Below are 72,089 nucleotides of genomic sequence, written 5' to 3' on the forward strand. Positions count from 1 at the left end.
ATGGAAACAGATAAACTAAATGTTTTCATGGGAGTGGTGTCACATTGGTGTATCTGTGTTTGTCCAAATGATCTGGAGGAGACAAAGCAGTGTATGAGTAGCAGTAGTGAAGTGCAACTCCATCTGTCTTCCCTGCTTGTTCTTTCCATCAGTCTTTGCTGGTCATTTCTTGTGGTCTGCAATACAAACTGCAAATTCTTCAATGCCACTACTGTCTTTATATGGCACCTTTGTCCTAGGCATCTCAGTCCTTCCTACATCTGCAAATGCCACAGAATACCAACCAAAGCAATTTTTTGCAATACTGACCTTATTTATTTATTTATTTACATCCTTTTAGCTAAGAGCAAATCAATCCTTTCACCTGTTAATTGTTTTTAAGTGCAAACATGGCCTACCTCACTCACAGCCCAACCTGAAAGATGATTCTCTTAAGAAAGGTCATTGACATTGCCAGATGTTGCCACATGAAAATTTGCTCCAAGAAAAGGACTTTTGCTTACCTATGCTATTTTTGTTGTGAACTGGGATGTATACATTTCAAAAAGAGAGTTAGAGATGCTGAAGTTTAAACCTGTAAGAATAAGTATAGTCAGAATATCAGTCTCCTCTCCTCTCACATTTATTCCATAAATGTGAATGATAACTGACATGCTGGGGAATAAGAGACTTTGCCTAGTAAAACTCATTTTCCACTGCTCCTTTTTATAGGTCAGATATAATTTGTTTCAAAAGGAATTTTAAACTTTTCACATATAATGTGGACAAATTCAGTGACCATTATTTTTCTGAGATGTAGATTCATGTCAAAAGGGAGCTGGAAACACTGAAAATTATCTAATATGACTAACCATTTTTCCAGATGACAAAGAAGGGGACTCATGACATCAGCCCCGGCCATTCATCTTATCAGATATTCATTACTTGGTTTTTTCATCATTATGGCCATTTAAAAATATGTCTTTCATATTCAGAATTTTCTCCTGCATTGAGAGGGCATGAAGTTTAATTAAATATTTCGGTGACTTTCTCAGCATGGTGAGGTTCTCTAAAACTACTCCACTGGCCATAAAATTTACCTGTGATCACTGACTATAAGGGAAAAGAAAAGCTACTACTCCAGGCTGCTGATGCAATTAGACAAGGTATATGAAATTATCATTGTAACTGGATGCTTACAAGAGGCAAAAAGAGGGAAAATATATGGCTCTTATTTGTGCCTCAGAATGACTTGTTCAGAGAGTGGTTCACTCAAGTATCTACTTGGTATTCAGTGAAAAACGTTACCGAGAAATTTTTGAAATAACTTGAAGACTTTGAAAAAGTAATTTCAGTATGGTTCACTGCATGAAAACAAAACAATAAAATCTCTAGATGAGAGAAGTAATACTTTAACTTAATGAAACTTATATTAAAAATACTCCAGGTTTTCTCGTCCAGCATTGTTACCATCTGTGAATTCAGATATTCCAGATGTTTGCACATAATGTATCATGTTATCCTCAGTATTTGCTGTAGCAAAGAACAACAATCTATTGATTTTTGTGAGAACTTTCTTTGAAACAAAAATGAAGACTTTAAACTACTTTTGAATAAACTTTCCCAGTAAGTTATTAACTCTAAATGATCTATAATTTAAATTGCTCATCATGATAAGCATATTTGAGTAGCTCCTTGCATCAAATCCTTATATTGACTAACAAAGTCCTGTTAGCAGGATGACGATGACTCTGTCACATAACTTTTGTATTGCATAGTGCCTCCCTTGTTAGGGAAGCCATTTAGAGCTTTCTGAAAGGGACCTGCTGATATTCCATGCAAGTATTGTGTGGAATGTGAATGTGAACATACGGATGACGCCTGTTAAATTTCACTACAAGTCATCTGGAGGAGAAGACAACGTATGTTTGAGTAAATACAGAATTTGGTTGGCAGTCTACTGTCATTTCAAAACCTAGGCCTTATGGTGTCTGGGAAGCAGGGAAAGAGGCACATCCCCTGTGCTCAGGAGAACACCTTCAGCAAACAGCATAGAATTGCACTCTGTATGTAGCTCCAGATTGGTGAAAGACAGCTTGTTTGACATTCAGGGGGATGAAATAGCACCAAGAAGAGCTTTCTTGAGCTGCCTTCATCTTTGCCAGCTTGCAATGTCATCATGTATTTCTGGCAAATAAAGCTTGCATCAGTTCAGTTGACAGGTCCTCATGAATTTTAATATCTAAGCTTCATATTCATGTTAGGAGCATTAAGTTCCCTGAAGCCTTTTCATTCTAGGAAGAATATAAATGCTTCAAAAATTTCCATGTACTTGCTCATGTATGTTTCTTTATGTATGAGCCTATCCACATGTATAACATTGCTTATACATCAAATTTTTGCAATAGTTCAGAATTATTTTTGTCTTGACAAAAGTAAAGTAGAGGCACTTGCTTGTGTCTCTTATCCTCCGAGTGGACAGTATGTTTGGATCTTTTAAATGAAGTTGTGTTTTTTTTAGAGTGGAAAAGATCAGAAAGTTTATGGGAACATGTACATAATGTTCAATTCAGCTTACAAATCTGAGGACTGTTCTCCAACTGGGATAAAATGGCAAAACTCCAATGGAGTAAAGAAAATGATCTTGACCTTATACAGACAGAGATTGCATTCTTTTTCAAGAAGCAATGCTTTATAAAGAGGCAGCAAAATACACAAACTCATGAAAATGGAAGTTGTTTTCCATGAAATTTGAGGATAGGAGCAATATGGAAAATTAGATGAAACATCCATGCTCAGGAATATAAAAGGCATTAGTAGGAATTTCCTCTTTTCTTATGTTGTATTTAAGAAATCTGACAAATATTAAGAGGAGCAGAACTCAAGCTAAGCTCAGGTTTTCAAGTCACTTGATCATGAGGCTGCCAGGACTTTCGTTCAGATGCTTCTTAAGTTCCTTCAGATAGATTGATGGAAAAAACCCAACCCCAAACCAACAAAGCCACAACCATTGGGAACTTCCTATTCAGCTATTTGTTTACTGAAAATGAAGAAATAAGAATTATTAATAAAATCAATTATATGTGTAAAGAGTATCAGTTACTTATAATACGAGACAGAATGACACACAGTATCATAAATCTTCTAAGTGAAAGCTGCATATAAAAAAGTAAAAAGTCTAGAGTCAAGTAAATAACAACTTTCCAGAGTACAAGAGTGTCTTTGGGAACACTTTTGATGAAAATGTTCTTATCCAGCAATGCAATTGTTTCCTAAGTAATTTTGTGTGGGAAAGACTTAGGAAGACCATTCTCAAAGGAGAAGTTTCCTTTCACCCAGCAGCAGACTTCCAATGCATCTCTCAGCTCTTGCTTGTGCCAGGCTTTGTTCTGAGGGGAGGGAGAGGGCTATCAATCTCTACTGTTTTTCCAGTTCACTCAGCACAGGTTGCTGAAATATTCAATAAAATAGACAGCCAGACTCTGAGAAATGAATTTGTAGCATAGCTGTTATGTCATTTACATTGTCAGTGAGAAGTTAAAGTTCCAGGGCCACGCCTGTGACTACCTATGTCTTTATAAAAAAATAGGTGCTATGTTTGTAAGCTCCAAAAGGGTTTGAAATACAGTCAAAACTAAACATGGCTTTTGGACACCCTGGTTATGTCCACACTAAGTGATAATGTGCAATAGGTTGACTATTATTATTATTGTTTATTACCACTCCTTTTCTTAGTCTAGCTATTCACTAACTTGAAAATTATTTTAATAATCTAAAATCAAATAATTCCATTTGAGGTGGCATGAAATGTTTTATTTCAATTATAAGTTTAAATTGCAATTCATCAGTCACATTTCCAGATCATCATTTTGGTTATAACAGTAATAAGTATAATTCAGAAAGCAATTTGTGGCAACCTGTTTTTGGGGGTTTGACTATTGTAGCAAGAACTTCTACATGTTGGAGGTGGGGAGTGCTGTAATTAAACAAAAATGTTGCCAGAGATAAAATAATGAAGGAATCCTACTAGGATTTACTAAAATTTGTGCAGATGAATGACAAATCAGGTTCAAAATGTTGTCAAAAACCCAAAAATCTGTCCTAAAGATTTAAATGGAAGCTATAAATCGTTTACAAAGGATGAAATCTTATTTGGCTTTCATGCAACATCTCTGAAGTACTGAGTCTGATTTCTAACTAAAACTATAGGTAAGGATTAAAAATACTTTGACTGTGCACTTCCAGAGAGAATATGGAACACAGTGTTTTCAAAATTAATTTCTTTTGAAGGAAAAGCAGAGATTTTTTGAGCTGGTCACTAGAGAAGAATCATAAAATCTTTTAGGTTGGGAAAAAATCTTTAGGATCATTAAATCCAAACATAAACTTGGAACTGCCAAGTCCTTCGCTAAATTATGTACCTAAATACCACATTTACTGGCCTTTTAAATATGTCCAAGGTATTATGTCTCATGAGTGGAAATTTTAAGACATAGTGCCTACAATGGGGACAGTGGAGAAATGCTACCTATTTCAGGTCCTGCAAATGATAGAATCCTTATGGAATCATTCAGGGTGCAAAAGACTTTTATGATCCTCAAGTCCAACTGTCAACCCAGCACTGTGAACTCTGCCACTAAACTATGCCAGACTGAAGCATCTTGGAAATATTTTCAGAAATGGTGGCTCCACCACTTCCCTGGGAAGCCTGCTCCAATTCTTGGCACCTCTTTACATGAACAAATTTTTCTAAATATTCAATCTAAACATTCTCTAGCACACCTTGCAGCCATTTTCCCTCAATCTCATCACTTAGGAAGAGACCAATTCCCATCTGGCTGCTCCTTTCAGGAAGCTGTAGTGAGTGAGAAGGTTTCCCTTTTGAGCTTCATTTTCTCCAGGCCTACCTCATAAACATATTTAAGTATTCAAGTAAGGAGCTAACTTAAATACATTTATGAACAACTTGTGATTGTTTCATATTTTTAATGAAAGGTATGCTACATTTCTGAGCTCTGAATATACAAGTCTTTAGAGAAAAAAAAAAACAAACCAAAATCCATAGATGCTCCTGTCTGCTACTAACTTGGCTTGAAAGTCTGAGCTGTGAACAAAAGAATTATTGAAAAATGTAGCTGAGGAAATAAGAAGTTAAGTGCCTTTCCAAATAGCTTTTTACATTGTGGTGGGTTGACCTTGGGTGGCTTCCAGATGTGTTATCAATACCATTCTAGCTACAAATAAAAGGCACAGTGCTGTAAGGGCTGTTATGGGAAAATTAACTCCATCCCAGCCAAACCCAATAGATAGCTAAGATAAAATAACCTGAAGTTCAAACATAGCCCAAGTGTATGCCAAACTGTATGTGCTTAGTCCAAACATAAACTTTTAAAGTGATTTCTTTTTTCCATTTTGTATTTTTTCATCTGTACCATTTATATAAGCTTCCTTAAAGTTGATGCATTGTGCACAGCTACTCAAACCTTTAATATAAAACCACTTAGAGCAAACATCTCAGTGACATGTCATCTCTCTAAATGTTGCTGTGTTTTTAGAAGTCTCCTATTTTACAATCAAAGCTTAAAAAGGACATGTAATCTACTGTAGCAATATGTCAGAAAAATGTTGTAGGTAGGGCTCATTCAGAAGGAGATTTTGCTCTCCAAATTCTATGAATTACTTTGAACCTCTACTTTTAAATATGCTAGGTTTTTCCATAACAGTAATTTTGGGAAAAAGATGGTGCTTCCTTGTTATAATAGGGTATAGCTGTGGGATTACATAGTATACTACAAGAGTAGTATACTATACTAACACATTTTTCCTCTATTTTAATCTCAATCCATTATTTTTCAAGCTGTCAGTAATGGGAATCAAATAAAAATTGACATTAACATAATAGATCTAAATCCACCAAATCAAACTGCACTGAATTTCAGGGAAGGTGGAGGCTGATCTAATCATAGTTCTCAGCTTCCTTTGCAATGCTGTGTGAATGCCTGTCACTTTGTGCAGCACTGAAATTCCTGGTTAGATGTGAAAATGAAAAACAAACACAAATGTAGGGGAACAATAAATCCCTCACAATTTATTGATTAGCAGCCTTTCAAGTTTTGCGGAATATACGTGGGAAGCATGAAAATAAGGCACAAAATTAAGATCCCATATCTACCTTCACTGCCTTTTACTTGTTATTTAGACATTGTTCCTCATTTATGACAGTGTGTGAGTAGTCAACAGCTTTTAATCATTTATGTTACTATTCAGTTGAAATAGTGATCTTTTAGAATGATAAGATAAGAATGTGAAGATAGAAGGGGAAATAAGGCAAAATAAGCAATAATATAGTATACTTAATATAACACTAATATAAACACTAATATAGTACTCTTAACAAAAATCAACATTTTATATTTAAATTTTGAGAACTGAATGTGGCTCCTGAGATCACTGCCTTCTTCTGCTGTGGAACAGTAGAAGAAATAATTCACAGCTGCTAGGGTCTTTGGGAGCCAGCTCATATGCCTGGCAATAATTGAGATATTCTGGTACATAGGTAGCTATGGATGGTTTGTAATCCACATTGTCAAAGAATATAAGAGTCATCTTGGCATTTTAAACTTAAGTGTCTGGTCAACTCAGCTGAACTCTGTCAACTGTTACTTAGATAGACACTTTTAGGAGGTGATTTTTCCCTCCTGCCTTAGTTAACTTTGTTAAAAGGGTTTCAGCCATTCCCTGGAAGTACCTACCTGTCTTACCTTCTTCCCCTCTTCTTACCTGGTCTTGTGGAACCATTGCAAGGGAATTGGTGACCTGTCTATCCCAGTGACATAATAGCTGAAGTCTTCAGTATTTTCTCTGTTCTCTATTGTTCTATAGAATGTGTCTGGGATGGGTGTCTTTCTTTTTTATAAATTTTTAAAAATTTTCATCCCACTTGAATAACCATTTACTGCTCAACTTTATAGCCCAAACAAATTTCTATTTGAGGAATCTTCCATGTTTTCAGTATATACTTGTACCTTCTGCATCTTCTTTACCTCATTATATGCTAATTATGGTATTTGCTCTCCAAATTTGAGCATTGTTTTATGAAAACAAACCATGTATCAAACAGACTTCTCTTACAATTTATGTTTGAAAATTTGGGAAAATTACTCAATTCAACATTTTTCTCTTTTAACCCCATAAATCTAAGTTTGCGTTGCCCAATATATTTTCCATTTTCATTATACCTTAACCACTGTTAGACTGATCTGATTCTCAAATAGTGACTACTAATTAAATTACTGCCATTTCCAACTTCAAGCGACTTCCTACAACAGAAAAGCACAGCTGTACTTTATTTACAGGCAGAAAATTTGAATGCCCATTGTCTGTGAAGGAGGACTTCTGCTATGTAAACAGGGAGTTGAGTACTTTATCATTCCTTAATGGGATGGGACAAAGGCAGTAGTTAAATAAGCCTGTGGCAAATAAGAGCTCCACAATGATGAATTCTATAGTATTTTCCATCTACTGTAAACATGTGTGTTACAAGCCTGAAGTTTATGAATAATGGCTTCATTTTGAAGTAATTAGAATTCTATGCCATTAACAGTAGGAAGTCTGGATAATTGTATTTCAGAATTAAATGTCTGGGAAAAGACATTTCTGTCTCTATTACAATTATGTTTATGATTAATGACAGAAATGACAACCTGCAATATAAATACAAAACAGCAAAAATTAACTGTATCCATCATGGATGACAGTACTAAAACTCCAGTGAATCAGTAATCATAGGTGAAAAAAGAGCTTGATAATCTTGTTTTGTTTCATATTGGAATATCCCTATCTCTTTCCCTTAATTTTGAGGTGTAAGTCTTCCAGCTGCTTCATACCAGAGTAAGCATGTAATACTACAGTTGATTAAGTGCAAAATTATATGTTTTGTAGACCAGCCAAACACTGTTTTGTGGGTGTGCTAGAGCTTATCTTCATGGGGTCAAGGGTATCATTCAAGCACATCTATAGAGTAATACAAGTAATAGTGTTTTATAAGCACAAAATTTATTTAAGTCAATTCTCTTTTTCTGAGCTAAAAAGTATTGGACTATCTTAGGTGATGTAAAGTTTCTTACTAAGCAGACAAAATGGTTTTTGGAGTTGACCTGAAATTGCTTCTTAATGCTTTCACTCTCACAGTTCTAAGAAGAAATATTTTCTCATCTATCACTTTATGTGAACTGCTTCTGTTCCCAAGCAGCACCATGCCTCTGTGTCTCAGGTAAAACCTCTACCAGCTGCTGATTTTGTAGTACTGCAGTGGGAAGTCTCCTGAGTTGCACCATGAAGAGCCTGCATGCAGAGATAGCAGGACTGGAGCCATGGCATAACTTATAAGTCACATCAGGTATGACTGAAAAATTCCATCTTTGACAAAAATCCATCCCATAGCAACCTGTAGACGATGCCAAAAGAACTCAACAGCAGCCACATTCCAGATGAATTGGTTGCACACTGCTCTCTCCTCCTCCTGCCACATCTATAGATTAAGGTGGAGGCATGTATCTCTTTCCTACTGTCTATATCTTCAGTGACCATGTGGGGTGTTTGCATACAGGAGTGGGTACAGAAGTGAGTAGGTGTGGCTCTGCTCAACTATGTTCCTTGGTATAATGAAAACTAAGCCAACATCCTCAGGGCATCTGCAGGAAACTGACATTCTCTGCTAGGAGAAGTGGGAAGTTCTAAAAGTGAAGTTTTAAAATATCTGAACATATTTTTACTCAATCTTACACCACAACAGGCCTTGTCAATACAGAGGCTCTTGACAGGATGTCTTTGTTGAATTGAACTTCACAGTAAGGTTTTCTAAAGGTATTCATCATCATAGCCTGCATTGATTCTATTTTTCTTTGTTTAACTGGTCGATGCCTTCCATTCATGACTTCACAGGTAGATACTGAGTACTCTGTGTCATGAAATAGGTATCCAATATAGCTCATTTCTCTTGCAGAAAAAGGTTTTTGGGTTTTTTTTTTTTTTTTGCTGAAGACTTTACTGAAAGATATTGTCTCTGTCTCCTTATGTTTTACTTTTGTTCTTAATTAGCCCCTATATTATCATTTAGGCATTGTTCTATTAGACCTGTTTATCAGTGTTAGTCAGTTTATTAATCTGAACCTCTCAAGGAGAAGAACAGGTGAAAACCTGTCCCATAGGTTTTTCTTGATAGCTACTAAATAAATATATGCTTTTGGAAGCATGGGCATGTCATTGCACAGTGCCTAAATTAAGGAGATTGACTACAAGAACTGAGAGGGTAAGCCCTCCCAGGCAATCAGAAAAAGCCTGCCAGTCAGTGAAGGTTCCTGCATTCTGAAGATATTCAATAAACAATGAATACCCTTAAGTGCCTACACTACAACTGGGCACCATAGTAGGAAATAACTACTCATGAACATTTTGTAATTATTTTCTCTGTAAGAGTCCTGGCTTGTTCTGTTTATCACTCGTAACACCTTTTGTAGCACCTATCACTCTAAGATCTCTGCACTCAGCTAGCTAGGAATATTCTTTGCCTGTGGGGTTTCTCTTCAATCATATATTAAAAAATGTCTGCACCTACCATGAATACTCACATTCTGCTGTGCAGGAATGAATACAGGTTTCTGCTATTTGCCTTGAAACACTTTGTATGCATTACTGAGGTGCAGAAACAATGTTGTCTTTACTTCGCACAGAGTCCTGCCCCACTGTGCATCAGTTAAGCTTATCAGCAATGAAATAAAGAAACAGTTAGGTGCCTAATGCAGCCATGTCCAAGAACACCAAAAGACCTTTTTTCTTTCTTTTTTTCTTTCTTTTTTTTAAAGCAGTTTTTCTGCAAACCTGGGGATTCTGGCTCTCATAAAAGATGATGATGGGGCATGGGGCACAGGTCAAACTTCAGATCTGGAGATGTTAGAAGCAGTCAAAAGATCACCTCAAAGTCAGATTATGTTTCCTTGCTGTCAGACAAAAAAGTAAATCTACATGGCCATAGGCACTACCTGCTGGTAATCCATGTGTGACTGTGATGAATTCTGCACGTTATCTTTACTAGCAGGAATTTCTGCTAACAGTTTCTGCTTCTGTTTCACACACACTAAGTCATGCAACTGACTTATATAATGTAGTACTGAATGTGAATTTTTTTTTCTATTTAATGTTTTAGCAATTACTGAGCTTGTAAATTTGTACTGCACTTAAATAATGGTTTTGTGCTAATTATGTTTGTTTAAGCTGTATCTCCTAAAGAGACACTAATTTTTGGATCTGTGACTCAGCTTTTGCCTTATAAAGCTTGATAAAAAATTTTATCTGCAAATTCAGTTAAATGAGTAAGTTTATACATAGAACTAACAGATGCAAACTTCATCATTGTAATAGAAAGGATAAATAAGGATTGTAAGACTGTGCATTTACTCACATCCCTTAATGGCTGCTCTTTCTTAATAATTAACTTAAATGGAATTCTAGATATTAAGTAAATAAATAGTCACTAGAACACTAATTTTTATGCAAAGATCTCACAATGCAAAATGAAATTACTCCCAGGTAATATTTGAAAATTTTATGGCTTTTCAGGTTTCTAGCAAAACCATTGTCCTCATTGTGTTTGAATTTTTGTTTCTATTTTCTGGTGATGACCTACATGTGACTGACAGTTGACCTGAAAAAGTATTTCCCAGAACAGAAGGGAAGAGAATGTTAAAACAAAACATGACAAAATCATAAAAGGGCAAAGGTAAATCTGAACTTTCAGCAAATCAATATCTCTGTGTGGCATTCTATTAACACAATAAATCTTTTACAACAATAAGAATGTTAGAGAAAACACTATCTTAATAAATTTATTGTCTCTTGAAATAAAGATTGTGGTTAAAGTGAGCAGAAACATCAAGTCCGAAAATCACACCATCAAGACAAGAAAGTAATCTTGCAGCCTACACAAGAGTTTAAATTTTCACAGTTCTGTTTTGGCCCAATGCCTACATGCAATCCTGCTTCACTTCTGATTTTCACGTTAAAATCTGTAGCTTGCTGTCATGTAAAAATAGGACAAAAATGCCTTGCTACATTTTCATATGCAGACTGTATATTTTAATACTCACTTGGAATATTTGTTCCTTGGGGTACATGATCAAAAGAAATTTAAGCTAATGTGGTTTAATATAGAGTGAATAATTAAAAAAAAAGAAAAGTCACCAAACAGAAATTACTAGGTATACGGTCCTTGAAAATTATATTTCCTCTACCATGTTAGGCCATGTTATCCTTTATAGCCAAATCTTCAAGAATTAAGGTTTTGGTCCTCCATACAATTTCCCCAGACTCTTTTCACTTTCTATTCTCTAACCAAACACATTTTGCAGAGGCATCTCCAGCTGTCATATGTGAAGCTTTTTTAATTTTTTTTCATGAACAAATAATGCACAGGAATCAAATTGTCAAGGAAAGAATCCCAACAAGCCACATCAATGGACCTAAAGCTATGATTTTTCTAGTGCAATTCTGTTTAGTGTTCAGTGTAGTATGAAGTGTACACGTAAGGAATTAGAAAAGCCCAACAGCATAGAAATGCAGTGAGTATATATAATTGGGACCCTGTGAAAACTGTAGCATTAAAAACATTCCCAATTAAATGTAAGCATTTCAGGCACTAACTACCTTTTGAAGATTTTTATGTGCAGGATAAGGAAAAAAATCTTTTTAGAATGTATGATAATGTTTAGAAAATTCAGTTTCTAGGAAATATGGGCTTGTGAGGTGCTATGGAAATTGCAGCTGAGTTCTATCCTCATATGCATGGCTTTTGCCAAGATCTAGGGTAACTGTTTATAGGTCACCAAGTACAAGACTGGCATTCATTTTTAAAAAAGTAATGCCTCTACATACAGCTGGCTGTGCCTTACATATTATATTTTACAGGTTTTTATATTTTTATGTGCATATAGGTATATATATTTGTATTCAATCTGTTTAAATATGAAAAATATATCAAAGTGAAAATGAAAATGTGCTTTTTTTGCAGTGAATGTAATTGTATCTATTCTTGGTAACTGTATGTATATATAATTGTATCCTTTGTAATATGTAATTGTATATTTTATCCCCTTTTTCTTTTGTTAATTCTCTGTTCCCACAAAGTCCTCTAGTTTTATTATATTCATGCCCTTTGTGGACTATTTAACACGTCATTGAATCACACTATCATTTACTAAAATTTAATCCTAATCTATAAGTAGGCTTATTTATCAATTTCAAAATTGTTTCTCTCTTTGGTTGGTCAATGACACTGATACCCTTTGCCTTCGTGTTTTCAGATAAACATCTTTGTGCTGTCTCAAATGCTCCCTCTCTCAAACTTGGAAGATTCCTTCCTTACATTGATAGAAACTTCCCCAATGGAAACACAATGGCCTGGTGCATGAGCTGAGACCATAGCTTCTTATGGCAACTAGTGCTGTATAATTTCTGTTTACATCTACAAACCTGTAACAAACACATTTGTTTTGTTGTGTATTTCCTGTCTTAGGAGACCACAAGCAGGTTAAGGTGAGATAGACTGTGAACCATAGTATTTTTCAGCATCTGCAAATGTGCATTCTTATCATACATCTTTATTTAGAGTTTCTTGAAGAACACTTGACATGTGATAGTACAGATTTTTTTATACTGATATTATATATTTCTCATGGAATGACACATAAAGAATTTCACTGGTTTTTAAGGTATTGAGCTTCTCAATACTCAATACTTTTTCCATATATGACAAGAGCCTGGTCCAGTTGGGCCCCTGAATGGCTCTGTCTAGCAATGTCTGGAGCAGCAATAACTAGTTCCACAGTCACTCAGACTGTGTTAGCATGTTGACCTAATAATGACCATTTCTAGACAGTTATTTGGGCAGGGCTGTGCTGCTTTAAAGGAAGAGAGGCTAAAGTTAAGAAATATGCAAGTTAGAAAAATGTGTGTAACCTCTTTCCTTACTTGGTATATTTCTAACCTCTGATAACTCTGCAATATAAGTAAAATTATGTTGGCCTAACACCCAATAATTTTTATTTCTCTCTAGATCCGACAGTGTTGTGGTTTAACCCCAGCTGACAAAAAAAAAAAGCCCTCCACAGCTGCTCACTCAGCTTCTGGGTAGGATGGAGGAGAGAACTGGAAGAGTAAGAATGACAACACTCAGGGGTTGACACAGTTTAATACTTAGAGCAAAAGCCACACTCGCTAGCAAAACAAAATGAGAAATTCATTCACCACTTTGTACAGGCAAGCAGGTGTTCAGCCATCCCCAGGAGAACAGGGCTCCACTGAGCTTCATGGCTGTTTGGGAAGACATTGCTCCAAAGGTCCACCTCTTCCTTCTTCTTCCCCCAGCTTTGCATCCTGAGCATGATGCTGTATGGTATGGAATGTCCTTCCCAGCTTCTTAAGTACCCCCAGCCTCCTTGTTGGTGGGGTAGGATGTGAAGCAGAAATGAACTTAGTGTAAACACTGCCCAGCAATAGCAAAATCGTGCTTGTGCTGTTTTCAGCACAAATCCTCAACCAGCCCCCTACTAACTACTGTGAAGGAAATTAACCAATCCAAGCTGAAACTGTGGATCAGTAACCTGTGGATCAGTAACCTGTGGATCACATATCTTTCAATACAGAAAAATAATTTAATGTATATTTTAAGGTGTATTTTCACAGCTGTGGCTTTCTGTCAGGTTCTTAGTACCTTAAATACCTCATGCCAGTGGTGCAGGCTTTTGGGAGAATAAAAACTTGATCTATGTAAAAAGATCAAACAGCTCTCAAAAAACTGTAATGGGTAACTTAGACAGATTTTATAGTGTGACACACACCCAAACCACCTTCTGAGCACCTGGGTCTCTCTTCTCTGGGATGACCCTGTTTCCTGAGTGACCACTCATTAGGACACGTAGCCCAGATGAAAGACATGAGAGCTCATTCACTCAGAAAGTTACATGGCACCTCATAAACCAAAGCCATATCTTTAGTGTGTCTTTAATCTGGGCTTCAAGTCCTGATGGGTGGTCACTCAGGAAACAGGGTCATACTGTGATCCCAGAGAAGAGAGACCCAGGTGCTCAGAAGGTGGTTTGGGTGTGTGTCACACTATAAAATCTGTCTAAGTTACCCATTACAGTTTTTTGAGAGCTCTTTGATGGACTGTGGTCATACTAGCACCATGCTCAGGCACAGCTGAAGAATGCTGTCTGTGGAAAATATTGTGCTTCTATCTCTGAGGCTCTGCTTGCAAATTTTCCCCCTTCATGGAAACCAGAGGCAGAAACAGGGCACCTTTTAAGAGCATGTATGGACATCTTTCAGCACCATGATGAATCTACTGCTGTAAACCTATCACTGCTCATATAGTACTTTGTGTCTTCAAAATATCATATAACCATTTTGAAAGATGATGAATTTGCCTTCTACAATATAAAAAAACATATGGATTGACAGTTCTCTGTATTAACAGAGATTTGCTCTAATTAGTTAATTCTCACAAAGTTCAATGACTGCCAGATGAGCAAAGTAAAATGCTGTAAATTTTCTTGCTTTAAATTTTTGTGAAAATCTTTTGTTTTTAAGCTGGATAATTTTTTAATATAGCTCTAGCTTCCAAAGTCATTCTTGACCTCTGAGTAATGTTCCCCACAGCCAAAACCATGCAATGAGGTTCCTCCCATTCATCAAGGTTGTATTGGCTTTCTCCCAGCCCTTTTTTTTCATTTTCTTTCAGTTTTCTGTCCTTGTCTGTTCCATGCTTCCTTTCTGACTTTCACCTGGCATTTCTTTACACTCTTACTTCCTCAGAACCCTCCACAGTCTATCACACAGAATCAATCTACATGAGCCCACTCTATTCTTCCCCAGAACCTCCAAACACAGCCATGTTTTCTGTAGTCTCATTATGTTTTCATTTGTTCTTTGGTTGTTCCTTCAGGTTTTCTTCTTCCTCCCACAAAATCAATTCCACAGCTTCCCTTTCCTCTCTGTGCTCTGTGATTAAAAACAATGTACTGTTAGATAGGAGGAAAAATAGACACACACACACACACACGCACACACACACTCATTCAGTCACAAGAGAAGCCATAGAAACACTAAATGAAATGGAAATGCTCCTGTTGGTCAAAATATTGGGTATTAAAAAAGCATTTTAATTACCATACTTTTTAAAACATTAAGGAAATAATATGCAACTGGTGAGAGAAAAAAGGAAAGTTAAATTGGAATACCTGAAGGTGGTTCAGTGTTCTTAGTATCCAAAACACTTACTGTCTTTAATGAAAAATCTTACTCCTCAATGTGCAATTAAAGGGATGTAATATTGTTCCATCTATTGCACTGATTTTAATATTGATATCATGTTTCCCAGTTCAGCAAAGTGCTTGCTCTTATCAGCTTCCTGGGACTTGGGTAGATACTGCAGCTACTTCATACCCTTTAAAATGGTATTTCAAATAGGGAGAGGAATTGATGAATATTCATAGCCACCACCTACGATTCAGCTTGGATATCATGAGGCAGCTACTTGCTGTGTGGTTTTGTACAATAGAATGTCAGCAGTTATAGAAACCTCTTGCTTACACAAAGGGTATTTGTTGTAAATGAATTTAAATGCAAATTGTTACAGAGTAAATTGTTTCTCTGCCTGTTAGTTTTTCAGCTCAGGACTGGAATACTCAGTTGTAATAAATAAAAAAGCAGTATTCACAGAGGCATGTTATTAAAATGAAGCATGCGTATATATTCATGAAGAAAATGAGAAAAGCTATTCTTAATCAGAAGAGAAGTCCGAGACAATTTTCTGCAAAGAACTCTTTACAGGGTACCCATTCACAGTTACCTTAACAACTCACCTCCTGAAGTCACAATTTCTATATCTTGGTGTCTTTGTTGGCTAAGTGCAAACCCTTTTCTGTCCTTGTAGATATCAAACTACATTTAATTTAGGAAAATGACACAGTCAAGGGTTGTATATAGCATTTTTCAAGCTATCGATTCAGCTATTTTAAATATTTTCATATATATATATATATACATGTGTATGTTTGTGTGTGTACACACACAACCTTAAGGCAACTGTGTTTCACAGAAAGCTGTCATCATGGATACTCACTCACCTGTACTGTGCTGCTATGGAACATCTGTTTGTGCTCGCACAAGGCACTCCAGCCCTTTCTGTAGGGAGCTGCATTGTAGTGAAGGATGAAAACACTGTGCTTTATTTTCAAGGACAGCCTTTCTCTTTCCATGAAAGCAAGTGTGTTTTCTAACATTCTGAAACACACAGCACAGTACAAACTGATACTCCCCTTGTTAGCCCATTAATAAGCTAGTGCTGAGGTGATTGAAGCTTTCCTTCAAGCTGGGTTTCTTATCTCAAAGCTGCTGGAACTTGGCTCACTTTTCTCAGTGGGTTCCAAAATCTAAGTAGATGAACCACCTGGTTTGTGATCAATGCTTACTTGATGTTGCAGAAATGTACCGACTGTAAATACATATCAAAACTTTTGACTATGCAGTCTTCCTTTAAAACCAAGGATTTCATGCCTTGCTTTTTGGCTTTAGTGTCTGTGTAAACTATATCAATTCAAAAAACCCAAACAGAATACATTCATGTCAGTACTAGTTAAGCTGAATGCATCATTTTCTTTTGGGAAACATCTCTCTTTTATGAGGGCAGAGAACTACAAAAGTCAAAACATAACTGGGAAAACACTGCATTCCCACAGTGAAGAATAAATTCAGTTGTAGTCATTATGATGATTTCCATCCCTTCCTCATGTCTCATTAATTATCACTTTTACACTTATTGATTTGTGAGATCATATGGAAATTTTCAGTTTAATTTCTGTAGATAAATTTTAGGGCATATAGGATCATAACATATCATACCATGGTCTTAAAAGAGGAAGCACAGTTTTGCAAGAACATGTTTGTGATCTGAGCTGCACAAACATACTGTTTTAAGGATTCAGATAGAATAGCAAGCAAGAAGAAAACGTATAACAATTTTGATAAATAGTGTTTTAGCAGAATTCTGTTGCCTAGCCATAGATAAGCATCTGTTATTCTTTGCAAGGAAGCCCTGACTGCCTTTCTGTTCTTTCTAAAAGATGAGACAACATACATACAGTTGTCAGGTAGTTGTAGAGAGCAAGAATTTATCCCCTCAGCCTCCTTTCCTCCAGACTAAACAACCCCAGCTCCCTCTTTGATTCTTTTTAAGAATTGTGCACCAAGCCCTTCACCAGCTCTGTTTCCCTTCTCTGGACTTGTTGCAGCACCTCAATGTCTTTCCTGTAGTGAGGGCCCCAGAACTGCACACAAGATTAGTGGTGTGGAGCCCAGTACAGGGGAGAATCACTTCCCTGGCCCTGCTGTCAGCAGGAATTTTGATTCAGGTCAGGATGCCATTGTCCTTGGCTACCTGGGCAGACATACCCAGCCAGCTGTTGACCAGCACTCCCAGGTCCTCTTCCTCTGGGCAATTTTCCAGCTACTCTTCCCCCAGTCTGTAGGACTGCTTGGGGTTGTTGTAACTGAAGTGCAGGACCTGGCACTTTGCCTTGCTGAACATTGTGGCCTCAACCCATCCAGCCTTCCAGATCCCTCTGCACAGCCTTTCTGCTCTTCTGCAGATCAATGTTCCCAACCAACTTGGTGCCATCTCCAAACCAACTTAGGGTACACTTGTTCCCTTTGTCCAGATCATTGATAATGATATGAAACAAAAAATGGCCCCAATGAATATGTTTATATATGCAAACTGACAAACATTAGTAGTTCCCAACCCACATTTGTTGTTTTGGAATACCAGGTATTGAAATCACTTGGAAATGGAAATTTCTTCCCCTCAGTTTCTACAGGAACAGTGAGAAAAGAGAAATTAAGAAGTGTGAGAAAACAGCACATTAATTTGTGTTTATGTTGGTAGAGTAACACTTAAAAATTTCAGTAGTGTTTTTCTTCATATGCAGCTGCCCTTTTCCAGTCAGAAATCAATATGAACTATCCCTCTGAGGAACCCGTGTATACAAAACTTAATGTTCTGGAGAAAGTATGACCTAATTCAGCATTTAGTGATCTCATGCCCTCCAAGCAGGTTCTGAATTGTTTTGGCAGCAGGAGAGGTGCCCATTGTGACTCCCAGGTAGACTCTGACACTGATCTAAAACAGAAAATGACCTGAAACACTAAGAGATACATCTTAAAAAACATCTTTCCTTGTTGTATCCCCAAGTAAAGGCCTAAAAGATGATCTGCAAAGACAGTTTTATACCTCTTTCTTATAGATATGTGATTTTTAGGGCTATTTTGTGCTAATTTCACATAAGGAGACTGATTTTATGTTTTGCTAAAAATTCATTTAATTTTTTTTTTTTTTATTTTGTAAAATGACCCCTGGAATTAAATCTGTTCGGAATAAAAATGGAACTAAGTTTTAGTGAAGCATTTTCTCAGTATGCTTATTTTCTCCATCCTCTGAATTTAGGATGTCTTTTTACCACTGACATGGTAAGGGAAATGGTATTACTTTTTGACAAGAAATCCAGGCTACTTTTCTTTTTTCTTCATCCTGATTTGGAACAAAATTTAGCAATTTTCAAAGGAAAATCAGCATGGCAGAAACCACAAAATTAGCATTCTCATTGTGACACTGCAGATTTTGATAGGTACTCTTTTAAAAGGAGTGAAATGTAGATGTTGTCCAGGCTGCCAAAACATTGGGACCATTTTAGTTTCCAAAACAAATCTTCTTGCAGACCCCAGCCAGTGCAGACTTCAGCAAGAGAGCTGGATTTCTGTGACATCAGGTAACCCACACCCCAGCTGGAGAGCTTGTGGAGCAGCCAGTTGGAGGGCCTGGGAGGCCAGCAGCTCACCAGGTGAACAGCTGGGAAATCAGATGTCCTGGAAAGATTGGCAGTCTACTCCTCAGGCAGCTAGCTGTCAGGAGAACTGCCCAGGAGGCAGAGTGGCTGGTCTCGCCAACTTATTTCCCTCTATGATTTCCATCTACATTAAAAAAAAAAATAAAAAGAAAAAAAAAAGGGGGTTGACACTAGTTCATCAGAGTATGTTTGCATATATATGTGTATATACATGTTTGTGTATATACATGTTACACATATATATGCATTTCGTGGTCTCTAATTCGAAGGTTTCTGCCTTGCCCTTCTGTTCCATCTGTCCCTAGAACTTACTGCTTAACAAGCCCATTATTTGAATATATGAATTTTTGTCAACACTATTACGGCTAAGAGGATGGACAAGCCTCTCTCACAGCTGTCATATCTCATTATTCCTTTGCTCCTTTATTCTTATCCTTCTTTCTTTTTTTTTTTTTTTTATTCTTCTTTGTCCCTTATTTGCCTCTTGCCAACACATTTTCTTAGGTAGCTAGCTGTTCCCCTCTTGAAGTGTCCAAGCTTGGTTCAACCATTTTAAAACCACAAAATTTATCTGGGGGGCAAGTAAGTGAGGTATGGATATTTCTTTTCATATCACTATTAGCCATCAATATAAGTAAAATAAAGTTAACAGACAATTCATGCTATTTCTCCCAGGCATTGGCAGAATATTTCATAGCCCCTCACAATTGTCACATCTGCTTGTCATTTAGCACCTTGATTTTAAGATGCAGTTCCTCTAGTTGAAATATAAAATAACCTTAATAAGGGGTTTCAGAATTTAATTTGATGTCAGTAGAACTACATGCAAATGGTCTGATAATTTTCTTTTATTTTTAACAGGAAAAATTAGGTAGGACAGACTGTTTTGTCATAATTTTGCCCTTGAAACCTTTAAGACTTATTTTTGAATTATGTAATCTGTGTGTGAGCATGAAACATGGTAGCTATGTCATAAGCAATAAAGAAATTTAGGACATTGGTCTTCAGACTCTGATTAGAAAATAGGTAAAATAAATTATGTCTAGTTGCTCTGAGAGGAAAGATTTTGCACAAAATCTGGGACCTAATTTTAAAATCAGAAGTAGAAAGTTCAATGTCTGTTGTTTAGATGTTATCTTAGATATAGGAATATACTTACAGTAATATTTCCAATTTTTAAAACCTTAAATTGTTTAGCTATACACAGTACTCTTTTTCAAACAAATGTATCATCTAATATGTGTATGTCAGACACATTTTTAATTTCTGCATTTAAAAAAATTCCAGAGCCACACTGTAGAATAGAAAAACAATAAATAATTCAAAAACATGTTGCAATATCATTCCATTTGGACAACTAGAAACTTCATCAGAAAGTGAAGAAATCTGAGGGTGTAATAAATCCAGTTATTCAGCTTTTCTTCCACCACCATACCCCTATTTGATTTTTTACCCATTTCTGGGTAACATATAAGCAATTCCACTGAAAGTTTCTCCACGCTGCCTGCCATCTGTCAACAAACTCAATTCTGACAGGAGTAGCCAGCATCTCAAGGGTGCAAATCAATTTACTGTCACTGTTGGATGTGTTCCAGTGCGTTTCCTCAGCACAGATGAAAGAAATTGTGTCAACTGAGCAGTGTTGCATATGTTTTTATCTGCTGTTGGCTAGGGACTGAGATAAAACTACTAAATTCACTTCATTTAGAATCTCAAATTTTATCTGGTATGTCCATAGCATGCAGTGTACAGGGGAAGGAAATCAATAGCCTTGGTGAGCAATTATAAAATAGAGATCCAGGCAGGTGTGGTAAGAACTGATGTAAAATATAACTGTGAGTGGGCCTTGATAGGTCAGAAAAGCACAATGCAAATAATGGTAGATAGATAAATTTCATCCCTCCCCCAACTTTCCTGAACTATTTATTGCTTTGCAAACCAGGACTGCTGTTGCAAGAACAAAACATCCCTTTTCTAAAGAATTGTGAATTATTTTCATAAAGCAATTCAGCAGTATTCACCTATTATCTTTCTCTTCATAAAATTCAGGGTGTATCAAATGCCCTGTTTACAGGTACCTATCTCATTTACACCAGATGAATATAATCATTGATAGCAACAATTCAGAGCCTATACATTTGACCTCTGTTTTACCTGAGCAATTAGAGACAATAAAGGGAATACAGAAACTTTCCAGATATAAATTCTTGATGCTTCCTTCAATATCTGGAAAGGTTTAGAGACATGAGCATGTTAATCTCTGTAAATGACACTGCCAGAATTTCAGAAAACTGTGAATCCTGCAAGTAATCCACATTTGAAAAAAAGCAAGTTAGCTTCATCCCTAAAGTGGTAATGTGCAATGGATAAGAAGGGGGCCATATTTGTCAGTTTTAAATGTTGGTCTTTCTATATATAATCTAACAACATTTTCACAATTTGAAACATACATTGAGCTCATTTGTTTTCAGCTGCTGCTGTGTTCTGCTCCAGGGTTATTGCAATCTCACTTTTCCATTCACATGTTCATAGATTGGCAAAAAAATTGCAGTATCAGTTTGTAAGAATGTCCTTAACTTCTATCAATTTTATGGCTAGCCACAGGTGATGTTTTCCCTGTTTTCATGAAAGACACTCAAGGATATTTGAGAAAAAGTGTAAAGCAAGTAATAATTATGATACATCCTTTGTCAAGTTCCTGAGTACTTTTTAGTGAGTTGTTGACAACACATGGTACAGACAGCCCTTTGTAAAACTGTGAAACAGCACATAACCACCAAACTCATGCAGTTTGCTTGGAAGAGGTTGCAGTGAGCAAGGAATCTTAGAATCATAGAAAGGTGTGGGTTGGAAGGGAGCTTTACATGTCTTCTAGTCCAATACCTCTGTCATGAGCTGGGTCATCTTTTATTATATCAGGTTCCTCAAATCCCCATCCAACCTGGTCTTCCTGTGATGGGACATGCATGGCTCCTCTGAATAACTTGTTTCAATGTCTAAATCTACCCTCTTTCAGTTTAAAAATATTGTCCCTTGTCCTGTCACTGCAGGCCTTGGTACAGTATTTTTTTTCCCCTAACAAGCTCCTTTTACATGCTGAAAGACTACAATAAGTTCTCCTAGGAGTCTTCTCTTCTCCAGGCTGAACAGCTCAGGTCACTCATCCTGTCTTTGTAAGAGAGGTGCTACAGCCCTCTGGACATCTTTGGGCTCCCTTTGGTCCAGCAGGCCCATGTCTTTCTTGTGCTGTGTCCCAGGGCTGGACACAACAATCCAGGTGGGGTCTCATGAGAATGGAGTAGAGAGGGACAATCACCTCCCTTCAGCTGCTGGCCGCACTTTTTTTTTTTTGTGCAACTCAGGACTGGCTTTACAAAAGGATCCCCAAAAATGGTTTGCATGGATCCATGAGAGCTGTTACGAGTTACTGTTCTTCTATACCACCAAAACCTTGCCTTCATAATTCCACTCCTTTTCTATGATAATTTTTTAATATCCCCATTGAGTTCACTTCTCTCTATTCACTTCAGTACTATTGAACTGAACATTTCCCATGAGTTTCTTTAATGACACATCCAACGCTTGTCACAAATTTCTTTCTTATTCTCTCTCCAGTGGTAGAAAATGTAGTGGAATACTTCACTTTCTAAATATTTTGGTTGGGTTTCTCTACTGTTCGTGTAAATAGCAGCATTTCTTTTCAAGAAGGTGGCAAACTTTGTATTGGGAATGTAAACTGTAGTGATTTGTAAAGCCTGTTCCAGCATTCATTGCAGAAACAACCTATTGGTCCAGAATATTATGCAGAATAGCACATATGTATATGTCTCATACATGTGTATGCATATGCCATATTTTTTCTTTGATCAAAACCTGTTAAAGGACAAATGCAATAACACTATCTGGAGGTGCGAGATCATCCTCTAGTCTCTTTATCTCATGAATATCTAAAGAAATTGTTTAAGATCCTAGCCAAGGCTGGAGACTTCACTGCTGCAAAAGATGAGAATAATCACAGTCTGAACCACTTTTCACTCACTTACAAAATTCTCATCTTTGATTCAATTTTACTCAGTGAAATTTTCAGAAACATACAAAATGGTTCAGCTGGTTTGTCTTCAAGTAGGGAGGAAAGTCAGAGTTGAAAGTTGTTATTTCTATTTTTAATATTTGGCTATTATAGTTAGTAGTTTCCTAGGAAAATAAATAAATAACTAAGAGATTAGATAAGAATAAATGAAAGAAACACTTCACATAGCACACTGCCAATTTATGAAATTAAATACCTCTGGGTATAAGGTCCTCAAGTATGTGTAGAAGAATAAAAGGGAACCAGATAATAATGACTCAGAATATATCTGTTAGGATAATCAAATCCTGTACTTTTGGGCGCATACTCATCACTTCACAGGAGACATTACTTTATTTTTCTTATGTATATTATATTACAGAATTTTCTGTGTGGACTTGGGGCATGTTTCATATGCCTTTTAAATATTATGACTGGAGGAGAACTAGATACAGTATTGCAAAATATGAAAAAAAGTAACATAAGATATAGGTGATATTTGAAACAAAGTTTACCAGAATTTAAAAGAGTGTAAAAGGATATCCCAGAAAACTGGTGGATCCTTTTTGGTACTTTTGTGATCACCTAATGTAAGGTAAAAAAATTCTAAGAAAATAATTCAGAATAAAAATAAACATGGTCACAATAATCATCATTTGTATCTGGTTTCAGACTACTATCTTAGGAAAACAAGAGGTGAATTGCATCTCCAAGTATCATGACTGTGGATAAAACAATAATAAAATGAACTCTATTTTTGTGCTCTGGAGTGGAAAAAAAAAATAGGATTATCACTGTGTGCTAAAGAACGAGCATGACCAAATTTTCAAACAATAGACTTTTGCAATGAAGCAAGTTAGATAAAAAGGAACTTCTTGCCATATAAAACTACATCTCCATTTGTGCCTAATTATGGAATAGCAACAGGTGTGATTCCGTTAGCTCCGTTAGAAGTAAGGGCTTTGGTCATACCCAAAACCATGTATAGATGGGACACACCATGTGTAGATGGGACACATAGACTCATGATTTATGTTCCCTGATCCATGAGATCCAAGTGACATAAAAATTTTTTAAACATCTCAGACATTATTTTTAAGTAATGTGGATGTATTTCTCCACCATTCATACCATTCATACTGGGAAATAGTTGAGGACTACCACTTTCTTGTGTGAAGAAACTCTAATTTGTAGTTAATGAATGTACCTTTTTCCCTTTAATATTATATGTGTATATGTGTATGTGTCAAAAATTGTATATTTAACTTAAGATACATTTAATTTCTGAAGGTTACTTCTCAAGATATTTATAAAGAGCAATAAAGCAATAATATCTTCTCTAATAAACACACTCTAATCATTATGCTGAAGTCTAGAATATTAATTTATGCAGAATCTAGTCAATTCCTTTTACATTCCACCACAATTTATAAGCAGAACCATTTGCTGCTGTTACCAATTCAGAAAGATATGTAGCACTGGACACTCAATGTCCAGTTTCTTCCACTGCATATTTTTTAAGTTCTTATGCTGCTCTGAAGCATCAGACAAGCTGCCATTCTCCAGAACCTGAAACTTAAATTTTCTAACAGCCTCAAAGTTTTTCCAGAGCCATTGGAAGACTTGCCTCTTATCACTACTGTTCAGCTGAGTTGAAAGGAACTTGTAGGAGCTGCAATAATGCAAGCTAAGCAAGGTTACTTTTAGCTTCATTATCTTCACGCCTTCTTAAAAGTTATTCACCATCCAAAGCATTGTATTGTTATGGTCTATAAATGTGTTTGCTGGCTGTATACTGTACTTTCTTTATCTGACCTTGCTCATTCAAAGATGCACTTGTTATAGTATGTCAGTCACTAATGAGGCCTAAGTAATTGAGCCTGATTGAACTGGCAAGATGCTGCCTAATTATAATGATAAATGGAATTGGCTGATCAGCTATGGAGGTGAATGGCGTGGAGAGCACTAAAACAAGGTCACTCTGTGAAGGAGAAACTTTTTTTCCCTTTTCTTTTTTCTTTTTTCTTTTTTTCTTTTTAATTATTCTCCCCCTTTCCTATGGCTCTCCAAATTCAGACTCTTCATCTCTTTGTCCTGCTACATAGCCAGGTACTCAGTGTTTAACTGTACTGGGACTGTTTAGGACAACAGCACTGTATTCCAGTCCAGCAGTGATCACCTCCTTTCCCTAACTATACTTGAAAATGCCTATGGAAAATTCCTACAAGTATATGAGGGAAGAGTTAACAGGTTCTAGATGTTCATAGTTACTGGATAACATCATCCACACTCATTGCCCCAGAAGGGAAAGCTTATTGTTTTTAGATCGGATTAATGAGTTCTAATTTATTTTTAAAGAAACTTTCAGTCATGTCACCAGCTCTTTATGTTCTTCAACTCATTTCAAATCTGTGACCAGAACAAAACTTTCAAGGATATCTTCGGAAAAGTCACATTTTGTGGAGTGAGGTATTGTCATTTTATCTCAGAAAGAACCCGAAATGTCCTTATAAGAAGAAGTCAGATTTTTTTGGGGTTTTTTTTGAGAAAATGTTATACTTTACGTTCCATAAATCGATGACACTGAGGGGACCTCCTTCTGAATATAAGGAGGATAAGGAGATAGAAAGAACTGGCATAACTTTACCAAGGACAGGATTTGCATTACCAATCAAATTGGCTTTTTTAATTAGAATAATCTCTCTGTGTACCAGGAGAGATCAGTGCATTTTGTACATTGAGTCTAGGAAGGCCTTTGAAAGAGTATTTATAATTTCTTGGTAGCCATATGGTGAGAAAAGGATCAGAGAACAGCAAGGTGGGTGGGCAATAGGAGGGACTGGTGGGCTAAAAATGTTGCAAACAGGGGCAGAAAATACAACTACTTACTAGTTACTAACACTGTTCTTCTGTCATGAGCAGTGGGACTGTACTCTTTGCTTTAGGTGTACCTGTCTTCATCCCTTTTTCTGACCTTGTTTTCCTAGAATGACCTCAGACCTAATTAGAAGCTTGGTTTCAAGCCATGTATTTGGCCATGTCTCCTGGATGTACCCTGGAACTGATTCATTACTGTGTTGCAAACTGATAATAAACCCTCTTAGCAGCAACCAAATCTGTCTGTGTTCAGACAATGTGAGATGATGCCAACTGGTGAGGACAGAGACTGAGCTAGAGTCACCCTTGGCTTCCAGATTGTCCTCCCTCATACACAAGGCCTGCTCCAGCTGCCTTCTGACATACAGAAGTCTAGCAGAGGTTTGTAGTAAAAGAGCAGGAAAGATCAGGGCTTCCCAGAATATATATTTGCACAAGAGCTTGAACCATGGCACCTCTAAAAGTGCACCTCCACCTTCACTTGGACGCCTCTCTGCTGCTGCAGAAATGTCATTGGACATGAACACACACAACTATCTTAAAAAAAAAAAAATCACTAGCAAAAATTAGCCTTTCTATATAAAGGAGAGTGGTAGATGGAAGGGTGGTATGATCCTTCCCCCCCACCCCCCCATCTCTTTCCAATGTAATTTAGAGATTGATCAAGTAGCTCATGTGTGCATCTAACAGGAGTTGAGAAAAGATGGAGAAATGGTTGAAATAATTCTTTCAGTTTTGTGTGCCAAGTAAACTCAAGGAACAGGGCAGAAAATTATGTCAGATGGTGGGAGGCCATTGAAGATGAGGTTCAAAAATTTCAAGATTTAATGAATCTCCATGGGCAGGTTTACTTTATAATTGCAGATGATATTTAGAAGAACAGGACTAATTAGAATTGATTATAAATATGTTTAGGCTTAATTGAAAGTAAGATTTTCTCACGTTAAATTCAAGATGACTCTGTTTTAATAGACAGAGTCTCAATTTAAGTAGATGTGTAGAACTAAAATCTGATATCCATATGTCTTCTGTGTATTAGCCTTGTTTTTTTTCTATTGCATGTTAAAATAAATTTTAAACAATCAAATTGCCTTTGTTCATGAGGCAATTGAATTTAATTTACAAATATTTTATTTCAGAATTGTACAAATAATAAAGACAATAAATAAAATGTCAAAATTCCCTGGAGACCATATAGCTTTTTGAATGGCTGTGTTTGTTAGCCTAATGTTTGTCATTCACTACAGCTACAATATATATATAAGCTCTAAAGCTTTTAAATTATTACACATATAAATGTGAATAATATTAATAGGTACATTCTATTATTAATTGAATTTCTAATTATTATTCATAAGTTTTGGGATTTTTCATTAGTATTATGGACTTTTGATTTACATAGTAATGTTATTATGTCTCATAATTAGACAGCACATAAACACTGTTCATAACTGATGATAAGAATGGTTCACTACCTCCTTATTGCTGAATTTCAGGGTGATTAATAATGTGCAGCTTTTACAATCTGGGAGTTCTTGAACATAGCCAAAGCTTTATGGTTTCAACTAAGCTTTGTTTGCTAAGTTTCAAAAGGTTTGAAGAGCTGATCAAAATACTATTGCAGTGTTTATTGAAAAGCAAAACTTGTTCTTGTGGATCTGTATATTTTTTGTGTTTTCTCACTAGAGCAAAAGGAGAAGACAGAGACAGGCTGGAAATTTATTCAGAAGATAAACAAGATTTATCTGATTAGTTTGCTAGGATATGGGTACCATACTTCACCAATGAAAGATAACAGGCCAGTAGTGAATATCTAATTCTGTCATTTAACAGCTGGGATGTAAATGTATGGGAAGTAAAAAATTCATAGTTGTTTGGAAGTAGAGCAGTCCATCAGTGAAGTTTCCAAGAATAAATCATCATAATGTTGCTGATTTAAGAGTTTTTTAAGCATCTAGGACTCTTACATACATAATTACCTGATCAAGCAGCCAACCATCTGATCATAGCTGTCCATGAAAAGGAGTGTACCTGCATATTACATTTTTCATAAATGTAATATCAAAGAGAAAGTCTGGGTCAACTGGTATTCCTTGCCCACTTATGTCATAGAATGTTATACAGACTTAAACATAAAGGAGAACTGAAGCTCCTCAGGTGTAAGACACACAAATTGAAGTGCCTACATGGAAGTAACTGTGCATGGAGTAGACATCTAAGACTGGATTATAACCACTAGAGAATTTGCCAATACATTCAAAGATCATATTCTGACAAGCAGCTCCTAGTGCTTCACTCATACAAGTTAACTAAACCTGCCTAGGCAGATTCTAGGCACTGAGGTCACCTGGAAGAGACTGTCATGCATTCATGCCAGTTAAGTGCCCTGTGTTTTAAACTACAAATTGTCTACTGTAATGGAATCTGTATCATTTTAATAGCTAGACTGTCCCATAAATTGTTCAAGGTTAAGTCCAATTAATAGCAGGAAATGTTCTAAGTGTTTGCTGTTAGAGACATTTGCTTCCCATTGGCAGAAGCATACCCAAATCTGGCTGAATTTATTGTGGTACAGCTGAATTTTCCTATAGAGTCCTTCAGACTTTTCATGTTAGAGTTCCATTGCCTTTAACAGAAGTCTAGAAGTTGAGATGACATGCAGATGCCTACCCTAGATGCTGGAAAATTTTTGCTTGTGAGATTAAAATTTAAAATTTGATTGAAGTTATTTGTTAATGCTTTCCAGAAAGACTGTATAATGTCATTAATGTTTCACTCACATACTTGTGGTTTTATCAGTAATTTTAACTTTGGTAAATTTATCCTCCATAGGAACTTGGACAGTGCCAAAGAGCAATAAATTTGGCCAACTAACTAGACAAAATATTGAAGTAAATTAAGTAAATTAAATATTGAAGCAAGATAAAAGGCTGTTGGGTAAAAAAAGTATATGTGTAAACACACAGCACATATATGTTTTGAGTTACAATAAGAACTATGGAAAAAAGCAGAGAAAAAAGAGAAGGTTTCATTCCTGGTTTCCAGCAAAAGAAAACTGAATTAAGGTTAGTTAGAAACTGAAAGAATCTTTACTTCAGGAGCTGATAGAGTATGGCTAGATTGCTGGGTCTCTGTAGAACCCTATCAGAGTTAATGGAGCTCCATGTAGCCAAAACAATCTGGCTGAAAATGATAAATTTCTGGGTTACAGATAGAAAAAGGACTATTATATGTTATTTCAAGGGATGTGATGACTTTGTAGTGAGGGAGAAGTAATGGTGATTGAAAGAAACCATTCTGTAAAAATACAAACACCCCCCCCAATAAATAGCTATTGATCAATAAAAGGCATCCAACAAATTAAAAATTATGCTGCTGAGAAGATACAGATGTTTCCTGTAGAAAAGGAAAAGCAGCTGAGGCAGAAAAAAACTAATACTTGTTAGCAGTTTGAATTAATCCTATGGGATTTTTTCTATCCTTTTGAGAAAATTCAGTGAGAAAATGTTATGGGTTGTTATCCATCACTTCTTTCAACATTATTAGCAGCTTTCAAAGACCTTTGAAGAAAACTGCTTGTAATGAAGTTAATAATACATATATTTTATCAGTAAAGGTTACATCTGTCTAGCATTTTAATTTTTCCACCTCTTACTTATGTGGTGGTTAGAATTACAATGAAAAATCATTAGCTCAGGTATGACTCATCCATTACAGCCTGGAGAAAAGTCAATATTGACACTCCCAATGATCTCATATGCACCTTTCATATATAATTTGTTGATGCTATTATGTATCTGTGATCCATGTTTCCCAGGGAAGAACATCCTCTAAGGTTAAGTTCAATAATCTTCATAAGAAAAGATGATTGGAGGACCTGAATATTCTTAATAAATTTTAGATTAACAGACAAGATGATATTTAGGCACAAGATGTGAGCAATGATTAAAAGAACATTATGAAGAAGGGAACATGCTGTGATTTCACAATTGTGTCATCTTTTCAACACTTTGGTCTTATCTAATGGTCCTTGAATACTTGATTCAGCTACTCTGGGCAAAAGAATCCCAGTGACAAAAATATCCTTATGCCAAAGTTAATGGGTTCAATTTTTCACCTACTTTACTAATCTTGGACTAACATTTTTGCAAAATAAGAATACAACTGAGTGTTTTACAGCAAGTTCTGCATATAGTGCTCTGCTCTGACATACTGTCTTTGTTTGTGGCAACATAATACATATGACATGGGGAAGTTCAAAATCCTGAGGGAAGTGAGGAAGGCAAGAAGAGTACAGACCCCGAACTTCACTGGAACAGACTTTGACTTATTCAGAAGTGGTAGAAAAGATCCTGTGAGATGCAGCTCTGAAGGGCAGAGAAGCTTAAGAGTACTGTCATATCTTTGAGAACAAACCTCCTCCAAGCACAGGAATGATGTGTTCTGGAAAACAAGTGGACTTACCATGAACAAACAGGCATACTGATGATTAACCAAAACAAAAAATCCAAACCAAACCAAAAAAAGTATCTACAGCAAGCAGAAGCAAGGATAGGATATAATGGAGGAGTACTGAAACATTGCCTGGTCATGCAGGAATGCTGATGGAAAAGTAAAAGTTTGAGTAGACTTAAAATTGGCAAGGGATGGCCATGGAAAAAGAAGAGCTTTTGTGACTGCACTGACAGCAAATAAACCAGCAATGAAAACGTTGACTCACTGCTGAAGGAGGTGAGTGATGTAGTGACATTGAATACCAGATGAGGATGAGGTACTCAATGCCTTCATTGATTTTCACCAACGAGGTCTCCTGGGCCTCTCTGTTTTGAGGCAAGGTTGCAGAAGGAGAGAACCAACCAACCAATGTGAAAGTTGGAGTAATGGATTTTTTAAAGAGAGTTTGATTCACACTAATTCATAGGATTAGGTGTGTTGCACACAAGTGTACTGGAAGAACAGCAGGAGGAGACAAATATTTTAATTGTCTTCAGGCAGTCTGAGGAAAATTGAAATAACTATGAGTTTTTCAGCCTCCCTTCAGTAGCTATGAAAATTACAGAGCAACTCTTCTTGGAAGCAATTTCGACACACATGAAGAAACAGATTTGAAAAGCTAACCTGGAGTGACATATAGCAGGTTGAGTCTTACAGTTACTTTGTGGGATAAAACTACTGGATCTAGAGAGGAAGGGGAATGTTGATTTTCCCTTATTCACAGATTGGAAAAGGGACTTTAGTGAGGTTTTCAACACAATGTTCTCTAACACCCTTGTCACAGGTTTGGACATGATAGCATAAATTTATTTCAAAATGAGTAGAAATGTCCTGGATTGCATGACTCAGGGGGTAGGTAGTAGTTAATAGTTTACAATCTCCCTGGCTGCAAGTTACAAGTATAATTCATTAGAATTCTTTCCTGGGACCTGGTAGTCTTGTTTAACATCTTTACCAGGGACCTGGAGGAGGTAAAACAGTGCACTCTTTGGTAAAGTTAGATGACCAAGGTTGAAAGACCAATCTGTATTTTTGAAGGCAGGTCTGCTGTTCAGAGACCTAGACAGACTGAAGGCAAGGTCTAACAGGAACTTTATTAGATTCATCAGTCTTCCACCAGGAATGAACCAAAGAGTAAATTACTCTTACTGACTGACTGGGTAAGTATCTCTGAGGCAAGGACTTGGGAGTCCTGGTGAAGTGCCATTGATTAAATAGAGTCCCATGAAAGTCATAGCAGGTGCTAAGACTGTGACTCCTGGCAATGGAAAACTAGCATTGTTTTCCTCACACTTAAACTGAAATAAACATTTTTAATATTACATTTATATAATTTATATAGTTAGAAATACTTAGAGAAAGCAGATAAAAGAAGCGTTCTCATCTAGAAATGGACATTAAACCTCCCTTAAATAAAAAAAAAATATATTTTCATCCCTACTTCAAAACAAGATATGGAGAAAAAAATATATCTGCCTCTTCATAATTCCATGAAATGGTCATGTCTTTGTTTTGTGCTCACCAGAAATGTTCCTATTTCCCTGAATTAAGGTCTACCTTGCAACAGTTACAGATTTTCTGTTTCGTAAGATTAATAGATTGAAGACATTGGTTTGATTCTCTGAATCATCCCCTTTTACTGGCTTCCTTCTCTTATCCTTACATCATCCTTTATATTTACACCTATTTTTTACTGAAAATATTAACTGCCTGCAGTCTTAGGTCAGTGATCTCATTCTTATGAGTGTTTCTACACATTGCAAAAAAACCCAAACACCGAGAACTTCACAATGCGACCTGTTAGATGGCACAGTGTGGTCCAAGTCAGCATGACCCAGGTAAAGGTATGGATGCCTTTCACCTCTAAGGGATAGAGGAAGCTTTATGTCTCAGTTCTCCAGCTCATTGGGTGTCAAAGTCTCTTGTCAATCTGGTCTTCTGAGGAGGGCAGATCCTTACTATCAGAGAGGGTGAGGAATTGCAGATTTCATGCTTATATATCAAATATATTAGAAACCAAACTTGCAGCAAGTACCATTTCTTCTCTGGCTGCATATTCTGTAGCCCAGATTCATTTCCTCTAGACACTTCTTAAATCTTTTATTCCAAAGGCACTACCACTGTCAATGATGGGCTTGGTCTTGTCCTGCAGTGGATCTATCTTGGAGCTGATTAGAATTAGTTCTGTTGGACAAGGGAGAAGCTTCTCCAGCTCCTCACAGAAGCCCCCCTGCCTTGTAGCTCTCCTGCTACAAAAGCTTGCTGTGCAAACCTAAGGCAGAGGGATATCATGCACTCTGCTTCCCTGTAAGTGTGTTTGCAGCGGAGACAAGTTTTGATAGAGATTATTTGCCCTGAAGGGTTTAAAATAGAATGTGGCCATGTAAAAAGTAAGAGTAGAGGGGAGGAAAGAGCAGGAAAGCAGAGAGATCAATATCAATGTCCCCAGGAAGTGAACAGCTGCTTCTGGTCAGATATCCAGGAGGAATATGCTTATAAAATGCAGTCATATTGAACAGGTTAGTTGCGACTGATCTCATGATAGTTCAATCTACTGTATTATGAATGACAATTGCAGAATTACTTTACAAAAGTGTAGTGAGGTGGAGGAGAAGTGTCATGACATAAACTATGCTGTTATCCTCCAGACATGCGTACTCACTGCAGAAACAGGGCTTGGCTTTGGTATTTTTGTCATTACCTGCTCAAAATTATACCTTGTCGTTAAGGGGGAACTGCTGCTTCAGACACAGCCCGTTTGTTTATGGTTGTGTCTAATTTCCTACAGAAATTTACTCTGATATAAAAGTGGATAAAAATATGTAGACAGGTTTACTGTTGAATAGGCAGGAAAAACATCAGAGGTAAGAATGATGGAATTTCATTCCTAGTATGAAAAAATACAGAAAGGTTGGTTTTTCCTAAAGAGAAATTTTTCTTGGCACAACTTTTGCAAATTTTGGTACATAAGTCACTGCTTATGGGTCTGTTCAGACCATGGTTCAATAATATAATAAATGGTAAATATTAATGTAGGTGTCTTAGCATTGTGGGGAGATAGAATGTAAGAAAATAAAGATAGTGCAGAAGGTAACCCTGAAGAGTTCAGCTGAACTAATCACCAAAGATTAGGAGTAGGCCTGCCCTTAACAGGCCACAGCTGTGTCTAATAAGGATGAGTGCTACAAAAGAGTGGGTTAGCAGGGTGAGGAGGGAGTTGGAGTTTCTTGGATGTACTGTGAAGGAAGTGCTGTGAGGAGATGCCCATGAGAAATTGCTGAGAAGGTATGGGACCTTTGTGATAAGATGACAACATAGCACAGGTTCAAAAATGCTGCAGACATTCTATTGCAGAGTGACACAAGCTTGTATTTCTTTTTCAGCTTTCTTCAAAGAATGTTTGAGGGCATTCTGACAAGTGCATGTGATATAAAGTATGTACAAAATCAGGGAGACAAAATACTCTGAGGGATAGGCTGTGTCATGTCATGTCTTTTCTGGCTAAGAAATGTGATTGTGTGCTTATGTGTGATATAGATGAGTTTAGTACTGCCAAATAATGTGACGGTGCAAAAGTCTGGTATTGGTGGCTGTGGAACAGCACAGCATCAGGTACTGAGAAGTACATGGCTCCTCAGGGTCACCTGTAGAAAGCAATTGCAACAGAGATGAGTATCCTTCCCCACAAAAATCCACAGCTGAATTAATTCAGAAGTTTTGTAACTGAAATTATGTACAAGGATTACACTACAGAAGAACTTTTAACTGAAATGGTGTGAAACTTGGTCTCACATGGCACATGAAAAGAAGTTTTGAACTTGCTGAGAGAGCCAATACTTTGTGTTTTCAAGAATCCAGAAAAAAATGTTTGAGGGGTTAGGCAGTTTGCCTTACACTAATTTGCCAATGTCTTTTTCTTAACATAAGTACTTCAAGGTACAAGTATTACTCCATGAACATTTGTTTTTTGACATATTAAGGCTGTGAAAGTCTTGCCAAGACATTGCAATGAATAGTCATGAGCAGTGCTCTACATCTAGCCTCAGACAGAAAGGGCATGTTAGGCATGTGGAATGAGTACTAAGAATCCTTGGAAGAGGAAACTGCCTTAACTTACAGTAGAAGCAAGTGTAAGTACGATCCATGGTGTGACATGTGCAGCTTTACTTATTCTGGTCAGTGCTAGAGGAAGAGGAAACACACATCCTCTCTGTGTGAAGCTGAAAGAGCTTTCACTGCCTGATCAGTGCAACCTTACCAGTTTGGCTTATTTTCTGCATCGGCATTTCTGGGTTTTATGCTTCCTTGGTTTGCCTGGGTAAAATTTTCCCACTGATGTCAATGGGAGCATCTGTGTACGTGTTGGTACACATGTTCTGCTATGCTACTGAACACTCTGACATAGCCAAGTTAATTTGTTCAAGTGGTGAGAGAGGAAGGATTAAAGGCATTTATATACAACTGCACCGAGGAGTGTTTTTGTAACAACCAACACCAAATCTTTACCAAAATGAAGATTTTTCCTTTCAGTAGAAAATGAAAAAAATAGCAAGGAAGTAGTAAGTCATCTGAGTAAAGTGAGAATACTGGAAATTGGAGCTGGTTTTGCTCTGTCTCTCATCTTTTTTCTTTTTAAAACTACTTTCCTGTCTCCTGAAAAGGCACGCAGAAAGAAGGAAAAGGAAGGAAAAAAAAAAGCCCCAAAGCTTTAATAAAACATTACATTTGACAGAGCAGACAACTAGTGAAAATAGGAGCATCTTTGGTGAAATGACATTGAGAGCTTTCAGAGGTGCTTGCTGTGTTCATGCTGGAGAAATCCTTTATGTGGGCAATAATCTGCAGCCATAGCCTTGAAGGTTTATTTCTCCTCCACCTTTCTCCTTCCTGACACCTTAGTTCTCAACATACCTGAACACCAGCAAAATGAGCTAGAAGGCTCTCAACTATTTTTCATACTATCTAATGATTGGATAGACAAATAAAGAATGTTTGGGATTTTTATTTTTCTTGTTCTGTATTTTCCTCCCTTGTGTGGCTTGTATTTGGTTGGTTGAGTTTTACTTGTTTTAGAGAAAAAGCTGTTTTACACCTTTGGAGTGCTGTTACCACCACTGAGCACCGACTGTAATGGACTTCATGTATAATTCATGCAATCAAAACTTTGCAACTGTGCAAAATTGCATACCCCACATCCTGTGCCTTCAAATCGGCTTCCACGAACTGTCGGGAGTTACAGCAGTGGGGCTCACTCAGTGGCCGTAAGCTGAAACACTAATGAAGCTGCCTGAACAGCACCATAGAGAGCCATTTAATCAGCCTCTGTTTTTAATTTTGGTTGGCTGACAGGTGTCCAAAAGTACTGAAACACTGAAAGGAAAAAAGAAAACCTGATTCAGTTATCACTAAACAGAATAGGAAACAAGTAAAGAGATTTTTATCAAGGCTTTAGTTTTGATGGTGAAAATTAAAGGTTACTTTGAAAACACCTAAGCATTTGTGGTATTAAATATTGAAAATACATTATCCAGCTTAATAATTATGGAATTAGATATGAATTACTGAAGTAAATTCCTTCGAGGCATTGGTACAAGGGAGTTGTGTTATCTCAAATTTACATATGCCTTAGATTTTTTTAATAAGATTTAAAAATAGTATCAACTTCTCAGTTCCCCAGATTATACTTGTGCTCCTTTTCTTTCTTCCTTTTCCCATGTACATTGATTTGATCTAATCAATGGTTCCCTGAATTTAGGCAGGACTGACTGTGCTGCCCCAAGAGACAAGAGTAGAAAGAGAGATTTTTTGAATTTAAATCCACTCAATTTTATTTAATACACCAACTTAAAACCCAGCTACTGAAATAATTGACTGTTAATTTTTGCCACTGAACCCAGTGACTGTGGGACCTCATCCATGAGCTGAACTCAAGCATAGTAAAAATCTGTAGAGAATGATTTTATTATTCTGTACACAGCCAGTAATGGATAGCTTACCTCCATAAGCATAACTAAGCATAACTTTGGTTTCTTGAATGTTCTTTACCACCTGATGACAAATATGTAGGGTATCCACGCACATCTGTAATCTCTGCTTCTTCCCTACAAAAGTCCTGATACTGGTATTACCCAGAGGTATGAGGTTCTGTAAAAATATAACCAATTGTGTCATTATGAGGTATGTCAGCATTCAGTGCTGCCAAGTGGCCACTGGATTAAAGTATTAGGTAAAGGATAAAATCTCTATCATGTCCTCTCTTATTTGCTCAAACGTGTAAAATCTCCTGCTTTTCAATCTCAGAGCTTGCATAGTTGCTTCTGTGCCTGAATCATCCATTTTACTAAAAGAAAAATCTCCAGTTCATGTTATTGGGAATGATTATTGTTCTGAAGATACTTTGCATGGGATAGTCAATATAAACTAAAAAAGCCTACAAATACTTGCCATTCAGATTACATTTTAATCTGGAGTGTGTCACACTAACTGTGCTGGAAAAATAAAAGAAGCAGTTTAGAATCTACTTAGCTGTGAACAGTGCACACAAAATGTTCAGTAGTTTATCTTCTTCAAAGTTCATGGCAACAGTTTCCTCCCTACCCCTGCACGAGTTCCCAAACCTTAGTGGTGTTTCATGTCTTCCTCAACATTCATCTCAGCAGGTGGGTAATTTGTTTTATAAAAATTATGAATAGAACCAGTGTACAGCCTGTGTGGCAAAGAAATAAAAAATGCCAAAGTAGTAACAGCATCTAGGATGGTGATGTGTTTGGGATCATGAAAAAACCCCATAAATTCTACTTAGAGGAAAATGAAAGTACAGAAGTACATTTCTGTCTATGGCTGCTGTTTTTCCCTTCAAAAAATGCCTGAATATTACAAAATCTCATTTCAAATTTAATGAAGAATTGGCAGATGTTACAGTTGCAATTCTACATCTGAAGCTCTTACCGTGGATGGCAACTTTTAACAGCTCTTTATCCTTCCTCATTGCCATGAGTGAAGTCAGTGAGGCTTTGTGTGCTCTTGGATTTCATTCCGGCACTGGGTTATTCATTCTTCTAATGCTGCTGCATCTGATTCAAGAAAACTATAAAAAATAGATTCGCCTTTATGTCAAATGTGTTTCAGCTCATGAACATGTCTAAAAGCCTATATACTAGGATGGGGTCAATCCTGGCAATGTTAAGGTGCATAGATCAGCTGAGCAAAAGCAAAACCAAGATGCCATTGGGAAGGCTATAAAAAGAAATAACTCAGGACTAATGCTTTAACTTGTTCTAGTAACAATTGGCACAATGAGAAAACATGCAATGTACAAAACAAACCTCTCAACATTTATAAATACCATTGTTCACCTATTCATAAAGGAATCAGTATGCCTCTTCTACAGACCTTGCTTTCAAGCATAGTGGTCCAGAGTCTTGGAAATTTTGAGCGCTACATAAATTGCTCTTCGCCTTTTTTAATAGACTGCCTTATTAATTACATGAGACAGCAAACAACAGTTTTCTGTGAGCTGATAATTAGATCGTGTTCATCTTGGTTCATGTGCTTCATGGAAGAGTTTCTGTCAGACACTGCACACTTTTCTCCTTTCTCCCAGCCTATTAAGGCCTGACTGTGCATAAAATAGGTTAAAGAAAATTCTGACAATTGTAATTGCCATCGGAGTGCAGCAAATGTACAAAAATTCCATGGCAGAAATATTACCCATTTTCTTTGACATTTTCGTCTTCAACTTTGCCTTGTTGGTTTGCTACTTCAACTTTGCCTTGTTGCCTAAAGCTACTGTTAGACAAAGGCTCTGTTTACAGTGATAGAACCAGGAGAATTTCCAGGAAATATCAGCACCAGAACCAGAAGAAGGTTGACAATCCTGCACCTTGATGCTGTGTGACAACTGTCTAAGAGAAGAAAGGAGCTGCAAAGAACCATGTGTTTCTTCCCCATACAGTTTTGGTTCAGGCTGTCACTGGATTGAAATGAAATTGGAGACAAGATGAAAAAGCTTGAAGGCATCTAGAACAGGATAGGAACAGATATGAAATGCAACATTCTGTTCAAAAATGTTCTATAAGAACAGTCTTGATTTTATAAATTGAATCCATAAAAATTTTGTGTGAAGGAATGGTGGAAAAAGGCTACCTGAAAGCTACCATAATGAAGAAAGCAGTCTGCAAACCGTTGAAATCATACATCTTGTCTACCAAGGAAACGACAAAATTACTGCCTGTATAACAATACAAAACCAACCAACCAAACCTGAAAGCCAATCAAAACCAACCCCATCTAGATCCCAACACTACACATATTATAAGCTAGCCTGTAGATCTTGTCTTCCCAGTGTCAGAATAGCCAAGAGGTGGTAGCAGTAGCCATGTGTACTCTCTGTGTCTTTTGTAACTTGGCCAGAGAGGTGGAAGCACTGCAAGAGCCTCATGACGAGACTCTAAAGGCCATAAAAACTGTGAGTTGTGGAGGCTGCACCAGCCCTTTCTAAGCCTTGCACTGGATGCAGAGGACAGCCTAAGATGAATGCCTCTCCTTCTATAAAGCACTTGGTTTAATTACAAAGCCCTGGCAGCTGTAAGACAGAATTGTGCTTGCCAAACAACACTGCTGAGAAAAAGAATCTGATCCAGATTCTGTAGGACTTAGTATTTTTGTGTTGTGTGTCTTTGTAAATTGTTCCATATCAATTAAAAAACCTGGTATTTGAACAAGCTAAAAAATCTTCACCTCTATCCTTCTAGTCATTAATTTTATGTCACATGGGAAGTTTTAGAATTCATCTAAACTTCTTTAGGCAAAATACTAGAGAATTACAGTGTTTTGAACTAAGTTTTACTTTCATTCATCATTTCCATCTTGGCAGTGTAAGAGTTGTACTCACAAGTATTCTTTGGATGGGTACTTCTGTCGTGAGCAATGAGTGTTTATCTTTATCACCAACAAGCAGACTGTCCTGCAATTCTAAATAAATCAAAAGAGACTTGTTGTGCCTCTAAGGCTAAATAAGTTTGCCTTTCTTGGTTCTGTAATACAATTCATTTCTATTTCAGATATTACGTGTTTGAAGTGCATTTTCTCTGTAACTCCACTCAGAACCAGTTTCTGACCTCAGTTAAAATGAGCTTGTTTTACATGCATTTACATTTTTACTTCAATTTGCAATCCTCTGATTGCTGGACACAGCTCTGTTGGTACTGCAGGGATAATGTTCTCATTCAGTGATTTTTCTGACCTATGACTTACTGCATTGCTGATATTTAATTTCTTGCTCTATAAATTGCCTTTTGTCTACTCAATTTATAAAAAGGTATAAAATGAAACCAAGCCCTGACTCAAAAACCTATGTCATACTTGCATATGTGACTTGCACAGTCACCGATTTTACAAGATACACATAGTGCCTGCATATCTGAAAGCAGACATGGCTTCTGTAGTTCTTAGAAATAAGGAATGATTTGCCATTTCCAAGACTGCTTTTGCTTGCCTTTATGTGTAAAGTGGGAAAGTATTTTCTATCACACCATAAGAATTAAGTTTGCAGAAGTAAAAAATACATTCCTAAACCCCTACCAGAACAAGTCTATTTTATGACACTTCACATTTTACACAAATTAGGGTTTTTTCCTTAATTTTTTATTGCTAGAATATATTAAACTTTAATGGACCCAAACAAGAATTTAATTGCAAAGAATTAGAGCTACTGTCATAATTTTATGGACTACTGAAGAAAAGAATGGGAAAATGTCCATGGGGTAAAGCATGGCAGGATTAGAGGGGGGAAAATTTTCTAAGATGCTTTATAGAAAATGTTCTGAAAATCATGATTATAGATATACAATGAGTTCTCAAATTATATCCACTGGGATATTTTCAGCATGGTTGCAGCACAAATTCCTACATAAATGCTACTATTACAACTGAAGCAAACACTATAAAAAATTTCTCTTCCTCCACATTAGACTATCGTATTATGTATGTTCTAAACTAAACCCCAAAATATAAATTCAGCTAGAAATATTTATTTGTACAAAAACAAAGCACTTAAATATTTAATTGAAAATGTTAAGGGAGAAGATGAAGATCTGCAAAGATGTACATACCTGTGTAAAAGTTTCGCAGAGGAATTTACTTCTATTTCATTGAAGTCTCTGGAGCTTTATAATTATCTCTAGTGTGTATAGTAGATGAATTTCTCATTTCATAAAAGGCATTATATACATTTACTAAACAGTGTGAATACCTTTGCAGGATTAAAGGTTTTAAGATCACTTGATTAGTCCTCATTCTATAAATCAATGGATATAATTTCTCCTATAGTCTGTCAAAAGCTATTTATTGTGTTGCAGGTTTCTAGTTTTTGTATTCCATTCACTGGAAAGATTACTTAATAGGGTGAGAAAGAACAAGAGCTAAATTTACATGAAAGTGCAAATTGTATTACTGTCCTTTTTCATCAAATACTTTCAGTATTCAAAGGATGCAAAGTAACTCTCCAGTAGTTAGAAAACAGACCACTTAATGTAGATACCACAAAAGAAACAGAGCAACACATCACTTCACTGGAAGCCTTTGTGAATATCTGAGTATTTTACCCATTTGTCTTGAAATGTGACACTTTACAAATCATAAATATCTATTTCTAATACCCTATAAATTATTGTTGGATGAAACATTTTCAAATGCAATCGTAACTCCAAAACATACACAAACATAAGTTCTTATTTCATTAAGAAATATAATGAAAAACTGACGAATTTTGGTGTCATTGTGTATCATGTCCTCCTGTGACACCTGTGTATGTTATAAAATTTTCTAAAAGACTACTGTTCACTGACATAGACACATAGAGGTGTAGGGATAGATGTTTATCCAATGAATTACTTGATTGCTTTCTGAAGCGGTTTTGGAATGGACTTGCCCACCAGTTCTAATTGTACTGGACAGCAGTGTCAACAGATTAAAACAAGTCAGGTTGACCCAGAGATAGATCAGAGCCAACCTGTGCAGAATCAACAAATAAAACAACTGGAAAGGTGAAAATTAATGTATCTAGTACATTCTTGGACATGTAGTCCTTGCTTGAAAACCACCTTGACCTCATACGCTACTATAGACCAAGAGTGATATTTCATGATTATTTGAAGTAAAGTCATTCAAGGAAAACACAGAGTTCATGAAATATGGTGCTTGTCACCAGATGATGTTTTTCCCTAGTGGCTGACATGGGAGTGATCCCACAACACTTCCATCATTTTAAGACGGTTCTGTTGAAATACAGCATACCTGGAACAACCTGTGGAGCACCTGTTACTTCAGAAGAGCTCATTTTAGCAGGTGCAAATTCCTTTGAGTACCTCTGAAGCTCTTTCAGCTGTGCACTGCAAAGAGAACCTCAACATTTTTGCAATGAAAGATAAATTTTGCAATTACATTCACTCATTTACAATTTAATTTCTAATCACTGAAATACTTGACTAAGAGGTTTTTCTAATGCTGTTTCTTTAAATGAAAAGGAAAAACAAGATCCTGACTACCTGTACATCATTACATTTTAAAATTACTCTATGCAAGATTATCATTATAGACTGCTATTTATCTGGTCTCTTAGTGTCTTCTGAGTTAAATTGGAAATCACATTATTCTGTGTTTATGGATGTAAACAATTTATAGTATTGCTGTTTCAAATCTTTGCAATGTTTTAATCAGACATTTTCTTTGCAAAGCATGTCATTTTAATACAGACTTTGGGGGACTCCAGCTGAAACCAGTAAGTATACGACAGGATATGAAGCATTTTTATTCCTTCTACATAAACTCCATCAAGTATTTGGGGATATCATGAACTGTTCTTATTCTGTAAATCATTGCTCTGATAACAAGGGCCAGTGTGAAACTTATTTTTCATCTCTTGGATTACTCAAACACAGAAGGGCTTTTATGCTCTCAAATATGCATATTTTAAAAATTACATTCTATGAAAAAATTAGTGTTTAACATATGGAGACATTTTTCTCCAGTTTATGGAGAAAAACACTGGTTAGCATCTGAAAATTTGCATTTGAAACAAAGATTATTTCATAAAGTAATATTTTCATGCCAAAAATGTTTCTTGGACTGATTATATTTATTATGTGTGTCCTGCTATAATACAGTAAACATCAATAATTTTGATTACTAATGGGAAATCATACCATAAGCCTCCTTCATCATTTCTGGATGAGGTCTCTGTGTCTTGAGAAATCAGCAAGTCTGTAAATGATATTATAGTGCAGTGGGAACACAGGTAATTTCATAATAACCTGTTTAACTTAGGTAAGAGCACATTGTAGATACCAATTAGACATATATCTGTATTTGCTTCTAAGGAGTAAGAACAAGGTACTTTGCTTCTACAATTCAAATGAAGAAAGAAAATGCATACTATAAAAACATAAATAGAAAAGACTATTAGAAGAACTCAGTGATGTTTATGAATAGGAAACTGCTCTTTGCACAGCTTTTGCACCAAAAAATAAGGACAGGTCCTACTATCACTAACATTGATCTTAACATTAAGCAATGCAAAAAATTGTACAAAGATGGAGCTATAGAAAACTCATGGTAAGCCAGATTCAAGTTAACAACAGGTAGTGATTGTTCTTTTAAGAATAAGCCCAGAGAAAATATCTACCTTGACTATTGTTTTACTAATGTAACACATTAAAAAGTCATCTCACTTGTTATCTATTTAAAAGAAAATATTTTAAAAATTTATACCATGCACCTGTTAATACACACACATATAAGTGTATTGATACACATGTTCCACACTTTTCTATGACTTAGCAAAATTCTCTTGAATGTGCAAAACCAGAGATATGCTGTGAATGACATTACCTGTGCATTCAATTTTTGTTTGCTGTTAGAAATAACATGACATTTTGTTCACTATCTGAATGATATATAAAGAATAGCATGATAACAATGCAAAAATATAACTCTAAGTAATGTCTGACAATTCAGTTTTTATTTTGTGGTGTCAAATTTCAAAAATTTACTGTTACTATTTTCTCTGTATTCCTTATTGTGCATTTCTGTATTGAATATGAGGAGTATATTCAGCTTCTACTGAAGTTAGTAAAAAATCCAGACTCACAGATTATATGGCTCCAGTAGAGTGTGATATAAAGGACAAGACATAAAAGATTATATGTGCAAAAAATCATCACCAAGGTGATGAAAAAACAATTTCGGTGTTTGAAAGAAGGGTCCTTAATTCCTGAAAGACCAGTTTAATAATACAAAATAGAGTAAGATAGTGGAAAGTACACCTGAAGTTGAAAAACAAGATAAAGGTGTTTTACTGGTGCTTTTATAGCTTTTGAGGTAGCTTGGGTATTATTACAAGGTGTAAAACAAGGAAGAAAAATCAAAAGAATACTTTGCTCCTGCAAGGGCTGTCTGCGGGCTGCAGCTTCTTTGAGGGCATGTCCACCTGCTCTGGCATGGAGGCCTCCAGGGACTGCAGGTGGATATCTGCTGCACTGCAATGTTCCATGGGCTGCAACACAGCAATCCATTTCACCCTGGCCTTCAGCATGGGCTGCAGGGGAATCTCTGCTCTGGCACCTCCTCCATCTCCTTCTTTGTTGACCTTGGTATCCACAAGGCTGTTTCAATCAATTTTTCAGCACTCCTCTTGCTAATGGCTTTTGCACAGCATCCTACACCTTTTCTTAAGTATGTTATATCTGAGAGGCCTCCAGGATGTTCTCATTGTTAGATCTGGGTGGGACTGGCTGTGGGGGCCATGGGAAAAGGCTCAGCCCCTTCTCACAGAAGTCACCTCTGCAATCCTTCAGTATCAAATCTTGCCACATCAATCAATCATCACAGTACAGTATGCTGTGGCATCTATCCCTTTGAGGGGTTTAAATCAAGACTCTTAACTTTATCCTATTTACCATTATATTCTGAAGCTTTAATTATGTGACTTAGAAAGGTGTAAAATTACTATTATGGCATATATAGAGAGGCTTAGAGTCACTGGGCAGGTTAGAAGTAGTCATTACATCCAGAGAAGAGAGATTTTTTCAGTCTTGCAAAGTCCTTTTTTTTTTGTCCTATACAAAACTCCTTAATAAAGGCTCAAGAGTTCAAGTTCCAGCCCCCCACCACAAAAAATCAGAGAAAGTTATTGCAGATGCTATATGACATGCTATGATGCTCTTTAACTTCATAAACAGCTTTGTTTGCATAGTCTTTAGGATGTTACTTTCTTGAAAATAAAGTATTTTATATTATTTATCTATTTATCCTAGGTTGATTAATATGTGCTGCGTATGGTAAACTCACTTCCAGTTTTGTACAATACATTAGAAAACAAAAAGCTTAAAAAAATGTTACTGGTCTCAGCTTCTAATGAAAAACCAAGCTAGGAAGCTGGAATTATAATAAATTATTTACCTGTCTATGCTAGCTGTAGCTTGCAAAGCTGGAGTCTATGTGGTAGAGCTGGGACCAATATTAAAATACAAGGTCCAGATTTTTCATTTCTATTATCACACAAGCCTAGAATCTCTAGGTACAAAGTTCAGCTAATTTAACTATTGTCCAATAATATTGAATGCTCATATTACTAACCTGTGTTTATTTTTGATAGTCAACCTCCAGATGACATATTCATCTCGTAGCAGAACTACAGTCCAAATAATTTAGTTCGACCTCCTTTTACCCCACTGTAAACATATTCAGATTTTTTTTGCCTCTACATGTGGTCTTGTAAGCCAAAAGTGGCTGGTTAGAGATAATTGAAATTCTGTTTGATCATTGTCACATTAAAATTGTAATAAGCTTCCATAGTTGTCATATTTCTGTTTTGTCTACATTTTTAGATTTCATCTGCAACCACAGAACTGCTAAGGCCTGCCCTTTCCCGCTTATTGCTAAAGAATGAAGCACAGAATTGTTAGGCACGCTATTATGTGAAGAAGTGAAGGTACTCAAAAGCATTAAAACCTGCCACCCTGCATCCTTTTCAACTTTGCTGTTTAAATTCATTTTCAGGAGGAAGAAAACTGCTTTAGACTAAAAGAAGTTCTCATTGGTTGTTTACCTTGAACAAAAAGCCATTCCAAAGCAATTAGCAAAATATAAAAAGTAGTATCAGAAGAAAATTCAATGGCTCTGTTGGAAATGCTGCACATAAATTGGCTCCCTCCAAAACTCTCCCTCTGTCTGATTCTCACAATGTGTAATGTGAGAAAAATGAAGTCATTAAACTTTTAAGAATTTGACTTGCTTAAAATATGTGATTTTAATTAGCAAATTAATCTAGGTTTTTTTAAAGTGTAGTATCTACTAGGAGGAGCAAGTGGGTAATTAAACAAAAAATATTAGTATGATTTAAATTGTACTTCTTCACTAATTTTTCAGGCTAACTAATGTCTTCATGTAGCAATTCACTTCACCTAGATAAAGTACTGTCTACATAGCTACTCTCTCTCCCCACTGGTTTAATGCAAACCCTAAAGATGAATGATGGATTAAAGCAGAAGTGATGTATTTTTAAAAAAAAGATAGTCAACTCTTTATTAAGAAATATATGCATATAGTTATAGGTTTCTACAGAGCAAGAGAGAGCTTGAAATTGACCTTTCCTCTACAGAGTTAACCATTTTTATTTGAGATATTTGGAGATGCAAGTGGCAGATAGGAGACGGCACTATGGGATTTCTACAGCTTTCTAGGTACTCATAATTTGAAACAGCATTAAACATCAGAGAACCTTGACTTACACCCATTGTCAATGAAGTGAGTGGAATTTAACTAACCAAATGCATCATGGAATGCCCCAAGTTGGAAGGAACACATGGGTAAGGATCAATACTGTTGTTAAAACAATTATCTAAGCTTTTCTGTGCCTTAGACACCAAAGGTCATCTTGGTTTCTAGCCTTCTCTCCCAAAGAGTACAGGATCTGTGCTATGACTACCAGCCCTGAAGAGCAGTAATAGAAATTTTAAGCAACTTACACAGTAATAGAAACCAGTGCTTGTGCAAGTGAAATCTGGCCCAGGTATCTTTATTGTTATTAGATGAACAAGCTCCATGGACAGGTCTGACTAGATTTCTGTAGATCATGCAGGGACCTTACACACTCAGTGCTCATTTCCACTTCCATTTAGGCACTTAAATTTAAGGGATTAATGCCATCATGCATTTCTTGCCCAAACTGAAAAGAAAATACAATGTTTTCCTGGATGTCTTCTTTCATTTTATGTATTTTTAAGCCACCATTCAGGATCTAAAAAGAGATTTCTATAGCTTCTTAATTGGAATTATTTTTATTTTGAAGAAATAATAGTTTCCACATTTTATCATTTCATATATTCTTGATTTTTAAAAGTTAGAAAAATGAAGAAAACGAACCAATTCAAAAGACTCTTAAATGGAATTTGCTGCAGGAAAATTCCCAGGACAATACCCTCTGCACTAATTCTTCACAAAAATATCTCACAGGCAGCTTCTCCAGTGCATGTGATAATTATAAGCACAATGAGAAAAAACTGGAAATGAATACAGTTTGAATTTCACTTTTCTGTTCTTCACTAGTGAGATCTTTACCAAGATGGAATAAATGTGGGATTCATTATCCATATCTGTAAATAAGCAACTCTCATTCATTAGCACTCATGATCCATTTTTGACTGACATGTGTGAGCATCTAACTTATCTGTCACAAAACTAATAATGCTAAAGATCAAGACTCGACTACACAGGACTGCAATGGAGAAAATGATTTTGGTATCTAAAATCTGCTCTGTTCAGCTGTGCTGCTCAGTTTAGGTGTTATGACTTTTCTCACTTCTGACGGTATAAGAAGTCAGTTCCTGGCAGCCACAGACCACTGAAATTTGCTTCACTCATGGTAGTCACCATGGCTAGATTAAGCATGTTAAAAGCTATTCAAATATGGCTTCCAGTGAAATGTAAAAAAAGAAAGGGAGAAAACTATCTGTGGTTTCTTATACCAATAAAGAAAACTATCTGTGGTTTCTTAGACCAATAAGGTATTCAGTGGCCTAGAAAAACCGCCAAAGAACCACTGTAAAAATGCTATGAAGAAAACTGCAAGCAAATGAGCAAAAAAACCCCACTGTAAAATGATGTACTGAAATTTATAGATAAAGACTTTAAAACCCTTAAAATTTACTGTTAACTTCCAAAGAAGTTGTTGGTTTTTCTATTTGAGACAGGGAGATCAAGAGTTTAATTATCAGGCGTGCTGAAAAAGACTTGGTGCTATGGGGAACATGAGCCACTCCTGCAGATGGCTCCTGGGAGTCTCTTGTTGGTAGAGTGTACTCAGCTACACTGCTGAGATGCATAAGGAACACCATGTGCAGGGCTGAATTTCCCAGATCATGAGTTGGATGAGGAGAAATTAAAGAGATTTCCAACAAGGGCTATCAAGGCACTGTTTCTGGCCTCAACCATACCCAGAAGGGTGCTGCAGTGCTGGAACTGGTTGCCTCTCTTTTCTTGAAGGTTTTTTGGCCTGGGCTACAAAAACAAAAGCTGAGCCAGACAGTTGTTGGTGATAGTCTTGCTTTGAGTGAGAGCCTGGACTAAACAATTAGGCGATTCCTTCCAAACAGCATTTCTATGCTTTCATGAAAACATTAGATTATTTTCTCCTATTCCAGTTCCAGATATTTAAATGTTATGCTTTAATATTTTAGTATTTGTTTTCAAAAAAATATTTGAATAAGCTAAAATATTAAATAACTAATATTATATTGATCTATTTTAGGCAAATGTTGAATCTACATTCTACAGAATAAAAAATAACCCTCTTGAGAATATTATTTACATTTGCCAAAACTAAAATATGTTGGCATCTCTGAATAAAAATATTTTAGTTTCTAAATCTAAGACAACATGTGCTTTTGCTTGCCATGAAACTGAGTCTAGAATACTTACATAAACAATGAAACCTTAATTTTAAAAAAGGACTGGAATGAAAAGCTTGAATTCCAGCTCCAAACACAGATATTTTAGAAGTGACAACTGACACAGAACTGTCCAACAACTGGAAGGATTTTGATTTACAACAAACTAGTGCAAGTGCAATTTTTTTTTTCAAGACACTGAAAACCCTAAATTTAATCCAAAACTCTCAGTTATGCAGATATTGCACCTTTTATTAAAAAAAAAAACAAACCCAAACCCAGTAAACCAAGACCCCATCATATTTCTGACTCTCTGTGGACTACATTTAAATTGTACAATGATAAATTTTCCCCCACCTTAAGAAAGATCTACTTTTACTGTTAAAAGCATTACTGAGTTAACAAAGAAAGCTTTAAAGAAGCTAAAGTTAAAACTAATGACATGTCTCTTTATTAAAGCAGACATCTGAGAATGTATCATAGAGCCATAGAACAGATGAGATTGGAAGAGACTTTGAAAGATCATCCTGTCCAACCATTCATGGGAAATGGAGCCTTGATGACATTAAAAATGTTTTTAGTAAAAACTCAAAGGGGGTTATATTGGAAATTAGGAAAATATAAATAATCATACTGGAAAATGCAACAGCTCTGCCACAATTGTATGTGATCTTTTGCTTTTCTGTCCAACTACTCTGCTATTTGGAGAGTGTCTTCTGAGCACAAAACACATTTTTCAGAAATTAGTTATTAAGTCATCAGTAAAGCACTTCACAAACTTCACCTAGCAGGAGAAACATGTCAGAAATTGCATACTAATTTGATTTGTAGAGTTTCCCAATTGCATACTGATCAAACATCTGTAGATTCTTATCCATGACAAACCAACCTAGTCTTGACAATAATTATTTTAAAAATAGTTTTTTGTTGTGCATAAGAAAGTCAAGTAAATAGAAAGACAAGTAAATATTCACCTAAATATCTCCTTGGATGGAACCTTACACAAAATATTCTTGATTTCTAGAGCACAGTGTGGTGGACTGGTAGCAACGGCTGCACCTGGCGCTGCAACTCAGCAGGAAGAAGAGCTTCGGTATAAAAATATCTTTCCTATACTGTGTGTAAAACTGTATATGTGGTTTGCATTTGTGTCTATTTGGAAATAAGCTGGATGAGTTTGAACATATTTCTTTGGGTGATTAAGTTTCAATGCTACTTTGATTCCACATAAGCTACACATAAAATCCTGGTCTTACACATGTGAAATACTATACTGAAATACATCTTGTGGAAGGCCAAACAAGTGATTTGGGTTTAGAGCACTAGACAGGTAATAGCAGTCTGAGAATCAGGGTTGTTCAGCCTGAAAAAGTGTGTGCTAAGAAAAGGTCTTGTTGCTCCTCAGCTGCCTCATATACCTATGATATGAATAAGTTGGAGCCAGCTGCTTAGAAGTAAGGAGCAATTGAAAAGGAGGCAAAAGTCATAAGCTGCAATGAGAGACATATCAGTGTAAGGGGGAAAAAGCCCCAGGCTAACACTCATCACATATGGGAAGTCCTACACTGGAAAATGTATCAAGAAAGATTCTAGAATCTCCATCCTTGGAAGAATTCAAAACTCAAACTCAGAACTCAAAACTGTTGAATGCCCCTTTCAACACACATCATTCTGTGTTCCACAGATTCCATATATATATAATTACTAATAGCAGCTCACCTTCTTTTTCATCTTTCCTTCTCCTTTAATTTTTCTGTATTTTTTGCTCAGATTTTGATTCAGGGAGAGGTATCTATACCACATTTACCATGTTTGTAACAGCTAACTAAAAAAAAAAGAATATTTCATAAAACAGTTCACTTTCTTAATATCCACCTTGCCAAAGTTGTCAAAATAAGTAAGCACTCATGGCCCGTATAAATCAATGAAATAAGGCCCCAATTAGAGCAGACTGACAGGCTGTGTGTGGCCTGTTTGAATATATATAAGTTAAGATAACAAAGCTAAGGTTGACTGCAGTGATGTTAAGCACCTCCCTTACTGCTGACATCCAAAAATAAAGGCTTCTCCACTGTGCTAAGCTAATATATGTTTTAACATCTTGGGTGAATATTTGTAAATGGATTATCATATTGCAGTTGGTCTGTTGATTCTCAACAAGATATTATTTCTTGTTTGCCTCTGCTTGCTTTATTCACAGAAATGTGAGGTTCAGCTTTTGTTAGCTGTTTTTGGTCACCACTGCAAAAAGGCATCGCTTCTGTTATTTAATGGTGTAATTTCTCTTACTATTATTTAAGATCTGAATTTTCCTGAAGTTAATTAGACCAAATATTTTAGTAATGTTGCACAATTAGGTGTATCACTTTTTCTTTTCTTTTGCAGCAACTCACAGCCATGAGCAAAAATACCAGTCAGTGTCTTCTCAACACAAGATTGAATTAGTTTCTGGAAAGTAATTATGTGCTTAACAGTTGGAGGAAACCCTCATCATTCTGGAAATTGCAGTGACAAAATACTTCATATAAAGTCGGGTTTCATAATCTGCTGTCAGTTGCACACCACCTCCCTCTTTCCATGTCTGCAGTGTAAGGTTTGGCAGCCTAACTGGAGATAGTGCAGGGTGACCTGACTCTGGGTTAAAGGGAATAGAGGGACATTCCTGTCGCAAAGCCCAAAGAGGGAATTCAGATGGGGATACACTGTCTTTGCATGTAACAGTTTGATGCTGCTCAATCTCACCATTTCTTCAATTAAAGAATGATTTTGTTAGGATTTTGCTAGTGGCATTGAGGCAGCTGGCAAACATCTGTTACCTCTGGGTGCTTCCAGATATTGTATCTTCTAACCCACGGGATATAGAAAATTGTGTGATTTGATATCACGTCTCAAAATACAGGCTCTGGAAAATGTTAGTTCTGAGACTACATCAAAATGCCAGACAATTAGGTTTTTCTGTTATATGTGCAGAATAAATCCCTTAAGTACTAAAAGATGTACAGATGAAAAATAGGGCCAGCACCCATGTGGCTGCGGGTAACAAATTATTAAAACTTCTTCCCTCTGTTGTTGTGGTAACTCAATCAAATAAAACCTGTCAAGCTAGTCAAAATTGAAACACATGAAGAAGAACACATGTATTGTTGTGTTTTAGCTTTCTGCACATATTGCCAAGAACTTTACTGTTATTAATCATTTTGATCTGGTTCTTCAATAACTGGCCATTGACTCTGCCTCTTTGAATTTACAGGCTTAATCTCCTAAGGAAAATGACTCCTGCAGGAACTTTAAACCTGAAAAACAATACCTATATCCTTTTCTACAGTGATCTCAGAAACCTTTGTGTAAAATTCTGATTTCCTCTGTGTACCTCCTCTATACCATTATAATAAGTCTTGCAGGAGTTTGAAGTTTACTTATTTGTTGCTAAATCCCTTATAAGGTTGATAGATCTGATTGGCATGATAGTTCATATATCCAGAATCTGATTTCATTGGATAACTACTCAGGCTGCCATGGAAATAGATGTTTGTCCCTTTTTTTATCTCCCCAGCTCTGCAAAGACTGACATGTCTTTCTCTTGCCAATTCAAATGCAAATGAGATAAATATGTGCACATAATCCCAGAGTCATAGTTGTGCAAACACAACCTTTGTTATTTGTTGATTGTCACACTATGACTATTAGACCCTACAGTCAAGTACCTGACCTCTGAACACGTCATGGAAACTTCATTCTTCAGAGCAGCTGAGTCATACTCCAACATAAGAGGAATATGCCTCCTTATCACAGGGTCTTTATCTTTCCTCCTGACATGTGAATGAAATTACTTTTATAATAAACCTGCTTCTTTATAATATATCATTATTTGTATCAGTGACAAAAACATTTCATTTCTGCTACTCTTACTGACCAAAGTCTTTCCCTGGCACAGGCCATTTACACAATGTCCATCCTTTTGGCAGTAATATCCTGCAAGTGAATACTTTTATCTATACAATCCTCTGACCTGTAAACATGAGTTTTAATTTCTAAAGTTAAAGGATTGAGTGGTACTATTAAAATTTCAGCAGAGACCACAGTGGAGGCTGTGCATTTTCTGGGGGAGGCTTTGCATCTTTGCATTGGTAGTTGGCAGAAGTGCAGAGAAGAGCCTGGGTTTTTAAAAGGAAATATAGGAGGTAAAGAACTGGAAAGTCACAAATTCAGTTGTCACATAAGGTAAGAAAACAAATAAATGCCAGGCTGTGTTTTAGGTACTGCATTATGTATTTATGCAAAGGTCATTACAGTGAGTCATATCCTGTCTGAAGAGACGTTTTCAACTTACAGCAAGATAAAGAAGATTGTTAAACACTGCAGCTCAGGCAAGGTGGGGGGGGGGAAATGTGATAATTCTTCCTCCCATTCTAAATATCAAAATTAGGAAGTATGACCATACAATAACTATAGCAAATATGGTTATTGATACATGATATAGCTAAGAAAGAATAAACTAGAGGAAAGACTGACCAGAAAAATTGTTTTCCAGGGACTTTTGTTTCAGTCATATGATTCTATATGTTACTATTATGAATTATTGCAAATATTAATGGGGACTAACCACACAATCAAAGAGCAAAAAGTGTGAACTTTTTGTACTAAGTAGTTACTTGTAGCTCATTTACACTGGGACCATTTGGACAGTTTGATACTCCAGAATCAATTTGATACTCCATATCTAAGCATTATAAAGAAATCAGAGAAAAATCAGTGAATCATTGCCTGGAAAATGTTTTTTTTTTCCCGTTTGATAGTAATAAGATAAATAGCTCATTAATCTAGAATTCTGTGACTTGTGGCAGTAGAGAGAATGAATGTGTTTCAAGTCACAACTTTGTGGCAAGTCCTATTCCAAAGCACACAAGTTTGTTTTAAATAACCTGTTTATTGATAAGAAGAGTAATTCTGCAGTACAGGCCTCTGTGACACCTACAAGCAGTAAAAAGAATCTGAAAATACTAAAAGTATAAAATTTTCCCTTGTGCAACTGAAGGCAAAGGGGAATTTATCATAGAGTTGTGTAAGAGCAGGAGCACACAGATTTATAAAAAGTTCTCATAACTTGTATGGAAGTGCTATGAGAGAAGCTTGCTTGAATGAACAATCCATCCTTCATCTTCCAGCATGACAACTAGAAATACAGGAAATAATGAAAGATGCAGGTAGGGTTTCCTTAGCTGAAATCACATCACAGACTCTTTGCACTACAAAAGTATAAACCTGTAATTTATTTAATTACCTGTCAGAACACTCTGATCCATAGTTAATTTATGAAGCACTATTTATCCCTAGTGATTCTTTTCTCTCCATAAAAGGGTAAAATAAATGTGGCGAATGTTACAATCAAAGCACCTGCATTGATTTTTTTGGGGCAGCTATGAATTTGTATTCAGAGAGAGGTGGATATAGCATGCTGAAGGTTTCTTCTAATGATTGCCAGCCAAGAGGCACTTTTGATCCCAAAATCAGAAAGGTCAGCCACCATTACTTTATTGTTGCAAATTATCTATGCAGGGAGAAAACACCTTGGCTCTCTGCAGCTTCAGCTCCCCTTCGCCATGGGAAGCACACAGACCCATGGTCAGACAGAGCTTGCTGAGAGGTGAGCCAGCTGGGTGCTGTTGCAGGGCAAAATGTGTGCTAAATCTCAATTCAGTGCTCTGTCTCTTGGGTATTTCTACCTCCTTTTCAGTGCTTTAAAAACACGAGCAGCAGCAGACAGAGCCAAAGAATTTCTTTCCTCAAGCTCTTCTATTAAATGTAATTGTTTATGTTAATGATAAATGAAGGCCAGATAACAATCTCCTGCAACTGCCAGACCCTGAAGTGCTTAGTCCTATTGGAAGGGTCAGTTAGAAAGTAGGCAAGACAGCTAATAAGAAAAATCTCTATGAATAGCAAAAGGGATTATGAGTGAAAAATTTGGAATTTCTACCTTACTAAACATTGCAACAGGCATACAGTATGTGAGTGTAATTTGAATTAATGGGCATATTCTTAAGAGTCCTTGTCAATGTGTGAAAAGTTTAAAGTGCTTTAGTGACTTCATAAGTGCCAATGAATGAAGCACAACAAAAATTATGTGAGTTTGACTAAGAACAGAATTTTGGAAAAAATTCCAGAGTGCAAAAATGCTCTTACCAACAGCCTTCTTTTTCCTGCAATCCCTGTAAAATTTCTAGCTTTCACTTCCAACCTTGAAAATGTTCAGCATAGATGAGAGGTAGGAGCTGCATATCAAAATGTACCTCCTTGAAAGTTCATATTTTAGAATAATTTTCTCACAGGAAAAAAAGAAACACTATGAAATTAAGCCATTCGAAACATTAAAAGACAAAGACTTCTGCCCAACCAGGCTGGAAAGTAGCTAGAATCTGTCAGAAAATAATAAAAAAGATGATGGCTACATGGGTTTTGTGCTATTTCATTTGCAATTAAGGACATTGCTATCAGATGTCTCAAACATGGTTTTGAAGCTCTGCAAATAAAACAACACCTCTTTCACCTAATTGCCCTCAAGAGCTCCTCTGTATGTTGCAAGAATTATTCTGAATTCACACCTAGCATCAGATTTGACACACTAAAATATGCAGCTCATATATACAATAGCAAGTAAATATGTTTTCTGTTTGGAAGACAAGCTACATGAAACAGAAATCCTAATAAAATCAATGTTGGAAGATATCTGAGAATAAAATTAATATTTGATCAAAGAAGGATTACTGGGATTAGTCAGCTCTGGGAAAACAACAGGAAAAGAACATATTCTTCCTGTTGTAGCTCTTTCCTAAAAGACAGAGAGGCATATATTTCAATTTAGAAACTGCAGTGAGCATCACAAAGACTTGGGCACATGTTTAGCATAATTATATATATCATCTTGTAATACACAGAAACTGTGTACTCTTCTGTTATATTTATGAAGCTAATGAAGGAATACCTTGTTCAGAAAGGAAGATTCTTTCTTGCTTTCTGCTCTTTCCTCTGACTTTCCTGCCACACAGCTGATAAATGCAACGTGGCTTCTTTCTACACGTTATCATGTGAACTTCATACAAAGCTAACAATAGCACAGAAATTGGCTTAGCCTCTGTTACCTCTGCCAGAAGGTGAAAAATAAAGAGTAAACAAACCCTGTCTTGAGTCACTGGTTACTTTAGAGTTTCAGTTCAGAGAGAGGTCTCTTATTACCTGACCTTGCCAGAGAGGGCTATTGGTAAGTGGATGCTGGAGATCATTCCACTCAGAACAAAAGGTAGTTTCGAAGCTCTAACTAAATTTACCATATACCCAATGATGAATGCATTTGAGAAAGGTCAAGAAAACAATGACAGTTTTATTGTTTTGTCCTATTTCTTTTTATTTCATCTGCCCTTTTATCTCCATATGGCAACCTTTCACTGAAATCTAAGACACATTCAAACAAAAGAAAGAAAAAAAAAGAAAAAGAAACCTGTAGTGAATTTAAACCTAAAATTTGCATGAGGCCTAAATGAGGCTTAAGCTCCTTTTCTCTTGTTTATTAAATCCTGACCCTTTATTTCTTTTTCTTTTTTTCCTCTTTTTTTTGGTAAAAGTAAACCATAATTCAATTAGAGAGATGAAGCAAAAAGTAACTGACATTTAGAGCAAAAAACTGTTTGATTTTAATGGAATTGGGAAAAATTATGAAAATTATCATTTCACTATATTTAAGATAATTTTTATAAATGCAAATTTAACACTGAGATTTTCTTGACTGAAGACACATGTCCATGCAGATAAATACAAATACTAAAGGAAATTTGTTCCATATCAACTGCCCAAAACCCCTTTTTTCCTAATTAAAGCATGCTCCCCTCATGAGAAGAATAATCATTCACAGGCAGGTTTAAGTGTCCCCAGAGCACAAGTGTTTTTGCTTCTTGCATCAGCTTGCTTTCTTTGTGTCTGGGGAAGAGACTACACCTCCCTTCCAGGCACGGCTGTTTCAATAAGACCATCAATGTGATTTATCCCTGGCCTCATAACTCCAGTCATTCTATTGCTGCACAGTGAAATATCACTCCTAGAAACTCTTCTAGCCACACTCTTCAGGTCTGTAGAATTTTAAGAGCTGAAGAAGGATGGTATTATTTGGCCTCCAAGCTGCCTGTTTGCCAGATGTGTCTCCTTGTTAAAGTTCCCTTGGTACCCTTCTGGTCAAGGAAGACTGCTAATCCTTTTAGCTTGGTCAAATTCCAGTTCATGGAGCTCCATTCTGTCTATATCAATGCCCTTCCCCCACTTTAATAAGAATACCTGAGGGGTTTGCTGGTTTGTTTTTGTGCTCCTCATATAAACAGTCACACACAGAGCTCTTTCTTATTGTGATATTTTGTAATTCATCTCAAATTGCACCATATGCAGCACAATAAGAAGGTAATGGGAAAATGTTGGTGTCAGTGAATTTAAATTCAAGACTTAATGTCTTGAAACTATCAGCTTGTAAAATATGCAGGGTTTGAAATCCCTGTGTAAACATGGGGTCATTATTACATTAAATAAAATCAATTTCCCTCTTCCCAGAAATATTGCCAGAATTCAAATAATTCATGTATGTGTAAATTGTGTGATGAGCTTTATTATCAAGGAAACAGAGTTCAGGGGTGAGTTGGGGTCAGGTTTTTTTTGGTTTGCGTAAAGTCTTTAGAAGGATTACTTGCCTTTTATTGGTAATGTCTCCAAGTTATTGCTCTACATCTATAGTGTAAAGTTTTACAACGTCATGACTTCTTTTGCTCTAATTTCTAAAGATCCTCAATTCTAGTATTTCTGGAGAAAACACTGTCAATACTTGATCTCAGTAATATTTAATTTCAGCTCATGTACTTTCACTTCTAGTTTAAGACCTTCCAGAACAGAAGACTTATATCTTGTGGGTCCTTTTTCCGAAACAGCTCAGAAGTCAGGACATGGAACTGGGACAAAATCTGTTCGCTGTTTTTCTTAACACAAACACTGTATAATATTGAAAGTGTGTTTTGGGAATGGTAGTAATTAAAGTACACTGAAACAGAAGGGTGTGAGTGCCTCACAGAACTAACAAGAAAGTGTAGCTGGAAGAGAGCCTTTGCCACCCAAGGGTAGAAGAATCACAAATTCTGACAATTTCCTGTGAAAATATCTGAACTGTGAGGTAAACCACTGCTTACTGTTTGCACCAAGAACTCTTCATTAGTTTTTCTCAAAGCCTCCATGACAGGCCAAACCCAGAAAATCATGAATAATTTTTGTATGAGAATGGAAAAAAAATAGGATAAAGCTTTCAGGAGTATTGGATTTATAGGCTATGAAAGATGTCAAAAAAAAGGGAATAAAAATAAAGCTAAGACAGTTTTGATAGCACTGGCTTTTTTCTGTCCACTCACATAATTGTATAGACATTGAAAAACACATCCACAAATAATGAAAAGAGAAATACACAGCACGGGATCCTTTAAGTATGATAATAAGGCTAAGATCCCATCTCATAATTCAAAAACATGTAGACTGTACCTGTTTACCAGGTAAAAGATGTCTGATTACACTTATTGCTCTTTCACACTAAATTTTCATCCTGTAAGAGTATACAATGAAGAATCAGAAGAACACATAATTGGTTCTGCAGCTTGTGACTTTGGGATTTCATGCCCTGTCTGCTGGAGGCACATTTACATACAAAGGTTAAATCAGATGAAGCAGTCTGATACCAGTCTATCAACAGAAATATTGGCAGTGATTCAAGATTTTGGTTACTCATGTTATAAAATTCCTCTTCTGCTTTTCATTTGATTGATTTCTTTAACTTACTTTCATTTGACTGACTTATGGTTCTCCTTTCTGGCCCAGTAATTTAGACAATTAGTTTTATATTTGCAATAACCTTTATCTGAAGAATAGTAACTGAATTTCTCATAGTGTCTACATTTCTTAATATCAAGCTATGACTTTGTTTTTGGGAAGAGTTTACAGTGTTAGAAAACTAATTCCTTTTACTCCTTTTACTCTATCTCACTGTTTAAAAAAAAGAATACAGTCTTCCCTGCTGAATATCCTTTAAAATTTGCTTCAGACTTTCACACAGAGAAGAAGGGACAAAAATTTTAAAGGAAAAGATTGAAACCTCTTACACACTGCAGACACAGTAACCTCTGTGGAAATCTAACAGTTAAGGATTTTCTATTTAATTTCACAAATTTAATAATAGAAAGTCTAATTTTGCAAACCTTTTGCATATTTTCTCCTTTTTATTCATATGGATTCACTGAATTTTTTATAAATAGAAGGGATCAGCATAGAACTACCAGGAACAAGTCCAATTTTATGCACAAAAGTTAAAAAAGCCCATCTTTTTATTATAAAAAATGACTAGTTTTAAAAATAAAGAGTTATGAGCTATAGCAAAATATGTTGGGATTTTTTAATTGTGCAATGTTTAAAATAAGGAGTCAATGAAGGAAGGTATATAGAGTAATTATTACTTGGTTAATAAAAATTTATAAATTAAATACCAGCTCTTTCACCAAATACTTATGCATTTGTTTTCTCTTGGTTGCATTTACCCTAATTTACTGAATGTTTGCATATATACAAATGAAAATGCAATGTATTTTTAGATATAAATGCAAAGCATTGTTCTAACATATTCTGATAACACCCACACCAGTCTGTAGCTTGTCTTTCTGAAAAGGAATAGGCTAATGTATGAAGTAAAAAATGGCAAGAGGTCCTAATTTACATAGTTAATTTTCCAGGTGGAGACTGCTGTGGGACTGAAATAAGAAGCACTGTGAGTCAGATTGAACTTTCAGCATTTCAGCAGAATATTGTTCTGACACTTGATGAAATATCTTTTACAAAAAGGTCATATTAGCCGAGAAGGTAAACTATCTTTATCTTATGATGTGGAAAAAATACACTCTAATAGCAGTAAATACACCAGGAGTACAGTCTGAGAGACCAGTTTGATAGTTTAATATTGTGGAAAATGCACCACATACAGTGAAAGTAGGTGTGATGGCAAAGGGAAGAGGAATAGAAAACTTTCAGCTCTGAAGTTGAAGGCAATGAGGCATAAAGATTTCCTGCCACATAGTAGATGCTTTTGCTGTCAGGCATCAGATTTTTCAGCACACAGCATAATATTTTGCATATAAATGTTAATTTTTACAAGTGTTAGTGGTATGAAGTGCCTATGACTCTCACCCATCTTTATTGAGCAGTTTAGTTCCTGAGCATGCCTTAGAGGTTCTCTTACACCTTGGTGTAATGCCTTTTTAGTCTAATTTCCAGTGGTCTGGCTTATGGTACAGACCACCTATGGAAAAGATAAAGTTGCAGTCTTTGAGCTCATTTAAGTGGAAAGGAACTTTGTGCATTCTACTGGAAATATTTTGTTAAGGCGGCTCATGTGCCTACAGTTTACATTGAAAGTAAATAAGTTGTAAGAACTCAAGAAGGATATATTAGCTTCCTTGTAGAGAAGATTAATATTAAAAGTTAATACTTTGAAGTATAATCCATAATTCTATGAAATAAATAGTAACTTCTATTGATATTAGCTTGGTCCAGTCATTGAGCTTCTTAGGACAAACTGCTGGACCAAGCTTTCATTTTGGGTACAACCTGTTACTGTACCACTTCTTTCTATAAATGATCTAACTGTACAAATTCTTCATACTGAAAGATGAGACATGAATACAATATGGATCAACAGTGTTTAAAATATCATGTTCCTTTTTGCCACTGAAGTATACCAGTATTTTATTTCTATCTGGAACAAAACATCTAAAAGCAGTGGCAACTGAGCACTCCAGCAAGTAAATTGAGGATTTGTTTTTTTAATGTTCCTAAACTTTGGCTGAAGTTATCGCAGGATAGGTCCATACAATCTTACTACCATGTGCATTTCTGGGTCTCCTTTCCAGAATCATGATATCTAGGATTTCCTTCCTCGTTCTCTAGACTAGAAGAATTTTATCAATTTTTCTTTCTCTCTCTCTCTCTTTCCCTGCATATAAACAGCTAGTGTGATAGAGGATATGGACTTGCCTTGATGATTAATTTATATTATATTCTGCTTGAATAATAGATTGACAGAGTTTTCCTGGAAATAAACCAGGATATTCCACCCCATTCCCTAACTAGCCTAATTTCATCTCTGGGCAGCATGGATTGCACAGCCTTTGGCTCAGTTTAATTTCAGAAAGGCCCTGTAATATTCACAGAAAAATGTAAGTGCCAGGTCTGACTTATGATTTCTACCTGCGCTATAGACTTCTAAATCCTGTGTCAGTTCTAAAACAGATGGCTCGCTCTTTTCACTCTTACTCCTTCCAACACTCATGCAGAACATTCATTTACTTGAATGATGAGCCCTCTATAGTTCTTAAGGCTTAATTCTCCCCGGCTGCAGATTTTTAAGTTTAATGAAGAAATGGATCATAGTCAAGATAGATCCAGTTAGGAAGTTGCTAACTTTTTTCATCTGATGCCATAAGGTGAAAACCCTGTGATTCAGTGAGGGCAATTTTAGAGGAAGAAAATAAATATTCTACGTGGAGAAAACAATATGAAATAAACAGTCAAATGGTTCTTGCAATGGTTCAGTTGTTTCTATGTCTCCTATTTTCTTTCAACATCCTTCAAGTTTAATATTTATTCATGCTTTACCATTTGCTTTTTTTTTTGCATTTATCCAAATAAAAATCCTTATTGAATGTCAGTGGTTTGGTCAACAACAAACATTTTTGAAAAACGTATCCATTTATCATATAAAATGTTTGCAGCAACAATAAGGTTCTCTATACATTTTCTAGACTGACTATTGAAAAAATACTAGCTTTATAAATGATACATTCAGTTCTTAGACTTATTTATATTATTGGTACGTATAATAAAATGGACATGCAGATTTGCTGCTGATCGCTCTTAAGGATTGATTGCTGGTTTACAGAAATTCTTTTCTCAAATACATATATTCAGGTACATTCTATTTTCAGGTATAGGTAAATAAATACAACTAGCCAGTGAGTACAGAAAATGAAGACACATAAAAGTGAGAGGAAAGAAATTATCTGGTCCTCAGCTATCAGGAAAAAAAAGTTATGGAAAAACATGATAAATTATCTACATTCTGACTTTCAGAACTTTGAGAATAAAAGGTTTCATTTTCTGAAATGCAGAATTTTTCAACTGTATTTACATGAACTATGTAGACAACAAGTGATCATCTGACTTATTTACTCTGTTTTTTAATGTCATGTTGTATCATAGACAAATGTGACAGTCTAATCATAAAGGAAAGCAGTGACAGAGCATTCAGAAAAGAGCTCTTAGAATACACAAAAACAATTGAACTAATTAGGCTTGGAGAAAGAATATGAACTATTTCTATGCAGTATTAGTTCACATTTTCAATTGTTCCATTTTATCCATGTGTGCAACCTCACTTTTGTTCACTGGTTACAAGCATTCAAAAGGAGAAACATTGAGAGATTGTCTGAGCACTCAGGGATGACATGAGGAAGGCTAAAGCCCTGATAGAATTAAATCTGGCCAGGAATGTCAAGGGCAAGAAGAAAACCTTCTCTAGGTACATTAATGATGAAAGGTACACTAGGGAAAACATGGGCCCTCTCTGGAAGAAAATGGGAAACCTGATTACCTGGAATACAGAGAGGGCTGAAAAATTCAATTACTTTTTTGCTTTGGTCTTCACCAGCTAGTGCTTCAGCCACAGTGACCAAATTACAGGATGCAAAAGCAGGGACTCCCACCTGCTGTAGGAGAAGATCAGTTGTGAGACTGTCTAAGGATCCTGAAGGTGCACAAGTCTATGGGACCAATGAAATGCATCTGTTGGTCATGAGGGAACTGGTGGAGGAAGTGGTTAAGCCACTATCCGTTATATTTGAGAAGTCATGGCAGTCCAGTGAAGTTCCAACTGACTTAGAAATGGGAAATATAACTCCCATTTTTAAAAAAGGAAAACCAGAAAGACCTGGGTAAATACAGGCCAGTCAGTCCCACCTTGTGCCTGGCAAGATCATGAAGAAGATCCTGGAAATTATGCTAAGATACATGGAAAATAAGGAAGTGATTGGGTGACAGCCAACATGGCTTCACTAAGGGTTAACTGTGCCTGACATATATGTGATGGTGTTACAGTAGTGGTGGGTGATGAAAGAGAAACTGGTGTCATCTCTCTGGACTTGTGCAAAGCATTTGACACTATTCCACATGACATCTTTCTCTATGAACTGCAGAGACAGGGGTTTGATAGAGGGACCACTTGATCAATAAGGAATTGACTGGATGGTTTCACTCACAGGTAAATGGCTCAATAGCCAGCTGCAGACCAGTGACAAGCAGCGTTCCTCAGGGCTTGGTTTTGGGATCAGCACTGTTTAACATCTTTTTCAGTGACATGGACAGTGGGCTTGAGTGAACTCTCAGCAAGTTTGTCCACAGCACCAGGCTGTGTGGTGCAGTCGACAGGCTGGAGGAAAGGGATGACATCCAGAGGGACCCTGGCAGGTTTGAGGGACTGTGCAAACCTTCAGTTCAACAAGGGTAAGAACAAGGTCCTGCACCTGGGTCAGGACAATCCCAAGCACAAGCACCAGCTTGGCAGAGAATGCATTGAAAGCAGGCCTGGGTAGAAGAATTCAGGAATGTTAGTGAATGACATGCTGGACATGACCCTGCCATGTGCACTTGCAGCCCAGAAGGCCAGCTGTGTCCAGGCATGCATCAAAAGCAGTGGGGACAGCAGGGTGAGGGAGGACATTCTGCCCACCTACTTTGCTATCATGAGACCCCACTCAGAGTACTGTGTCCAACTCAAAAATAAGAAGGGTGTGGACCTGCTGGACTGAGTCCAGAGGAGGGTCACAAAGATGATAAGAGGGTGGAAGCACCTCTCCCATGAGGAGAGACTGAGAGTTGGGTTAGTTCACCCTGGAGAAGAGAAAGTTCAAGGGAGACACAGATGCCCTTCAGTATCTAAAATGGACCTGCAAGAGAGCTGGAGAGGGAATTTTTACAAGGGCATGATAGGACAAGGGGGAATGGCTTTAAAATGAAGGAGGGTAGGCTTAGATTAGATACTAGGAACAAATTCTGTACATTGAGAGTGGTGTAGCATTGAAACAGGTTGTACAAAGAAGCTGTGGCTAGACAGTCCTAGATCTGTTTGAGGGCAGGTTGGATGGAGTTCTGAGCAACCTGACCTAGTGCATGATATGCTCCTCATGGCAGGGGTGTTGGAATTAGATGTTCTTTGATGTCTCCTCAAACCCAAACCATTCTACAATTCTATGAAGTCTTACAAGAGTTTAGAAAAAGCAGATTTCCAGAAAATAAATATGAATTACATTGTCTCCACTAAGACTTGACATAAGAGCATTATACACTCACAAAAATACCTTTGCAACACTGGGATTTCAAATATTGACACCAAATATCCTTGTGCCATCTTTCAGTCAATAAAGAGAAAAAAACAACTAACTAACAGTAAATATCTTTACATTTACCTTTGTTCATTTCCTCCAAGAGAACTGAGAACACAAAAGGAGTTTCCTTGCACATATTCAATTAGTATTGCTAGGAAAATGGGATCTACTTTCAGATATCATGTTGGCCTAAAAATGGGTTACACATGTCAAATGAATTATTCATTGTAAACTACTCATTTACCTCTTCAGTTAGTAAAACCGATATCCAATTCAAGAGAACACACTTCTCTAAATGCCTGAATAGCTCACAGGCACAACTCCTGGAGTCTATGCCCCTTCTAATCAGGAGCCATTAAGGGTAGGTCAAAAATGGCAAATGAGATTGACAAAACTATACATTTAATAATAAGTATGATACTATTATGGGTGATTTTTATCTTAATTGGTTTTGAAAATTAATTGGGTGATAACAAAAGCTGGGAAAAAAGCATTTAATTTAAATCAGACAATTAAAAGTCCCAGAAGACTTGTGGCTGATAATATTAACCAATGTTTAAAAGATTAAATTTTAGCTTCAGAACCTGAATCATTGTGTAGTATGCAGGTGAGTCATTATTTTCTGCTAGTAGCAAGCTTAATGAACCTTGTCCATAGATGTTCATCCTTGTTATTAAATTCCTCATTTTAAATTTGTAAGTTTGGTGTATTATTCCAATTTATAGCTGTCATTTAGGGAAAAAAGAAGAAAAAAAAAAGCCCTCCAAACATGATTTTAGCATTCAAAATTTAGTCGGTGACATAAAAGGATATTATTTTCACATCCAATTTCACATCAAACCTTAAAAAAATTTCTATTGTCTCCTAAATTGACATTTCAGGTGAAGATTTTTCAGGATATTAATGTAAGACTGTTTTCCTGTATTTTGAAAGCTATTGCATTTATAATGGGCTTGTATTACTCATTTTGGAAATGCGCCTTGTTGTCTTCTTTCTGCATCATATGAAGTGCAGCAATAGCATTTGTTTTTCTCAAAAATTCTGTGAGAAGGCAATGCCCAACTTTTGCGTGTCTGAAAATAACTTTTCCATATGAGAGAACAGGGTATTTTCTATCCTCTTCAGAGCCTGAAGAAGCAGATGATCCGTGATTTGCAGATCAAGAAGATCGCTGTAGTTATCCTGTTATGGAGGTTCTTGAGGTCATGGTGTAGCCAAAACAGTAAGAATCAATGGAGTTCAAAGGTAGAAAAAGCAGAAATGAAAACATGGTTGAAAACCTCTGGTCTGAGTACCTCTCCACACCCCACACCTTCCAAACACTTGGAAGGTTTATTATGCACTTTGTATTATACTGTGACAACCTACACCTTGAAAAAACAGGCATATTAGGGCTATATTAGCACCAGGGTTATAAACACAAATCAGAAAAGGCTCATTATTGGTTACTGAACGAATGTAACCTGCTGTACAGGCTAGAATTGGCTTTAGAGCAAAAGAAAGAATAAAAAGAAAATTTATTCAACACATAAAAAATCTTCTTTTATGTCATGAAAGCACAAAGGAGTTAACAAGAAGTATAAAAGACAGCTACAGGCCCTACAAGAATGGTAACAAAGGGAAAACAGACAGAGATAAATTACTCTGCCTTTTCTCCCCTGGTTAAGGATGTCACCCCTAACTAATGCCATTATTTATCTCTTGGGTTCACACTTATATATTACATAACCCAGCTTTTTGATTTGCCATTCACCACATTTTGTTTGCACGAACTCAGCTTCCACATGTAAAAGATTCACTTTTACTATAAAATTTGGTTATGCAAACTGGAATTAAAGAGTAAATGTGTATGTGTATTTCAAGCCATGGCCTTCCCATGTCAAAATGTGATCAATAATGTGGCAGTGAGTTAGAGGAAATGACACTGTAGCAGATAACAACTGCATAAGGACAGGCATTCCTCAGAAAAGAAACATGCATTTTTCCTAAATACCTCTTCAGCCCTCTCTAGGTGGCATTCCAGAGTACCACCAAGTTAACATGAGAGGTGACTAACTCAGAGAAGTGAGTCCAATATCGGCAAGCTCATGTTTATATCAATGGAGAACCCACTAAATATTTAGAAATCTAAAAATGAAAAAGGCTGAAGCCACTGAACTTGGCTGTGTGGAATTCTGCACTACTCAGTGGACCTCCCAGCAGACTGATCTACAAAACAATACAGGAGAAAAAAACCAAAACAAAAACAATTCAACAAAAAACCCATCCAAAAACCCTCACCAGATACAAAGCCATCATTCATTTTCCTTCACTGACTAATCTTTCTTCAAGACCTAATTTCTATGCCTCAAAATTATGTGGTTGTTTGCTTTACTGCTTGTCAAAGCATCTTCAGATATTAATAAATGGCTTTGATTTTGTCTTCACTTGTAGAATTGGTTCTAAGTTAATTAAAGTTACTAAATATCAGGATGTATATTTCTAACTGCATAGTATCTGACTAAACTTTAAAATCTATTAACATATGTCTCAACAAAAGAGTCTTTTTTCTAAAGACACACTTTGCATAGTTTCTTCATATGGAAAATACAGAAAAGTCAGTTTTATCCTTTCTTTTGAAAAAAGGGAAAGGAAATTAAATCCAAGAAAGAAAGCAAAAAGAAAGTAAGAAAGGAAGGAAGAATAGTAAAAAAAACATGCAAAAATAAAGATTGTATATTTCAGTACAGTTTCTAAGTTTTGAGTTTAAAGTAGGTCTGAGAAATAACAGAATGGCCGAGCTTTTATGAATTCACTATGAGTACTTGTATTCAAGACTCCACAGCCTTTCAATGAAAGTTTTGACAAGTTCTTTATGTCTATGGAAATTCAAAACCCTTCTGAAATTCCTTGAGAAGCCAAAAGATCTCTTCAAAAGATATTGGTTTAGTATATGGAAGGGTCTGAAAAATATACCTTAAGTTTTTGTTGGTAGTGATGCTTTTTTGTTTGGTTGGTTTTTTTTCTTTATTGTTGTGAGGTTTTGTTGTGTTGGGTTTTTTTCTTTTCCCCTAGATATTGCAGCTTCCCTCCTCCTGTGCTTCTTATGATCAAATAAAATTTGAGCTTGTCTACTTTTGGGCCATCCAATTTTTGAAATGATTCCAGTTAATTCTGCTGTGAAACAGTCTTAAAAAGGTAGTTTATGCTCTTCTGAATTCTTCTTGAGAAGAATTTGGTGCATTCAGAATAAGTGAGTATACATAAAAGGAAAAAAAAAACTCTCTCATAGCTCTGCTTTTGTTTATACACAGATGGAAATGGAGAAATATGTCAATAAAGAAGAAAATATGTCTCATGTAAACACTTCTGGTTAATTGACTATCTTTCTCTCTTGTGTCTGTCATTAAATTTTTTTAAAATCTGCTTATGTTATTGCGTCCAAATGGCAGATCTGTCTCATTTTCCTTTTTCAACACTGGCTTCAGAGCAAGGTGCTCCAACATGAGTTCAATCAGCACCACGGACGGAGCCCTCCCTTCACCCTCGTGTTCTCCATCTTGCGTTCTCCATTCATGTTCCAGGTGTCTGGGTCCCTCACACTCCAGTCTCTCACTGGAAGATGCAGATCCACTGCTCTACCCAGACAGCAGTGCTCAAGTAATCTTTAGAAGGCAATGTTTCAATTGATATTTCTCTGTCAAATCTGCCAACAGGCTTAAAACCAGATACACGCAGGCAGCAAGGCAGCAGGATATACAAGAAGTGCAAGGCCTGGAGTTTTATTTCCTTAGGGAACAAAACCACAAGATGTTGCTGCTGCAAAAAAATAAAAATAAAAAATAAAGAAAATGGAAACCAAAAGTTTCTCAGGTTTTTTTGGTCATAGAATAAAATTGAGTAGCAGGATGGTTAAGCAGTTCTATCTGGCCTCTTGGTGATTTCTGCTATTAAAAAGACAGAAAAAGAAATAGAATCTGGGACACACACTACCCAAGTAACTGAGTCTGCACTCAGTTTTAGGGAGAAAAAATTGTGCTAATTTTGCCTGAGGTAGAATGAATTTTCTTTATAGTGGGTAGCATGGGGCTATGGTTTTGGGTTTATGGTGGAAAGAGTTCTGATAGTTAAGGGAATATTTTTGTCATTGCTGAGCAGTGCTTACACAGAGCCTTTTCCACTCCTCACACCATTTCACCAGTGAGTAGTTTGGGTCTACACAAGAAATGGGAGGGAACACAGCCAGGACAGCTGTCCCCATCTGAACATCGAGATATTTCATACAATAGGAGGTCATGCTTGGCAGTAAAATGAGGGGGAGGGTTGGGGGTGAGTCCACTGCTCAGGGACTATCTGGATATGAATCAGTTGCTGAGAAAATATTCATTTGCATTGCTTGTCCTTCTTGGGTTGTATTTCTTTCACTCTTTTATTTTGATTTTCTTTCCAATTTGTTATTGTTGTTCTTGATAATTATTTTTTTATTGTATTTAAATTCTTAAACTCATAACTTCTACTGTTTGAATTCTCTTCATCTAATCCTGCTGGGACAGGGAATAAGCAAGCAGCCATGTGGTGATGCTGCTGGCTGGGGTAAAACCATGAGAGTCCTAAAATATGTTCAAAGATTAGTGGATTAGTACAGAATGGGATTTTCAGTCATGTCTGAGTGAGGTAAATATTGGATATGGATCATTTATTCTTGGATCCATAAACATATATTTTGAATTACACTATGACCATACTCTTTATTTTAAAAAAATCTCTTTTCAAAAGATATAATGAAATAAAACCCAATACAAATTTATAACAAACAAACAAACAAACAAACAAACAAACCATAATAAAACCTGCAAATATTTTGCATTCAAAGACAGGTATCTTCTTTCATACCTTTTGATTGCTACATCTTCCATGAATATGGGTGTGTTTATGTTCAGAGACATACACAGTTCTGCACATTTAGATGATTCTAGCATGAAACTTGTGGACACTGCTAATGTATTCCTGAGGCCACAGGCCTGCCAGAGCCTTCAGCTTTGTCTTTTTCTAAAAACTGCATATGAAAGGCTCAAGCAAGTTTTAAGTGAAAAGAGCTAGATAGTCAATCATTTGGAGGAAATAGAGTGAATGAAAGAAAAATAATGAAACAACTGTCTTCCCTTTCTCTCTGACTGCTGTTTCTTGTCTGTCAGCGTTGTTCTTATTCCAGCAATTCCATGATGCAATAAACCCCAGGCCATCGCTTACGTGTTCCTAGCAAAAATCTCACTCCTTTTGTCTCTCAGGCCTGGCCTTTTATATCTCTTTTTATCTGTTATATATTTACTGCTTTGTCTCCCTGACTGTTTTTTTTCTGCAGTGTCCTTCGATTTTTCAGGAAACTTCTGTTTCCATCTAACACCTGTCTGAACTACCATCCCAGTTCCTTCCTTGCCCAATAATTGACCAGCCAGGTGAAAACAAAAAATAACTTTCTTTTTTGCAAGTAACTCACATCTATGTGAAGGACAATAGCTCAGATAATTAATACCAAAATCTGTCCACAATATATCTTCTCATCTTTTGTCTTTTCAGAAACAGTTTTCCATATATTTCCATGAATGCATAAATCTTATGCACACATTTAAAAATGTAAAATGCCATTTTTCGATTTTTTTCCTTTCATTTCTACCAAATTAATTTGAGAAGACAAAAAACCCCAGAATGTAATTCAAAATGCCTCGTTTCACAGGTAAGTTTCAAACAATTTTTAAATTAAATGTTATTATTTTTCAAGTGCTGTCAAAAGTTCTTAGCCTAATTTGATCAACAGTAGTTTAACCATTGACAGCTTCTTTGAGGATGTCCCTGGAAAGTGATGAAAACTGCACTCAGTGTTTCATCATATGTTGAAGACAAATGAAGTGCAGAATCTCTCATTTCATCATCTTTCCTACATTAATAAAGTTACATGCCTGGTTATGCTTTCACCATGCCACCAATGAATAACATTGGACTCCTTCAAATAGTCCACTGGTGGAAAAGGAAAACCCAATTCTTATAAAATAAAAATGTTGTAAAATAATTTATAGTACAATTTTACATTTTAATTTGAAGAAATTAAATATTTTAGGAGTAAAATATTCTTAATATTTTAGAAATAAAGATTAAATTAAGTATTAAATTTCTTAAAAAAAAAATTTCACCTTTGAAACTCATGGATCCATTAATAAATTATTGAGCACCAACATTGACTAATTTTATTTAATAAATAAAAGTTCAATTAGTACTGTCAAATAGTGCCTTTACTAAAAGGTGCTACTGACTCTATCTCTCATAGCAGAAGTTCATACTGTGGTTCACAGGTCACTGTTCAAGAGAATTTTTATGCTACTGTTGACCAGCCAGGCATTTGATAAGTGTTTTAATTATCAGTGAAGATGCCTTCTCCTGATAGACACAGAGCATGAGAAATGGTAATGATATTTCTCCTTGTGTGTCTTCAGGTATGTATTTGATTTTACAAAATCAGAAAGAACTAACTGCAGGAAATTCCATGAATAGCCCTTGTGTTTTTATGTATTCCTGAAAGCCTCAATGATAGAAGACTATATCAGAGAATATATAAACTTACCAAGCTTTGCCAGAGTCAGGCCAGGTGCACAAGCTGTGCAAAGTGTAGTAAATTATCACATTTTCTAAGTCTCTCTTACCCCTGAGTCAAATGACACTTTCAGGGTCAACAGAATCAACTCTTGAGACTTTCTGAGATGGAGGGAAAGTCAGGAGAGAAACCAAGTTGGAAAACTTACGTTAAAACCAGGGATTTAGCTCTACCACCCTTTTCTTTCTGTAAGGAAAGGTTCATACCCAGATGGTCTTTCTTTCAAACAACTGCTCCTGTGGCACTGAAGTTTTCAATGCCTCTTGAAGTGAAGTTGGAGATGACAGCCATCCTGCTCCCACTCAGATGTCAGAAGGGTTGCCCGTACCTTGATATGCTGGGAAAGAGGAGACCAGATGGAAAGTACCTTGGACATCAGGTAAGCAATACAAATGACTTTTATTGTATCTACCAATATTTTAATGCAGTAAATCAAAATGCACCTCTGATAACTCATTGACAAATTCTTTTTCTACTGTGATACAATCTACCTTGTTCAAATACTTCTTTGTACCAAACAAGGGAATAAAGTGTGCTGCTTTTGTGAATGACCTTGAGAATTCTGGAACAGTTTTCAAAATCTGCTGTGTTATGATTAAATAAACAATAAGTTAGCCTGTATGTTTTGGTTTGCTGAAATCAGTTTAGGGAGAGCAGGCCTCTGGGAACTAAAACTATAAGCATTCAAACAAAATGTTTTGTAGGCTCAGTACTAAAAGCTAGATCTCAAGGTGTATGCAATATGCATTTTGTGATTAGTTTCTCTAATCAGAAATATTAAAAAAAAAATATTGTGGATGCCGTAATGTTTAGCTAATGAAAAATAAGACTTTGGAATTCTTTCAGAAGTGAATGTGGAAAATTATCTCTTTCACAGATATTGTCACATGGTTTCCTGTTGGTTGTGCTATCAGATCAAGCAGTTCTAGTATAGAAAAAAAGTTCTAAAAGTGTTTACTGGAAAAATAGTCTCAAAACTTATTTAGAGATTACTTTTCTTGCAAAGTGGCTTTACTACCTTTTTGATTACACATTTGCAGTTTCCATAAATACCAGCAAATTTGGTCATACAAACACAGATGCTTATTCAGTTTTTGATGCAATCCAATTTCTGAAGCAAAAATACTTTTCTAATATAAAATTCCCTAGTCTTTTTTCCTAGCACAACTTAAACAACTAAGTCTTAAAGTCTTAATTTCTACATTTAACTGTTGCAAAATATCCTCAGAATGGCTTTGGCAATTTAATAAAAGAAAACTGCTTTGCACTGGCATGCTTCTGAAAGGCACATAAAAATAAATCCCTTTGAATGCATTCTTTGCTTTAATGGTTAGTTCATGCAAATTTAACTGTCCTTGATGACATGTTTTAATTTCTGCTTCTGCCTCTGGACTAAAACAAATGCTAAATGCAGTTTTACTGATAGCATCTCCAGCATTGTGTGCAATCTGAGATTTAGCAAATCTCAGCATTTTTGTGAAGAATGAAAACATGCACCCTAGCAGACCTTAACACTTTTTTTAACCTTGCTTTCTTTGAGAATCCTGACTTTTCCTTTAACAATATTAGGAAAGAATGATTACATTAATTTTTTTCCTCATCCATTAATTTCCAATAAGTAATTGTCAGATCTGTGGAAAAAAAACA

The sequence above is a fragment of the Agelaius tricolor genome, unplaced genomic scaffold (assembly GCF_023055355.1).
Source record: "Agelaius tricolor isolate 1412-34295 unplaced genomic scaffold, bAgeTri1.0.p SCAF_1, whole genome shotgun sequence".
Classification (NCBI taxonomy): domain Eukaryota; kingdom Metazoa; phylum Chordata; class Aves; order Passeriformes; family Icteridae; genus Agelaius; species Agelaius tricolor.